Below are 72089 nucleotides of genomic sequence, written 5' to 3'. Positions count from 1 at the left end.
TGCATCTAAACAATCTGTTACATTTTGCTGAACTTCTATGAAGTGTGCGTTTTGTTCATGAACAGCGCGATGTAAACCTTGCATCTGTTCTTTGAAGCCGGCCGGTGTGGCCGAGCGGTTCTAGGCGCTACAGTCTGTAACCGCTTGACCGGTACGGTCGCAGGTTCGAATCCTTCCTCGAGCATGGATGTGTGTGATGTCCTTAGGTTGGTTAGGTTTCAGTAGTTCTAAGTTCTAGGGGACTGATGACCTCAGAAGTTAAGTCCCATAGAGTCCCATAGTGCTCAGAGCCATTTGAACCATTTTTTTTTCTTTGAAAAATGCGATCAGTTCCGAGAAATTAGTACGCACTAAATCACTCTGGGTGGTTTCTTCAGTATGTTAGGTCGTAGGTGCATTTTCACCCGCCGATAATTCATTACTTTGAATTTTGTGATTCGCCATATTATGCTCGTCACTGTCTACGTCTGACTACACCAGACGGTGTAGCCATTTTAATGTTTCTATCAACTTTTCCCACGAATTTAAAAAAATGCACCTCACTGAATTTAATAAAATTGACCGTTAATTCTCCTCATGTTATACACGGCAAATGCTATTTAGTAAGAATTACTGTTAATGTAATCGAATTACGATAAAAGAATCTAGCGACGATTCTCATCTTGCCGACGTTATGTGAGCAACTTTTTTTAAAATTTAATTGACTTTGAATTTAACGAACTTTTACACACCAGGGCAAAGAAAAAGAGCAGTGTCCTTACCTCCTTTCTTACTGTGTTTCAGCAACGTCTCGAGTCGTGGTTTTTTTCTTTTTTTTTCTACGGATTTTTCTCCACGTCTCGTATTACCCAGTTTGTTGAAATTATCTTGTATCTCGTTACAGTCGTTTTTCATGTAACAGAAATATATAAATTTTATTTTAGATAAAAAAATTACTATGATACGTATATAAGGATGGTCCATTGATCGTGACCGGGGCAAATATATCACGAAATAAGCGTCAAACGAATAAAACTACAAAGAACGAAACTTGTCTAGCTTGAAGGGGGAAACCAGATTGCGTATGGTTCGCCCGCTGGATGGCACTGCCATAGTTCAAACGGATATCAACTGCGTTTTTTAAAAATAGGAACCCCTATTTTTTCTTACATATTCCTGTATTATGCAAAGAAATATGAATGTTTTAGTTGGACCACTTTCTTCGCTTTGTGATAGACGTAATAAGAAATGGGGGTTCCTATTTAAAAAGCGCACATGATATCCGTTTGACCGATGGCAGCGCCATCTATCGGGCCAACCATAGCGCCATCTGCTTTCCCCCTTCAAGCTAGACGAGTTTCGTTCTTTGTAGTTTTTTCGTTTGATGCTTATTTCGTGAGATATTTGGCGCGGTCACTATCAATGGACCACAATTGAAACTGGCTCCCTCAGTAAAGGACTTATATATATATATATATATATATATATATATATATATATATATATATATATATACTGAGGGAGCCAGTTTCAATTGTGGTTTTTAATTATTATTTAATCTTCAATTAAACCAAGAAAAATTACGTACTGGAAAAATCATGTAAAATATTTTTTAAATATTGAAATTGGAATTTAATTACCACCATTATGGTCCATATTTGTTAGCTAGGCTCCTCTACAGAGGTTATCTGTTGGCGAGTATAATTTTGGGACGTGATTTACGCCTAGAGGCTATCGGACTTCGTTTTGTGAAAAGTGGAACTTTAGATGCAGGTTCTATTCTGAAAGCAAACCAACCATATTGCATTGATTGGTGTCATTAATACTCGATCATTCACTAAAAGACATCCCCACACAAAGTAAGCCGCGTTTACTTATCAAATTCATGAAAAAACTGAGGAGAAAAGGTAATATTGGTCGTAATAACAAACACAATGATATTAATTAGTTATTATTATTCAACATTTGCATAAACAAAAAAATCTGTAGATAACATAAGACACATAATATTTTTATGATCGTATCACACATTGTGATAAACAAGATGATGCCGGTCCTTGTTCACTTAAAATTACATAGATAATACAATTAGAGGGATATTAATTTCATTGTTGTCGCACTGTGTATTAAGCATAGAGTAAATATCTCTGGAGTGAGCATTCACATGCGCAGAACAGATTTTGTGTTGTCAACATACATTGGCGGCCTGGTCACGTGATCTCGGGACATCGTGTGTTTGCCCGTATAGCGCCCTGTATATTTAGAATGTCACTACATCCCCAGTACACGCGGATTCTTTTCGTACGTGTCGTGGATTATTTATATATGTTGCGCAGACATTTTAGCAGTATCCATTTGATACCGGGAATAAACCAGCTACGTAACTTTTAAGGGCAAGTGATATTACATTCTGCCTCTTTGCGATAGGTGTGGTAGTTCAGAGGCACTCGATTTTTGGCAGTTTTCGCTATGATACGGCACTTTATAGTATTACAGAGCCTGGCGTACATTTTCGCAGTGATAGTCGTTTTTGCGACCTAAAGCACAGTTTTTCGTACTGGTGGCGCTTTGAGGTATTTATTTAAAGCATCTTAAGTACTCGCCCCCAGTTTATTAAATAAATAGTTGACTGAGTAATCTATATACATAATCGACAAGTCACTGATAAATGCATGGAGGATAGTATTTCCTGAAACAACTAACCTTTCCCTTTCCTGTTCCACTAGCAAATTTACGAGAGGAAACGGTTGTTTGTAAGCTTTTGTACGAGCCGTAATATCTGTTTTATAGTCATAAAATCGTAGAAAAATAGGTCTACAGAGTCAAGCCTTAATTATAAGGCGTCTCGAAATTTTTAAACATATACAGTGTCGCTTACTAATATGATTACTATAATTAGAGCTACATGGTATCTACCCATGAAAAGTTACTATCCCTCCTTTCACATATTTTTCTTTGCATCCGTAGCAACAACAGTAATTCCCCTCGCTATTACACTATCAACAAACGGTGAAACCCAACAAAAACTCTTGACATTATAAACTTCAAGCGCTGCAGAAAGCACACACGCACAGCGAAGTCCCGAAAACACGTGACAATCCTGGTTTAATGTTGACAACATGCGCAGAACGCAATGCTCACTCCAGAGATATTTACTCTATGGTATTAAGCAGCGATAAAAGCGTCTCAGCGCTACTGCGCGAAAACAGTCACGAAATCTTCTTACACTTGGGGCAACATTACAGTGGGACAGTCCTGAAAATTATAAATGGACTCTTGCCGGAAGAAGCGTTAGTTGGTTTACAGAGATCAGTTACTGAATGCGCTTATACTCGAGTCTTCTTCGTTTTCCTGGCCATTTTGTAACAAAGCTGTTGTTATGGTTTTGTATCTCATCCATAGATTATTAATCCGATATTTTCGCTGTGTTATTCAGTGTTTTGTTTAATAAACATAGCATTCAATTCATACATTTCGTATTATAAGATGTGTGGGATTAAATATCTTATACCATTCCTTGTGACAATTTACCCGACTTACTGCGTCGTTTCACCCGGTATGTCGGGTAAAATGACGCGGCCCAATGATGTCATAATCATCAGCCTTTTTCCAAAACGTGTAGCTGTATACACCGTCTTTCCGTACCAGCGTGCAAATATTCAACAGGACGTAAATGATGCTCCAATGAAAAATTTGAAGCACGTAACCTGGGATCGGAGAAGCCAGCTTAAGCAGATAATACGAATACAATCACTTTACTGTATACTCTTTTATTCACATTTTAACTAATGTGAATAAAAGAGTATGCAGTAAAGTGATATACCATCATTGAAACACTGAACGTACCATTTGTACTGTACCTAGGAAAATGTACTGAAACTCACGGCCATCGACCTCAATGCAAGCATGACATCGGCAAACAAGGCTCTGGCACACCCTGAAAAATATCCCTGGTGTGTTTCGAATCACACCACAGGCAGCTAAAATACCGGCAACTTATTGCATCTTCAGATCCAAGGGGTCTCATACAGAAGTGACTTTAGCTATCCCTTTAGGAAATAATCTAGGGGATTCAGGACACGTGACCTCGGAGGCCATGGAATAGCATCTCCCCTTCCAATCCAGCGACCAGGAAATACTGCACTTTTACTGCTCCATCGTATTACACTGTACGTCTCTGAATAACACTGTGTAATGAATGGGTATGTCGGTGATTCATAGGACGTTCTGTCACGTGACACTGCAAATACGATACAACAGAGCCACCTTATAGGAAATTAACGTAAACGAAACCTACATCATGACATCCTAGTAATCAGGCTCGTCGTCCTTGTTTCCTTGCAGGAAATGAAGAATATACATGTAAAAAAAAAAAAAAAAACCAGCGCAGTCCATGTAAACTTGCACCCATATTAGTTGTAAATAAGCTGGAAAACAGTAACACCAGACAAAGCGGTAGACAAGCTTACTTCCATATCTCCTTAAGCTGGCTTCACCGACCCAAGGTCCCATACCTCGAATTGTTCAGTGGAGCACTCTCTATGTCCTGTTACGTTTTTGCACGCTCTTACGGAAACACCCTGTATTTACGGTTGTAATATATGCAGGAGTAAACTCATGCTCCTTATGCTAAGCGAAAATGGGAGAATCTAAGTATTATAGAATAAAGGTTATAGTGAAAATACGTAGGCGCGCCAGATTCCCACACTTTTCCCTACTACACGGTCACGTTGAGCAAATCTATAACCCGTGACGTCCGTCAACTCCCTAACGGTTAAGGCTAGGACAGCTTCTTGCTCACTGCAGCTACGTGCTCAGTCAATTTAGATTTTCGTGTATTATTACTCCGACAGCTGCCAGCAGGACGCTTAGTTTGAAACGTGTGACGTCCGGAACCACCACCAGGATCCAACGGTAGGACGTCGGCTTCTTCCTCTGCTACTGCCTACAATGCTATCGACAGCGCTCGGTTGCCACCACGCGAATGCAGCGTCTCGAAATCTTTCTCTCCCTCTTCTTGTGAACTTCGCTCTTGAGAATTTATGCTCGCATGTCACTGGACCCGTCCTCTCGAGTGGCGCCAGATCCTCCCTTTTTTTAGCATACAGCATCGGTATAATACACTATTCACCATTAAAATTGCTACACCACGAAGATGACGTGCTACAGACGCGACATTTGACCGACAGGAAGAAGATGCTGTGATATGGAAATGATTAGCTTTTCAGAGCATTCACACAAGGTTGGCGAGGGTGGCGACACTTAAAACGTGCTGACATGAGGAAAGTTTCCAACCGGTTTCTCATACACAAACAGAAGTTGACCGGCGTTGCCTGGTGAAACATTGTGATGCCTCGTGTAAGGAGGAGACATGCGTACCAACACGTTTCCGACTTTGATAAAGGTCGGACTGTAACCTGTCGCGATTGTGGTTTACCGTATCGTGCCATTGCTGCTCTCGGTGGTCGAGATCCAATGACTGTTAGCAGAATGTGGAATCGGTGGGTTCAGGAGGGTAATACGGAACGCCGTGCTGGATCCCAATGGCCTCGTATCACTAGCAGTCGAGATGACAGACATCTTATGCCCATGGCTGCAACGGATCGTGCAGCCACGTCTCGATCCCTGAGTCAACAGATGGGGACGTTTGCAAGACAACAACCATCTGCACGAACAGTTCGACGACGTTTACAGCAGCACGGACTATCAACTCGGAGACCATGGCAGCGGTTACCCTTGACGCAGCATCACAGACAGGAGCGCCTGCGATGGTGTACTCAACGACGAACCTCGGTGCCCGAAAGGCAAAACGTCATTTTTTCGGATGAATGCAGGTTGTCTTTGCAGTATCCTGTTGGTCGCATCCGTGTTTGGCGACATCGCAGTGAACGCACACTGGAAGCGTGTATTCGTCATCGCCATACTGGCGTATCACCCGGCGTGATGGTATGGGTTGTCATTGGTTACACGTCTCGGCCACCCCTTGTTCGCACTGACGGCACTTTGAACAGTGGACGTTACATTTAAGATGTGTTAGGACCCGTGACTCCACCCTTTATTCGCTCCCTGCGAAACCCCACATTTCAACAGGATAGTGCACGACCGCATGTTGGAGGTCCTATACGGGCCTCTCTGGACACAGAAAATGTTCCACTGCTGCCCTGGCCAGCACATTCTCCAGATCTCTCACCAATTGAAAACGTCTGGTCAATGGTGGCCGAGCAACTGGCTCGTCACAATACGCCAGGCACTACTCCTCATGAACTGAGGTATCGCGTTGAAGCTGCATGGGCAGCTGTACCTGTACACGCCATCCAAACTCTGTTTGGCTCAATGCCCAGACGTATCAAGGTGGTTATTACGGGTGCTGATGTCTCAGGATCTATGCACCCAAATTGCGTGGAAATGTAATCACATGTCAGTTCTAGTATAATATATTTGTCCAATGAATGCCCGTTTGCCATCTGCATTTCTTCTTGGTGTAGCAATTTTAATGGCCAGTAGTGTATGTACTTTACAACAAGTTGATTAATATTTTCGGTCAGTTATGTGTGGTAATTAAGCTCGACTGTATCAAACCTCCTTTCCAGAGGATCATGCACAACTAATTTAAATTACTTCTATAAACTATTCATATTGTCTTTCTGCAGGCTAGGAAATAGAGAGAGACAAAATTTCTATCATTTTCATATCAACTATTCCTGGTGTAGGATGTGTCGAGGAGGCGGACATGTCATTTACTAATAGTTTGGATAGTGCACTCAGTGAGCTGCCACTAAGACGGCCAATTCCGTGCAACAATTCCTCCTGCAAGCTGATGATGAGGATTAAACAGAGATACATTATGAATTGTAGAAACCTGTGGCATTGTCTCAGTTTGGGATTAGAACTGACTAGAATCACCTTGTAACACCGAAAATGCAGATAAAGTACTTTCAGTAGTATCCAAAATGTCTCCCTGTGTAATATCCATAGCTAACTTGTAATATACTGCTGACTCTGAATCTGTAAGCATTATCACAGGAACTAAATTTAATACATAATGGACGTAATTGTGTCTTTATTTGTGAATGTATACTAACGATTGTAATTATAATGTAAATATTGTAAATTGCTGGGTAATCACCAAGGAAACTTTGTTTAAATTTATCGATAGCAGCGACTAAATGGCAGTACCGTTGTTTATCTTGGCGTACGGATACTCTCTGTCGCGCTGCGAGCAGAGATGAGACACAGCAGCTTGATTCCTGAAGGAGTGCAGAAGTGTTTGTTTGGGCGCTCCCGCTCACGCGGTGTGAAGGTTTCATCCCGCCAATATAGGCGCACCTACTTTATTAACCAGGCAGTATTGAGAGCGGTGGCAGCTGAAATTCCAACTATTGGCTGTTCCATAATTATCCGTAGCTCTGGAGACGACTTTTGATGCTCAATCAGCAGCAGTAGCAGCAGCTCATTATTATTATCGGTTACGTTCTACATCACCTGCACAGCTACAACGTCATAAGAAAGTTAACTGACAGAGTACAATTAATATGGTGCAGGCATTACCCAGTGGCATTTCCTTAACAAACTTTAGTGACTAACTTTCTTGACTAATAACTTGCAATAATGAAAACTGTGTTGTCAGACGTCATTACCAAGTAGGGCCACTTTCGTTTCCATGAAATCACCGAGTTTCGCAAAAATATGAAATTTAATTAACTATTTACAGTCAGTTATCTTTGATTCCTAATGGCCAGTTTTGATCTAAATTTTGCTGCCTTAGTAACTGTTGATTCTTGTATTGCGTACCAGAGGCTTAACTAATGTGCGATTCTGAGTATTATCTTCATTCAAAGTAACGTAAAATTTCACTGGGAAAACTAATAGCTAAATATGGCGCTCAAATTAAGTGTGCACAATTTCATTTATTCTATATTTAGCTTAGTTATAGGGTTCTCTGACTTGGGGCGTATTTCATTGTTCTTATGTTATAAGTAAATCAGTTGTCATTTCCTAAAAGTAAATTCAATTCAATCTTTCAATAAATAAAAGTAATTTTTTTGCTTTTTTTGCTAATTTTGCATAACTTTACGGTGAGGTTACAGGGTGCCATTTCTTATGTAACAAAATTTCAGTTACTGCCAATCGTTTATTTAATCAGCAACTTCATTTAACTTTGCGTTCAAAATTTAGTATTTCAGAATAAGTAACTATAAACACAGTGCTTTCTGAGCAATTTATTTTCTCTTGAACTGCTTAATTTTCTTTGCCATTACCTTTCTTTGGCTTTTAATGCTTTTTTTGTGGGATCTAAACTCTAAAAAATCTCTCACACCGGCCTGATTTAGCTTCACTGATAAGATACTAAAAACATGCGTATGTTAAGGGAATTTTCATTCACAAAGCAGGCTTATCACATTCACACAGTTCAATACTGTTCTATCCTGATTAAATTGAGCTTAACTTAAATTCCATAAGTCAGTGAAGCAATTTCGAAGTCTCGGTGCGACGAAAATTGTCAGTCGATCTCATGGAAACATTTGTAATAATTATTAACTTTCGGTGATCACATGGGGAAGACCGGAGATCTGCTGGTAAGACCGTGTTAGCCTATTTATTTGAAGTAACTGGATATCTTGAGCATACAAAACGGCAGGTTCGTCCAGTGTAAATCAGACGTTCCCCCACTGATCCCGTGCAACACAGCGTAGTAAGCAGACACTGTCAATAATAATCAGTTAAATAATACGCGAACACACTTACTTTAGTTTAGTTCATGTATTAAATTTCTTCTCATACAGAATCTCATCAAGATGGCGACTAGCTCAACAATACATACATATACATCCTCCTTCTTTCACGACTAATCGGCAAGAATTCCTTCATTCTTGTCATAAGAGAAAACATAGATAGCAGAGCAGCTATTCCATGGAGTAACTGTACGCTCCAAGGAATAATTCGGCTTGAAACTACTTTGCATTGATAATCGGTAAGATAAGAAGAGATATTTCGATATATGTACTGAGTTACATAACTTATAAAATTTCTGAAAATATCGCGGAGAGACCGCTGCAAGAGACATTACAGGCTTTTGGATATATTTTGCCCTAGTGGGCTGACGACCATTTAATTCTCCCATTTTTATTGCTAATCAGATTTGTTTACTAAATATTATGTTGTTTGTGAGTGACTCCACTAAATTCCACCCATTTCAATATTACATAATTATCAGTATTTAGATTGGATTTAAAATAGATTATTCCCTCAAAAGGGCATGCTGTGTACTTTCCTCCTACTAACAGTTACTATTTTTCTTTGGTAGCGACAGCCTTATTCATTGTAAAATTTCATTAGGCATACACGATAATAGTCATTTATATCCCAATCCAATAAGCCGATTAGGAAGACGGAGGTTACAATCTGCATCCCTGTTTGAAGGAGTATACTGATTTAAATAGCGAACACAGGGGTCTTGGAGTGCCGAACTTCAAAAAGATTTTTCTGAAACTAATAACTGATGGAATTTCAAGCAGAACAATGGAGGATTTTAGAAACCACCGCAGAATTCACATAGTTACCAGCTGAACCGGATATTATTGCGCAAAGGACTATATAGCCAAGTCGGATTTAAATTATTCATAATCTACAATCAACAATTCGTTTCCCAAGAGAAGGATAAGGATTTGGTAGACGCCATATCCAACATCTGTGGTGTGCATGATATTGAGATTGGGAGATGTGAATACACAAATCATGGTCTGCACTCAACTAGGAGAGGGATGGAGAAATTAGCTGAGTGTCTTGCAGAAAGTGTTAGGGGGGCCATAGGCACTCAAGACGAAATTCCTGTGAACAATGGAATGAAAGAAGCATAAATTTCCAGTTGCAGTCAGGTTACAGATACATATATCGAAAGAATTTAGAGCAGAACACGACCATAATGTATGTGACAGTTCTCAGAACCATAAAATTAATTTCTTTCATTATGGGGTTGAAAAACGAGATACATGAGCTTCTTGTATGCCTCGAAAATGTGGGAAATTCTGAAGGGATAGATGTTTTGTGCCCCTCTGAACACCATGTGACCACAGCATAGGAGAAGTTTAACATCAAGGGTAACAGACAAACATCATTTTCGTGTAGAATTAACATTGAAAAGGGAGGAGTTGCAACGTATATAAAAGCTGGTCATAAAGTCAAAAGATACTAAGAAACAGTTTTTCTGCAAGCAAAATATGGGTGCATGTACTTTTGAGTTCTTACTGCAGAAAATTTCTGTGTTAATTGAAACAGGGAAGAGATCTCCCCTAGTAAACTCCCAGCTACTTATGAGAAATGTAAGTGCTTTATTGAGCTACCATTCAGACAAGAAGAAACAGTTAGTTGTTTGTGGAGATTTAAGTGTAGATTGCTTAAAAGGTACTGACAGGAAAACTAAAGTGAAACATTATATGAGGGTCTCAAGCTGATTCCAGCAGTTATTTATCGAACATTTATACAGCGAGATAGTAAGAAACTGAAGGATAATATTTTTATAGACAGTGCTCAGGATGAAGCAATTATTGTGCATTCAGTTGCTAATAGACTATCTGAACATGTTGCACAATTATTGAAATCAAGCGGTTTAGCTCTTTTCAGCCGTGAGGCATTCTTGTACAAAGCATTGAGGCTTATTAGTAAGAATAGGATACAATGTTTTAGGATAAGCTAAAGAGATATTACGGGATGAGATATATACAAAGACAGATATGTGAATTGCGGATTCAACTTATTCCATAGCAAATTTCTCTGGTTCTCTATCGAAAACAGTTGAGCAGCAGATTGACATTAAGTACCCGAATAATGGAAATTGAACCAACTGCTCGGTTATAGTTCAAAAGTCATTTATTCAAAACATGGCTACCAGTTTGGTACAAAACATGATACCAATCCTGAGCGGTCCATTCGGCATGTTGTTTGACCATCTGTACCACGCTGCAAGGAGCCCTGGTTGCAAAGAAGGACCTTGCCATGGACGTCGGGCGGGAAGTCGCACATCATGCAGACTATTGCGTAGAGTTTTAGTCGTAACACGACGTCCTGTGGCTGCATGAAAAGCGTTATTCAACATGGTAGCGTTGCTATCAGGGTTCCTCCGAGCCATAATCCGTAGATGGCGGTCATCCACTGCAATAGTAACCCTTGGACGGAATGAGCGAGGCATGTCATCGACAGTTCCTGTATCTCTGTATCTCCTCCATGTCCAAATTTAAAGAGTGCAACTTATTAAACACGTTACTGCAGCATGTGCAACCAACAAAGTCGAGTGCAGTGGCGCCAAAATCAACAGGATTTCGTAACTTCCATTAACAAGCACCACTATGGTCAGACAACAACTAGTCTGTGTGTATGTGTGCGTGTGTGTGCGTGTGTGTGTGTGTGTGTGTGTGTGTGTGTGTGTATGCGTGTAAGTGTGACGTATAGTTTTTCATCACCTGTTGCTAGTTTCCCCAGACAAGATTATTATTATTATTATTATTAGTGTAAATTGTCATTTACCATCTAAAAAGACCTCTGTTACAACAGTGGTATCAAAGAAGAATGTTGCATTCAAGAATTACACACATCAAAAAAAGTTTTCCATCACACCAGTTCCCAGAACTCCTGATGATAGACGTTGACTGTGGATATTGTATCACAGACACAGTCCCTTTGACTGTTCAGTGATGTCACTAAAATTGCCCAAAGATGTGAACAACCATGCATGAGCAGCGCCTATTAGACATAGGGCGTCCAACAGCCGATCAGTTCCAGGCATTCCACCAGGAAGGAGGTACACGTCCCGTTTTGTCTGTAGTTCAACCATGAGTAGACGGTCAATACCGCGGTTCGATCGCGTCCGGATTGTTAGTTTCAGCCAGGAAGGGCTCTCAACAAGGGAAGTGTCCAAGCGTCTCGGAGTGAACCAAAGTGATGTTCGGACATGGAGGAGATACAGAGAGACAGGAACAGTCGATGACTCGTTTAGTCCGCCGAAGGATTACTACTGCGGTGGATGACCGCTATCTACGGATTATGGCTCGGAGGAACCCTGACAGCAACGCCACCATGTTGAATAACGCTTTTTGTGCAGCCACAGGGCGTTGTGTTACGACTAAAACTGTGCGCAATAGGCAGAATGATGTGCGACTTCTCTCCCGACGTCCATGGCAAGGTCCTTCTTTGCAACCACGGCTCCATTCAGCGCGGTACAGATGGATCCAACAACACGCCGAATGGAACGCTCAGGATTGGCATCATCTTCTCTTCACTGATGAGTGTCCCATATGCCTCCAGCCAGACAATCGTCGGAGACGTATTTGGAGGCAACATGGTCAGACTGAACGCCTTAGACACACTGTCCAGCGAGAGCAGCTAGGTAGGTTGGTGGTTCGCTGCTGTTTTGGGGTGTCATTATGTGGAGCCAACGCACGCCGCTGGTGGTCATGGAAGGCGCTGTAATGGCTGTACAATACGTGAATGCCATCCTCCGACTGACAGTGCATCCATATCGGAAGCATATTGGCGAGGCATTCGTCTTCATGGACGATAATTCGCGCCCCCCATCGTGCACATCTTGTGAATGACTTCCTTCAGGATAACGACATCGCTCGACTAGAGTGGCTGGCATGTTTCCCAGATATGAACCCTATTGAACATGCCTGGGATTGATTGAAAAGGGCTGTTTATGGACGACATGACCCACCATCCACTCCGAGGGATCTACGCCGAATCGCTGTTGAGGCGTGCTAAAGGCTGGATCAACAGTGCCTTGATGAACTTGTTTATAGTATGCCACGACGAATACAGGCATTCATCAATGCAACAGGACGTGCTACTGGGTATTAGAGGTGCTGGTGTGTACAGCAGTTTGGACCATCACGTCTGAAGGTCTCACTATATGGTGGTACAACAGCCAATGTGTGGTTTTCATGAGGAATAAAAAGGTCAGAAATGATGTTCATGTTGATCTCTATTCCAGTTTTCTGCACATGTTCCAGAACTCTCAGAACCGAGGTGATGCATAACTGTTTTTTATGTGTGTACAAACGTGAGATAGTATCCTTCGAAACTGTGGTATCAAAAAAGGATGTTGTACCCTCTCTCAAGGATTGCCATGGAAAACATACTGTATAGATACTTCTTTAGCTTTCATGTTACTAATATTTGTGTCAAAAAGATCTCTGTTTCTATCAGTTGTGAGAAGTAATTATTTAATTATCTCTGAATATATTTTTAACAAAAAATGTATCTCTAAACACAGTGTAAAAAGAAAAAAATTTTACTGAAGAAAACATTATACCTACATGTAGTGAATAAACCAGAAATTACTTAGTTATCATAAATCCAATGTTATGCTTACTATTTCTACTCAGTTTATAAATTTACACATCATTCTAGTTTAAATGCAACAAAAAAGTGCAAACAAATAAACATTCTTGTATTTTCTATTTTTTTAATTTCGTGTAAGATTGTAGGGTATATAAATAATTACAAATATGCACATTTTTTTTTGCAATGGCAGATACTTTTGATGCTTATGTTATGTGCATACTGCATACAGAGACAAAACACACACTGAAATAAGTAGCAAAAACACCCACTGAACTGTGGTCATTATCTGTGTCACAAGTTGAGGTAATTAAGATAACACATATGAACATAAGTGTGCAAGTATGAGGGATGGCAGCCATTTTAAGTTATGTATTATGGTCATTAAGATACATTAAAAGAATTTGATTATAAATTAGACTTGCATTACCACAACTAAAAGTGCACATACCTAGTTTGTCTACATTAGCATCATAAATTAAGATAACAAGTGAACAGGTAGTTTACATAAGAATGCTAGGCGAAGTGGTTAGTTTGTTTACATAAGGAGAACAATGGACTCTTTGCGCTAGAAGTCTCAGTGTCACACTAAAGGTAGACACTACAGAAGACCATATAAATTTGCAGGAAGACCTGCAGAATTGGTGAATGATGCAGACACTGGCAGTTGATCATGAACCTAAATAAATGTAATACGTTATGCATACACAGCACTTGAAATCACCCTTTGTTCAGGTACACTACTGATAATGTGAAGCCGGCCGCAGTGGCCGTGCGGTTCTAGGCGCTTCAGTCTGGAACCACGCTGCTGCTACGGTCGCAGGTTCGAATCCTGCCTCAGGCATGGATGTGTGTGATGTCCTTAGGTTAATTAGGTTTAAGTAGTTCTAAGTCTAGGGGACAGATGACCTCAGATGTTAAGTCCCATAGTGCTCAGAGCCAATTGAACCATTTGATAATGTGGAAGTAAACGAAAGATATGAAACAGATTTAACGCAATTATACATCCAAATAAAATTACTGACCATGTTTAAAAAAAAAAAAAAGAAAGAAATGAAGCCTACCGTAGCCTACACTCCAGAAACAACAAAAAATAATAACATGAATGGAAAGTGTGGTCACAATGAACCGCAGGAGAGCTAATGACTGATACTGTGGATAATAAAAGAAACTGAGCCAGAAACTGCCAGAACCAGAACGGTTCATTACCTACAAGCAAACTATCACAATGTGTAAGACAGTAGTCCTGCACCTAGCAAGGAGCCCACACCGCAATGGGATTTTTGTATCGTTCTACATTTATAGTTATGTGAATTTCAGGACTCAAATGTCACTCGTACAAAGTAATTAAGTCTAGCTCTCAAAAATTATCGAGAGAATGGACGTTGAAGTTTTCATAGCTTCTCGAATTAGTTCGGTTATTCTGTAAGGTGCGAGGTGTTTGATATAACGCTTATTTTCTTGCGGGCGGCTTGGGTTCAATTTCTGGAGGATGCATATTTTCAAACAAAGGTTCATGTTCTATGACGAGTTTTGTTACGAGTAAGATACATAAAGCTGGAAAAAAAGTCGGTAGCACTCGAGACTGGTAATTTCCGGATAGAATCTTCTTTTGCTCATTAATTTGTTTGGTATTTTTCCTTTCAGATTACCTACGCCACTTAAATTTAAAATCCATCAAATATATAATAATTATCATGCATATAGTTGTCAGTTTTTTGAGATATGCTTGTCTTCATATTTCTAACCACCTATCACACACAAAATTCCATTTTCATTGAAAATGGGAACTCGTAATTATTGTTTTCCTAAAAGACTCTTGAAATTTAAAAAAAACCACATAATTTTTTTCATCTCTGCGCAGTTTTCGCATCAGGGAAATGCTCGTAGAACATACACCTTTGTTTGGAAACTTAAGTGGATCGGGAACCGAACTCAGGTTACCTAAGCGACATTGTACGGCAGAACCATGCAACCCGTCATCTCCCCCGAGATTTTTTGAGAGTTGTATCGAACTGCTTTAGCTTATTAATATCTGAGTTCCAAACTTAACGAACAGTAAATACAAAAAATTTAAAATAAACTGATATCTGTCTGGTCTCCATATAAGTGAAAATTTGTTGAAGCAAATTAAGCATAACAACGTATAGTAGAAAAACAAAACTTACGTCAGGTCATATTTTCACAGAAAAAAATCGAAAGTCATTAGTATAATATTATATTTGTACTAGAATGTAAGGTGAACTAAGGAGGACAAATAGATTCAAGCCACAATATAGTACTGATGAAGAGTAAGCTGAAATTTAAGGGACTATTCAGGAAGAATCAGAGCACAAAGAAGTGAGATATGGAGATACTAAGAAATGAACAGATACACTTGAAGTACACTGAGGATCGAGATACTGCGATAAGGAATAGCTCAGTAGGCAGTTCAGTTGTAGAAGAATGGGTAATTACAGAAGTTGGAAAGAAACTCATAGATACAAAGAAGGTAGCTGCGAAGAATCCATGTGTAAGAGAAAAAGTACTTCAGTTCACCTGTGAAACAAGGAAGTACAAAAATGTTCTGGAAAGTCAGGAATAGAGAAATACATGTTACTTAGGAATTAAACAAATAGGAAGCGCAGGAATGCTAAGGCGATACGGCTGCATGTGAAGTGTGAGGAAATCGAAAAAGAAATGATTGTCAAATGGACTGACTCAGCATATGGAAAAGTCAAAACGGCCTTAAACGAAATTAAAAGTAGGGATGGTAAGGATTAAGAGTGCAATGGGAATTCCACCGAAAATGGAGAAGAGAGAGTGGATGGGTGGAAAGAATACATTGAAGGCCTCTATAAATGGTAAGACTTGTCTGAAGACATGACAGAAAGGAAACTGGAGTCGATATAGGGAAGATAGGGAATTCAGTATTAGAATCAGAATTCAAAGGAGCTTTGGAAGACTTCAGTTCGAATAAGAATGAAGGGATAGATAACATTCCATCAGAACTTCTGAAATCATTGGGGGAACTGGCAACAAAACGCCTATTCACGTTGGTGTGTAGAATGTATGAGCCTGGTGATATACCATCTGACGTAAGGAAGAACAATCATCCATACGATTACGAAGATTGCAAGAGCCGACAAGTGCGACAACTATCCCCACTATCAGCTTAACAGCTGATGCACTTACGTTGCTAACCAAAACTACATACAGAAGAATGGAAAAGAAAATTGAGGTTGTGTTAGATGACGATCTGTCTTCCTTTAGGAAAGGTAAAGACACCAGAGAGGCAATTTTGACGTAGCTGTTGATAATGGAAGCAAGACTAACGGAAAACCGAAACACGATCATAGGATTTGTCGACCTGGAAACAGCATTTGACAATGTCAAATGGTGTAAGACGTTCGAAATTCTGAGAAAAATGTCGGTAAGCTATAGGGAAGAACGGGTAATATACAATACACATCGAAGAAGCAATAACACAAATAAAAGAAATGTTCCAGTGAGGAATTAAAATTCGAGGTGAAATGATATCAATAATGAGATTCGCTGATGACACTGCTATCCTTGCAGTAAATGAGGCAGAATTTCGGGATTTGATGAATAAAATGAACAACCTAATGAGCACAGAAAACTATCTGAGAGTAAATCGAAGAAAGACAAAAGTAATGAGAAGTAGCAAAAATGAGAACAACACGAAAGTTAACATTAGGATTGGTGATCACGAAATAAGTAAAGTTAAGGAATTCTGCTACCTAGGTAGCAAAGTAAAGAATGACTGACGGAGAGAGGAGGACATAAAAAGCAGACTAGCAGTGCCAAAAAGGGCATCCCTGGGCAAAAGATGTCTTCTAGTATCGAACGTAGGCTTTAATCTGAGGAAGAAATTTCTAAGAATGTGAGTTTGGAGTACAGCATTGTATGGCAGTGAAACGTGGACTGTGGGAAAATCGGAAAAGAAGACAATCGAAGCGTTTGAGATGTGGTGCTACAGAAGAATGTTGAACATTAGATGGACTGGAAAGGTAATGAATAAGGAGGTTCTGCGCTGAATCGGCGAGTATAGGAATGTACGGAAAACACTGACAAGAAGAGTGGACATGATGACGAGACATCTGTTACGATATCAGGGAATAACTTCCATGGTACTAGAGGAATCTGTAGAGGGTAATAACCATAGAGGGACACAGAGATTGGAACATATCCAGAAAATAATTCAGGCCGTAGACTGGAAGTGCTACTGTGAGATGAAGAGGTTGGCACGGAGAGAAATTCATGGCAGGGTGCATCAAACTAGTCAAACGACTGATGGCTGAAAAAAGATGGCACTTATTTCTTTCTCTTCTATTTACGCGGCAGAGATTTCCTTCTGAACTGTTCAAATGGCTCTAAGCACTATGGGACTTAACATCAGAGGTCATCAGTCCCCTGGACTTAGATCTAATTATACCTAACTAACCTAAGGACATCGCACACATCCATGCCAGAGGCAGGATTCGAACCTGCGACCGTAGCAGCAGCGCGCTTCCGGACTGAAGCGCGTAGAACCGCTCGGTTACAACGGCCGGCTTTTATGAACTGTATATAACGTACTTACAAACACATTGCTTTTGTTGTGGGGACTTCTTCTTTTGCCTCTGCATTTCGTGTCAACCTTCTATTAACAGCATTTTCTCGCAGACGGCTTAAAAGCCTTTATGCCGGGAGATTTCCTCTGAGAATGTTCGTCGTTTATAGAATAACACGCCTCCACTGCCTATTATTCGCGGCGTCAACGCTACTGAAGCAGTTATCACTATCTTCTTCGTAAAACCACTTTTGTCATTTTCACAGCCGAACAACTTTAACCGTTTCATCGTCTCGGTGCTGCTATTGTTCTGCTGGTGAATGCCGTCCGGCGTTACGGCCAGTAATAAAAGTCAAGCTATTTTCTAGTCGTCGTCACTTGCCGCTTGACGTTACAGACGCTTTTTACTATTTTACTGTTCCGGAGTTCATAATGGCACGTGCAGTTAACTCCTCGTAAACATCACCTTGTTCTGGAGGTGTACATTTTCTAGTTTTTAAATTCCTATCTGTGTGACTGTGTAGGTATAATTTTTCAAAGACTATTTTGCTTTAGCGTCTCCGTGAAACTTTTTGACTTTAGCCTAAATGTGTATATGATGTAATTTTATGCTTGTTGGTGGCTGCCTGCTATCATTACTTGCACTACATATTACACTAGGGTGAAAAAGTCAAGCAGTAACGATATGCATATCTGTAGATAGCTGTAGGATATTGGCGTCACTGTCGTTTGCACTCAGGGTGATTGATGGGAAAAATTTTCCGACGTGGTTACTATCACACAACGGGAATTAGCAGACTTTGAACGTGGAGTGGTAGTTGGAGCTAGACACCTGGAACATTCCATTTCGGAAGTCACTAGTGAATTCAGCATTCTGAGATCCACAATGTGAAAAATATCCCGAGAATACCAAATTTCAGGCATTATCACACACTACTTTACGAGCTGGTGTTGGCTCCATAATGGTGTGGGCTGTGTTTGCATGGATCATTGATTAGAAACAGTTATGTTCGGCTACATGGAGACCATTTGCTGCCGTTCATGGTCTTCATGTTCTCAAACAGCGATGGAATTTTTACGGATGAAATGTTCCTTGTCACCAGGTCACAGTTGTTCCCGATTTGTTTGAAGATCATTCTGAACATTTCGAGCGAATTATTTGGCCATCCAGATCGCCCCACATGAATCCCATCGAAAGGTTATGAAAGACTATCGAGAGGTCAGTGCAAAGATAGTGCGCCGGCAACAGTTTAACAATTATGAAAGGCTATAGAAGGCAGCATGGGTCAGTATTTGTGCAGGGGATTTCCAACGACTTGTTGAGTCCATTACACATCGAGCTGTTGCACTATGTCTGGCAAAAGGAGGTCCGACACTACATTATTAGGTATACCAGAACTTTTGTCACCTCATTGCAAGCTTCTGTATAAAATGAACCTTCGTGCATTATTATGTAGCTTCATTACAAGAGATATTTATGAACAAAACGCACCTGACGTATCACATGTGAATAGTCTTAATATTCAGATGTCTAATGCATAGCCGGCCGGGGTGGCCGAGCGGTTTTATGTGCTACAGTCTGGAACCGCGCGACCGTTACGGTCGCAGGTTCGAATCCTGCCTCGGGCATGGGTGTGTGTGATGTCCTTAAGTTAGTTAGGTTTAAGTAGTTCTAAGTTCTAGGGGACTGATGACCTCAGAAGTTAAGTCCCATAGTACTCAAAGCCTTTTCAACCTTTTCTTTTGTGTAAGGCATAACACTTACGGCAACTAAACACAAATAACATTAGTGAGTATATCAAAACAGTTGTTGAACACGTAATTACAATTCCCTATGTACACAAAACAGAATTCAGTTTTAGCTTTAATAAACACTTGGCTTGTGCGACAGCAGATAACTGAGGAATGCTTGTAAGTCACATTCCGGCACTGCTTTCGCATTACTCAAATAAATTTCGCCGTGTGCCGTGCAAGAGATGTCTATGTCACAGGAATCAAAAATTCGTACCACGGATGACAAAATGTATTGAGGTAAATGATAATTATGCGGAGAAAGAATGCGAGACGTATACTACAAAGCTGTGTAAATTTTATTGAAATAAGTTCATTTTTTGTACTTCAAAAATTTTTTGTAACCTTACTTTCCGGATCAGCCCCGTATAAAGAATACGATACAGTGGTCAAACATCTCGTCTAAACCACACATTCCCCTACTCAGTCCTAAACAGTGACTGAGTTGGTGTAAAGAGCGATGCAACTGCACAATGGGTAACTGTAAACGACTGATTTGGGGTGCTGAAAAACGGTGCGCACTGTGACAATCCCATGGAAAGGTTTAACTTTGATGAACGTCTTGAAAACTTCACGTGCCATCGCGCATACTGCTAACAGTGAAGTGTGGAGGAGGCGATGCTACAATATTGGGGGATTCTTTGTATTTAGCGTGTAGTCCTCCCATTGGGTTTAATAAATCAGTCAACATGAAAGCATATGAACACGATAAAATGACTCTGAACATTATGGGACTTAACATCTGAGGTCATCAGTCCCCTGGACTTAGATCTAATTATACCTAACTAACCTAAGGACATCACACACATCCATGCCCGAGGCAGGATTCGAACCTGCGACCGGAGCGGTCGCCCAGTTGCAGACTGTAGCGCCTAGAACCCGCATGGCCACTCCGGCCGGCATTTGAACACGTTTTTCAACGTTGTGTTCTGAGTACAGTAGGACTGTGTCATCATGGCTGTCATAAAGCAGCGGGCGCAGGCTCGAACACTCCCGCGGTCAGAAAAGTGATACCGAATCCACCCAAGCCCGCAAGGGCCTGAAAAACGATGGGACCGAATCCTCCCGTTGGAAGCAGGTAGGAGTTCTAAATGTTACGAACACTCCAAGCAGGCAAAGGAAAACATATGAAGTTACAGCAGAAGATGTAAAAATTTCCGAAGTGGTTAGGGAATTCAGCATTCGGAGATCCACAATGTGAAAAATGTCCCGAGAATACCAAATTTCAGGCATTATCACACGCCACTATACGAGCTGGTGGTGGCTCCATAATGGTGCGGGCTGTGTTTGCATGTATCGTTGACTAGAAATAGTTAGTTCGGCTACTTGGAGACCATTTGCTGCCATTCATGGACTTCAGGTTCCCTAACAGAGATGGAATTTTTACGGACGAAATGTTCCTTGTTACCGGATCACAGTTGTACCCGAGTTGTTTGAAGAACATTCTGGACAGTTCGAGCGAATTTTCACGTGTATTGTAGGTTTAAAAGTTTTATCTTTCATCTTATTGAGATAAAGTCCAGCCGACACAGCGCCAGCGACTATGTCCCGCTCAAGGTCACGCGCAAAGCGTGGATAAGTTAATCAGTATTTTTTGTTCAAAATATGGTAGGGGTAGGGGAAGGAGATAAGGGACATGGCAGAGATAACCATATTATTGTCTATAATACAACATACAATATGTCAGTTTGGTAGGATTCGGTCCTGTTACCTGCTTACCTACCTCGTTTCGGGAGGATTCGAGGCTGCGCCCAAAGCAGCATCTACGAGGCAATACTTGGTGTACTACAACATCCCTGGAATGGACTGCTTGCCCAGAGTCTCGAACTGAACCCAGTGGAACACCGTTGGGGTGAGTCTGAATATCGGCTTCATTCAATACCCCGATATCCGACTCATGACCTTCTCTCGTTTCGGCTCATGAGGGAGAATGGGATGCAGTTTATCCACATTCAGACATCCCACTGAAATGATCCCGAGCAGAATTCAAGTCGGCAGTGAGACAGAGGGTGGACGCACCACGTGTTAATATCCACAGGTGTACGGATTCTTCTGCTGAGATACTTTATCTCTAGATGGGCACAATCGGCATACTATAATCCTGCATGGATCTTTATCCGGCCATTTCCTGGTTCACTTCTGTCCACGATAACGTCTTGCAACTCAAATACTGTCTCACGTGAACACGACTCGCACCCAGAGATGAGCGCTACGTTTCTGACGCTCACTCGCCGTAATTCCAACAACGAACTGCGTCAGAGCACGTCTACTTTGTTCTGCTTCCAAGGGACTTCGGAAGACCATCTTCTCCTAACTGTTTTATGTTTCAGTTCCACATCTCCGCAGGCCGCAGTGCCTAAGTTGGATTATTACAAGAGATAAATAATATTGAAAGAAGGCGGGCCGTTTCGTCACGGGTTCGTTAGCTGGCGCAAGAACATTGTCCTACATAAAATTCATATATCTGATAAATTGGTTGTTATTTATCCTTCAAATTAATAAGACGACCAGTCACTCACTCTGATACCTTCTTATATTTTTCAATCCTCTTAAATTTCGATAGACATGAAGTACGTTTGCAGGAGGCCAAAAATAAATAAATAATAGTAACAAAGTTTCTCAATAATATCTTTGTCCGTGCAGTATTTTTCAGTTTGAAAAAAATACTGTAATGCCACGTAGTATCGTGTGTAGAAATTGTTTGTTGAAATAATTTAATTCAAACGACGGAGTTGTTGTATGATTTCTCTCAGCTGAAAATGGTACATTGTTACCTTCTGCTCTATCACACTTCACAGTAATAGAGTATTCTGCCTTGCTTCATGTTCGATCATACACTACTGGCCATTATATTTCTACACCAAGAAGAAATCCAGATGATAAACGGGTATTCATTGGACAAATATATTATACTAGAACTGACATGTGATTACATTTTCACACAATTTGGTTACATAGATGCTGAGAAATCAGTACCCAGAACAACCACCTCTAGCCGTAATAACGGCATTGAAACGCCTGGGCATTCAGTCCAACGGAGCTTGGATGGCGTGTACAGGCACAGCTGCCCATGCAGCTTCAACACGATATCACAGTTCATCAAGAGTAGTGACTGGCGTATTGTGACGAGCCAGTTGCTCGGCCACCATTGACCAGACGTTTTCATTTGGTGAGAGATCTGGAGAATGTGCTGGCCAGGGCAGCAGTCGAAGATTTTCTGTATCCAGAAAGACCCGTATAGGACCTCCAACATGCGGTCCTGCATTATCCTGCTCAAATGTAGGGTTTCGCAGGGATCGAATGAAGGGTAGAGCCACCGGGTCGTAACACATTTGAAATGTAACGTCCACTGTTCGAAGTGCCGTCAATGCGAAAAAGAGGTGACCGAGACGTGTAACCAATGGCACCCCATTCCATCACGCCGAGAGATACACCAGTATGGCGATGACGAATACGCGCTTCCAGTGTACGTTCAGCGCGATGTCGCCAGACACGGATGCGACCGTCATGATGCTGTAAACAGAACCTGGATTCATCCAAAAAAATGACGTTTTGCCATTCGTGCACCCAGGTTCGTCGCTGAGTACACCATGGTAGGCGCTCCTGTCTGTGATGCAGCGTCAAGGGTAACCGCAGCCATGGTCTCCAAGCTGATAGCCCATGCTGCTGCAAACGTCGTCGAACTGTTCGTGCAGGTGGTTGTTGTCTTGCAAACGTCCCCATCTGTTGACTCAGGGATCGAGACGTGGCTGCACGATCCGTTACAGCCATGCGGATAAGATGCCTGTCATCTCGACTGTTAGTGATACGAGGCCGTTGGCGTTCCGCATTACCCTCCTGTACCGACCGATTCCATATTCTGCTAACAATCATTGGATCTCGACCAACGCGAGCAGCAATGTCGCGATACGATAAACCGCAGTCGCGATAGGCTACAATCCGACCTTTATCAAAGTCAGAAACGTGAGGGTATGCATTCCTCCTCATTACACGAGTCATCACAACAACGTTTCACCAGGCAACGCCGGTCAACTGCTGTTTGTGTATGAGAAATCGTTTGGAAACTTTGCTCATGTCAGCACGTTGTAGGTGTCACCACCGCCGCCAACCTTGTGTGAATGCACTGAAAAGCTAATCACCGGCATATCACAGCATCTTCTTCCAGTCGGTTAAATTTCGCGTCTGTAGAACGTCATCATCGTAGTGTAGCAATTTTAATGGCCAGTAGTGGATATCAGACACTTCAGTGCGATATACAACAATGAATTGATTATGACAAACATAATGAAAGGTGCTCAGTAAGTAAAGGAACAGGTTTTTTTTCGTAAAACAGGTTGGTTTCATTCAGAATTACGCTGCACCATTTTATTTCCCGCTATTTTAACAATAAAACCCCATTTTTTAACATACTATCCGTTCAATGCCACGGCCTTAGTGGCAGGGCCTGTATACCCGCGTGGTATTACTCCAGTGGTCGACGTCGGATCGAACGTCTTGGTGCGTCAGTAACCCATCACCCATGTACTGCTTCCCGTGGAGTGCATCCTTCGTTGAGAGAGATAGATGGAATTCAAAAGGTACGAGATTGGTACTGTAGGGTGGATGAGGGAAACAATCCAACGAACTTTCACGAGCTCCTCTCGAGTGTGCAGATCTGTGTGAGGTCTTGCGTTTTCAATGAGAGGGAGAAGTTTGTTAGAATTTCTGTGGTGACGAACATACCGAAGATATTTCTTCAGTTTCCTGACGGTAGAACAATATACTTCAAAGTTAATAGTTGCACGATGAGGGAGGGCGTCAAACAGAATAACCAGTGCAGAGTCCCAGAAGAATGTCGCCATGATTTTACCAGCTAAGGTTGCAGTTTTGAACTTTTTCTTCTGTGTGGCGCTACTCAATGGTTTGCCGCTTTGTTTCAGATTCAAACTGATGAACCCACATTTCATCGCTTGTGACAGTGTTCGACAGAAAACTGTCACGATAAGCCTCGTAACGCGCAAGCAACTCCGCACGGATGGTGAAGGAATCCAGCATTCACACACCTTTGAGTATCCCAACTGGTGGATGAGTGAGTCAACACTACCAACAGAGACTTACAATTGAGCAGCGAGGTGTTTGACTGCGATCCGTCGATCACCTCGAATGAGAGTGTATGCACAGTCCAACACTCCAGAAGTAACAGCGGTGTGCGGCCAGCCGACACGTGGGGGATCGGAAAGGTTTGCCCGAACTTGTTGCCATGGTGGCAGTCACCTCGCCCAAAGACTCACTGTGCTTTTGTTCATTGGCAGGTCTGCTTAGAAATGACATCTCTCTGTCTCAAACTGATCTCCGTCACAGATACCATTTTGAAGGGTACGTGAAGCGCCATCACTTGTCGCAACTTCGTGAAACTATAGGGGCCGAAGCGGGAATATTTCACGATGTCCCACAACAAATTCCACATTGTTTGAACTGAAAGTATTCCACAAATGTCTTGCATTTCTTATTTAACGACCCTCTTACATTCACACTAACTTACAAGTCTTTCTTTAAAATTAAACTACAATTACAGTAATAAGAGTGGCAGGAAAGTAGAACAAAAGTGCGATTTTTCTCATGCTAGCTAGCCATTGGCTAAATGGGTAGCTCTGAGCTTCTTATTCCCATCAATATGAAACATAAAATATTAAATTTATTTAACAGATAAAAATTCGGTAAATAGATTACATAAAGAATTACTTACCTGACGCCGTTCAGGCAGTAAAGACATTGTATGCTACATCTATAACTACATCTACATAGATATTCTGCAGGCCACCGTAAGGTGCATGGTGGAGGGTACTCTGTGCCATTACTTATCATTTCCCCTACTGCTCCACTCGCAAATAGAGCGAGGGAAAAACAACTGTCTGTACACCTCCGTGTGAGTCCTAATTTCTCGTATCCTATCTTCGTTGTCTTTACGTGCTGTATGTTGGAGGCAGGAGAATCGTTCGGCAGTGCGCTTCAAATTCTGCTCCTCTAAATTTTCTCAATAGTGTTTTTCGAAAACAACGTCGCCTTCCCTTCAGGGATACCCATTTGAGTTCCCGAAGCATCTTCATAACACTTACGTTTATTTGCACCTACCGGTAAAAAAATCTATCTGCCGTCTTCTGAATTGCTTCGATGTCTTCCTTCCGTTCCACCTGATACGGATCCCAAAGACTCTAGCAGTACATAAGGCCTCCTTTACACTGAACCACTCTTTCCTAAAATTCTCTCAATAAACCGAAATCGACTGTTTGCCTTCTCTAACACAATGCTCACATGCTCGTTACACGTCATATCGCTTTGCAACGTTACGCCCAGACTTGTAAAATACATGACTGTGTCAAGTTGGACACAAGTAATACCGTATCCGAACATTACAGGTTTGTTCTTCCTACTCTAAAATGGTTCAAATGGTTCTGAGCATTATGGGACTTAACTGCTGTGGTCATCCCTAGAACTTAGAACTACTTAAACCTAACCAACCTAAGGACATCACACACATCCATGCCCGAGGCAGGATTCGAACCTGCGACCGTAGCGGTCACGCGGTTCCAGACTGTAGCGCCTAGAACCGCTCGGCCACTCCGGCCTGCTTCTTCCTACTCATCCGCAGTAACTTACATTCTTTCACAATTAGGGTTAGCTGTCATTCATCACGCCTCCTGGAAATTTTGTCTAAGTCACCTTGTATCTTCCTATAGTCACTCTAATTCAACACCATGCCGTACACCACAGCATCATCAAGAAACAACCGCAGACTGCTGCCCACCCTATACGCCAAATCATTTATGTATATGGAGAACGACAGGTGCCCTATTACACTTCCATGGGGAGCTCCTGACGATAGCCTCGTCCCTAATGAATACTCGATGTAGAGGACAACATACTTGGTTCTACCATTTAAGAAGTCTTCGAGCAACTCACATATCTGGGAATATATTCCATATCCTCGTACCTTCGTTAACAGCCTGCAATAGAACACCGTGTCAAATGCTTTCCGCAAATCTAGAAACATGGAATCTGCCTGTTTCCCTGATCCATTGTTCTCACTATATGATGTGAGAAAAGGGCAAGCTGAGTTTCGCACAAAGATGCTTTCAAAAACAATGCTGATTCGTGTACATACGCTTCTTGGCCTCAGGAAATTTTATTGTATTCTAACTGAGAATGTGTTCAAGGATTCTGCAGCAAGCAGAAGTTAGGGGTATTGGCTTGCAATTCTGCAGGTCGGTTCTTTTACCTTTCTTAAATATATGAGTCACCTGCGCTTTTTTCCAGTGCTTGGGTCTTCGTACAGGGCGAGAGATTCACGATGAATGCAAGCTAGGTGAGGGCCAATGTCGTAGAGTACTCTTTGTAAAATCTAACTGGGTTTCCATCCGGACCAGGTGATTTACTTGTTTTCAAATCTTTAAACTGCTTCTCTATTCCAGGTACGCCTATTTCTTTGTCGTTCATACTCTCTCGGTTGGTCAAATGACGGTTTGTATGTACGGTTCTCCTCCGTGAACGATTTCTTGAACGTGAGATTCTAATCTTCGGTTTTCGTTTTGCTATCTTCAGCTGCCATACCAGACTGGTCAACAAGGGAATAAATGGCAGACTTAAACCCACTTAGCGATTTAACATACGTCCAGAATTTTTTCGGGTTCTCTGCTAGATCTTTTGTTCAGGTGTGATGATCGTAATTATTGTATGCATCGCGCATGGATATTTTCACAAACGCACGAACCTGTACTAATCTTCACTTATCGTCGTTTCTGCGAGCAACAGCCTCTGCGTCCTCAGCATCTTACGAATTTCGTTATTAAACCATGGTGGGTGTTTTCCATCCTTTATCCACTTAGGAGGCACGTAGCTCTGCAGTCCACGATTTACAATGTGCTTAAACTTTGGCAATAATGCCTCTACACTCATCTTACTGGTACTTAGTGCTGCCAATTCACTATCTAAGTAAGATGTTGATAATTGCCTGTCTGGTCTATCTAGCAGAAACACTCTCCTAGCCGTCTTGGCAGATTTATTAATTTGCGTAATCATAGTTGCTATAATGATATCATGATCGCTAAACCTCGTTTCTACAGTGACATTGCGGATAATGCTGGCCTATTTGTAACTATAAGGTCTAAGATGTTTCCCTTGCGTGTAGGCTACCGAGCTAGCTACTCGAGACAGTTTTCAGAAAACGTGTTCTGAAGCATTTCGCTAGACTGTCGGTCTGTCGCCGGCGCAATTCGATACTCGGCAGGTTGAAGTCGCCTCCAGCTAGTATTGCATGATCTGAGTATTGATGCGCTACTGACCGTAGAATTTCTTTGAATGACTCTAGAACTGTCACAGCGGAATCGTGTGGCCGGTAAAAACATTTAACAATTAACTTGTTTTCGCCTACACCTGTTATACGAGACCAGATGTCTTCACTGTCACATTCAACTTCGACCTCAATACAGACAATCTTTTTGTCAACTGCAATGAACACCCCCTGTCCTCTGCCCTCTGATATGTCTTTCCTACATACTTTGCACGACACGCTAAATATCTAAGAGTTTTCGACTTCGTGCTTCAGCCAGCTCTTGGTCCCAAGAATAATTTGAGCGTGAGAACTTTCCGGGAGGAAAATAAATTCGGGACCCTGATTATGAATACTTCGACCGTTTACTGATAGAATGTCGGCCAGTGTGGCGGAGCGGTTCTAGGCGCTTCAGTCTGGAACCGCGCGACCACTACGGTTGCAGGTTCGAATCCTGCCTCGGGCATGAATGTGTGTGATGTCCTTAGGTTGGTTAGGGTTAAGTAGTTCAAAGTTCTAGGGGATTGATGATCTCAGATGTTAAGTCCCATAGTGCTCAGAGCCACTTGTAAAATAGTGACAGTCGAACGCCGTTCGATCTCACTTGCCGTGAATAGACTGACGAGTGTTCATCAGAGATCCTCAAACTAAAGGCCTATCCTAAAAAACCCAGAATGTGCACTCCACAAGTACTCTGCTACCCGAGTAGCTGCTTCCTTTGAGTAGTGCATCCTTCACCTATAAAGGGGAGTTCTATAAATCCCCACACGATAACGCAGGACCAGAGATCTGCAGCCAAGACCGTCACAGGGCCGACGAAGCCTTTGGTTGAGACCCTCCACTCGGCTCCAAACCAAAGAACTCTGATCAACTCTGGGAACGATGCTGCAAATTGCGAGCTCTGCTTACACTCCCCGTGCGAAGCCAGCAGTCTTCACCATCCCAGTCATCTGCCTGTGCGATCTGAGGATCGCCTCAGAACCCATGCGATAGGCGACAAGAGTCGTTGGTGCCAACGTCAGCCACAACTTGCAGACGACGGCACCCAGCAAACTAGATAGCCACCGGCAAGGTCGCCCCCACAGCCCGGATGGGGCCCGACGGCAGACATGCCGAGTGCACATTAGCCTTTCGTCCAGCCCTGAACGTTATCTGCTTCAGGGGCTCCATAACGTGTCTAACACTGGAGCTCCAGATAACCAGTAAAGCCCTCCACCCGTGTGCCTGCTCGGCCCCTGCTGAAGGAGGTCACCTTGGAAGCGTACTGTCATATCGCTGGCTTAGTTGCGGAGTATCTTCGCGGGCAGCGCGTTTGCAGAGTCGAGCGCGGGACACGGAATTGTTATGTTGTATTGTGTGTAGCTCTGCATGTGAGAGACATTGTTATTATGGAAGTTTGAGTGTTGCTACAAGTGCTATTACAGTAAAGTGACGAAATATGGAAGTGATTCAGAGGAAAGGGCGTAATGATGTAATTAAAAGTAAGCAGCGCCGCCGATAACGTATTTGTGTATCCTCTCGTTGCGTGTCACACCGTACATCAACCATCCGCGCCGTGTTCGGTCTCTCAGAATGAACTAATGTGAATCAGTAGAAATTAGTTACCACAAGAGAGTACAATCACGTGCCAGTCTCTTGTAGCGATTGTGAGAAAGTGCGTTCGGTCATCGAGTTTCCGCATCGTCAACAATAAGCCGCGTCGCGACGGTTACGCGCACGCTCGTACAAGTGAGAACTGAGAACTGAATAATTAACTCTATAAACAGTGTTATATCAGTACTAGTGTCAAGGAGGACTGGTACCAAAATAAATCTGTGTGTGCGTGGCGAGCGTAATAACTTTCGTTCGATTATTAGGCTTCCGCATCATCAACACACATCCGCGCCGTGTTCGTTTACGCGTACGCTCGTCAGAGTGATATTGTGGACTGGTAATCATCCATTAGTTCGGATAAACACTTATGACTTAGAATGTAAACAATTTTCTTTTATCGTCTCAGAATATAGTTGTTCACTCCAGACGTAGGTCAGTGTTGTGTTTTAACTCTGAGTGGCTCCCCTGAACCTGCTTGCGTATTTCGATAGATAACTTCAGCCAAGCCAGCAGCAGTGTGGAGCAGAACAGCACGACCGCCGCGGGATTACTAGGTACGTGGTGTGGACAGGGCGCACGGTCCGAAGTGAGAAAAAACCAGTTTAAGGGCCCCTCCCTGCCAGAGTTCCGCCGGTCTTGTTACAACCTGTCCACTCACAGGGTGAATGGGCGGCCAGTCTCGACAATGGATGACCTCGAGCTACGCGAATGCATTACTACCTTTCAATCACCCTGCTGCCTCGGAAGAGGAGCCTATGAGCAAAACAAGGGACACCTGAGTTGTCCCGTGTGACGCCCCAGTTTCTCCCCCACCGCTACACCCCGAAGCTGCAGTTTGAAGGTGACTGACCATAGCCAACAGGACGTTCAGCTGTTTGCAAACCGTGGCCAGCTCCTCCTGTGTCCGCACACAGCATGCACACATCCGACCCTTCCTAGGAAGACTAACTGAAGAAGTAAACTATAAAAGCCAACAGAATTGCCACCCAACTGACTTTTCACCAACCAACACTGATGTGTTAAAGAGCTATGTAGCAGCCTGTTCAGTGAGCAACTTCTGTGCTACAGACTAAATGACCTTATGCTAGCAAAAACGCGAAATTAAACCTCTTAAACAGAATAAACCCGCGTGAAATAAACGTTCTTTGTTCATGAACGAATCTTTCTTGTGACACAGAACACATTCCGTAGATGGCATGATATAGATATAATGCAGATGGGTGCAAATCAATCGTGTCCAGTACTCAAGCAGAATATGGCTACCGCTTCTCTTCTTGGTCCACCAGGCATTACCAAGTCGTCTGTGTGACTTTTCCAACTCTTTCCCTCACATAAAATTACATTGGGTCGCTTTAATTTTTGTAAATGTGTCGCTAATAATACATTTCATGGGAAAATCTATGTTAGTTTTTGAAGTCTTGTGAGAGGACAAGTTACTCTCTCACCTATTTTCCACATATGGAAAATTATTAAAGACTTTATTACAACCTGGCGAGCCTTGAACGAGAATCTAGAAAGTTAACGGCCTGAGGAGATGTTGATGGAGCCCCTGATAGGGCGCTAAAAGCATGAGGTATTTTTATCATTCTTAGCTCGCAGAAATGGCACGTCAGGGGTTGAAAGCAATTGGCATCCAGCCCATCCCTAAGTAAATCCTGCCGGACCGGCACACAGCTGTACAGGGCAGACAGGGCATCCCCTCCTCGAGACAGGTCTCCAGCAGAACAATGCCGAACTATCTGCAGCGGCGCCAGCGGAACGCTGTGCTGGGGGTGACTATCTGAAGGTACACGTCTACACAGTGGAGTCGTAAACCAGGCATTGTGTGCAGAGTCACACGTAGTAAAAATTCACAAGTTTTTGTGTTTGCAGATACTGCAAATAGGAATGTGAACCACTTCCATCGCCCACCTAGGTTGTATGAGAAATTCTGACGTCTGAGATACGTTTGGAGATAGGATCTTCATTACACCTCATAGCTTGGACTAACAAGCTCCAAGTCACAGGCGATTTAGTTAAAGATCTTTAATATTGTACCTGTCCTCTTGTTGGTATGGGAAGCGACACGACTTTGGAGAAAATCGTATTCCCCCTGCACAAAAACTGAAAAAAGCTAACAATTGGTGGTTTCTTTTTTCCAGTAATACAGGTTCCTTAACTCTTGCCCTGGTTCGACATGAGTTTGTGCTGTCATCTGGGAGGGGAAATTTAGTGCCTCTAGAGCCCGTTGATTGGCTCAAGATGGGATGAAGGTGGTGTTGTTCATGCTCTTTGTGGGAAAATAACAGATTTTGTTCATGACAGGTGTGAAGCTCTTGGGTGCTGGACTTCGGTCTGGTAAGGCTTCTGGCCGATGTTGTGGCATGTGTTACTGGTGCTTGGGACATGTCCTGAGACTGACTTCACTTGGAAGTAGTTCAGACTTGGGAGCCTATGGTGAAGTTCTTACTGTACAGAGAGTGTGATTTCAAATGTCTCGGACTACTCGTTTGCCAAGGCACAGTGATTCGTTTTTGGTTTATCAGTCTTGACGTTTGCTATCCTTGAGCGCTCTGATGTATAAGTGAGCCAAACCGGATCTCGGTCCGACCAGCGAACGGGTGTGTCACACACTGAAATCTACCGTGATTTCAGGGCTCTGGTAGAGAGTAAGTTGCGATCCGTCCGGCTGATCGCCACACTGTGAGATTTTTGCATTTCTTTCGTGGCCGCGATCGATTCACAGGTGTAGCTTCACGTCTCGCCTCCATCGCACACATCTCGCCAGCTGCAAGTTACATTGCTGCACGAAGCCAACGGGGTAACGTACTGCCGCTCCGGCATTGTCAGGGAATACAGATCTCAATCGCTACTTGCTCCTAGCAGCACCTATGTAGTAATACTACAGTAGATTTAATCAAATTTTGCAGCATTGGCTTTCGGAAGCTGATATTGCGGTTTTATGTCTTATACTTTTTGAATGAAGTTAATGAGTGTTTTCGACAGTATGCTGTTACTGTTACATGACTCTCTATATATTTTAGTCATTTAATCTGATTCTATAGACGAATTCGTTTCTCATACTGAAGCAGTGATATCCTTTGAACACTCACATCAGTACGTTCTAATTCGGTTAGAATTTTTATGGATACTAAAGGTGCTAATTTTACTCATTTATAATTCTTAATACTTGGTTCTGGACTTCGTATAACCGGTTTATACTTCTGGAAGCAGGCGTAACGCATTGGCGACTGAAGACTTCCGGCATAGGAAGTCAGCCTCATCTGCCAACGGTCTTGTCAAAGAGGGCGGAGGAGCGGACAGATGTTCAAGGCACTCTCTTGTCCTAGTGTTGGGAAACTGACCCTAAAGGTGGAAGCATCAGCAATGATCAACGGCATGAGGATGCAGAAGGCAATCGAAACCACTGCATTAAAATCACGAAACGTGTATCCACAGGACATGTGGCCTGTAAATGAAGAAGTGTCATGATGATCTCTCCATTGGCAAAAGATTCCTGGATAGTCCCCCATTCGGAAATCCGGGAGGGGAGTGCCAAGGTGGAGGTTACCATAAGAAGAAGATTGAATAATCAACGAAGGGATAACGTTCTACGAGTCGGGGCGAGGAATGTCAGAAGCTTGAGGGTGGTAGGGAAACTAGAAAATCTGAAAAGGGAAATGCAACGGCTCAGTCTAGATATACTAGGAGTCAGTGAAGTGAAGTGGAAAGATGACAGGAATTTCTGTTCGGGTGAGTATAGAGCAATATCAACAGCAGCATAAAGTGGTATAAAGGGAGTAGGATTCCTTACGAATAGGAAGGTAGGGCAGAGAGTTTGTTACTGTGAACAGTTCAGTGATATAGTTGTCCTTATCAGAATCGACAGCAAACCAACACCGACAACGATAATTCAGGTATACGTGCCGTCGTTGCAAGCTGAAGATGAAGAGATAGATAAAGTATATCAGGATACTGAAACAGTAATACTGTACGTAAAGAGAGACGAGAATCTAGTAGTCATGGGGAACTGGAATGCAGTTGTATTGGAAAAAGTAGAAGAAAATGTTAGAGGAGCATATGGGCTTGGTACAAGGAATGAGAGAGGAGAAAGACTAATTGAGTTCTGTAGCAAGTTTCCCCTAGTAATAGTGAATACTCTGTTCAAGAATCACGAGAGGAGGAGGTAAACTTGGAAAAGGCCGGATGATACGACAATATTTCAGTTACATTACATCACGATCAGACAGAGATTACAAAATCAGATACTGGATTGTAAGGCGTACCCAGGAGCAGACTCAGATCACGACATAGTAATGCTCAAGTGTAGGCCGAAGTTTAAGATATCAGGTAGGAAAAAACAATACAAAAAGAAGTGGGATACAGAAGTACTAAGTAATGACGAGATACGCTTGAAGTTCTCTAAGGCTATAGACACAGCAATAAGGAATAGCTCAGTAGGCAGAAATCTGAAGAGGAACATCTCTAGAAAGGGCCATCACAGAAGTTGGAAGAAAAACGTAGGTACAAAGAAGGTAGCAGTGAAGAGACCATGGGCAACAGAAGAAGTACTTCAATTGATCGATGAAACGAGGAAGTACAAAAATGTTCCGGGAAACTCAGGAATACAGAAATACAAATCGATGAGGAATGAAATAAATAGGAAGTGCAGGGAAGCTAAGACGAAATGGCTGCAGGAAGAATGTGAAGACATCGAAAAAGAAATGATTGTCGGAAGGACAGATTTAGCATACAGGAAAGTCAAGACAACCTACGATTACATTAAAAGCAAGGGTGATAACATCAAGAGTGCAATGGGAATTCCACTGTTAAATGAAAAGGAGAGAGCGGATACGCGGAAAGAATAAATTGAAAGAAGATTTGTCTGATGTGATAGAAGAAGAAACAGGAGTTGATTTAGAGGAGATAGGTGATCCAGTATTAGAATCAGAAATTAAGAGAGTTTTCGAGGAATTCAGCTCAAATAAAGCAGAAGGGATAGATAACATTCCATCAGAATTTCTGAAATCATTGGGGGAAGTGGCAACAAAACTGCTATTCACGTTGGTGTGTGGAATGTATGAGTCTAGCGACATACCATCTGACTTTCGGAAAAGTATCATCCACACAATTCTGAAAACGCCAAGAGCTGACAAGTGCGAGAATTGTCGCACTATCAGCTTAACAGCTCATGCTGATGCATCCAAGTAGCTTACAAGAGTAATATACAGGAGAATAGAAAAGAAAATTGATGATGCGCTAGATGACGATCAGTTTGGCTGTAGGAAAGATAAAAGCACGAGAGAAGCAAGTTTGACGTTGCGGTTATTAATGTAAGCAAGACTAAACAAAAATCAAGCCACGTTCATAGGATTTGTCGACACGAATAAACGTACGACATAGTAAAATGGTGCAAGTTGTTCGAAATTCTGAAAAGAAGTAGGGGTAGACTATACGGACTGACGCGTCATATACAATTCGTACAACACCTAACAGGGAATGATAAGAGTGGACGACCAAGAATGAAGTGCTCTTATTAAAGGATGTGAAGGCCGAGGATGTAGCCTACTGTTCAATCTGTACATCGAGGAAGCAATGGTGGAAATAAAAGAAAAGCTCAGGTGTGGAATTAAAATTCAAGCTGAAAAGATATCAATGATACGATTCGCTGACGATGTTGCAACCCTGAATGAAAGTGACGAAGAGTTACATGATATGCTGAATGGAATGAACAGTCTAATGAGTACAGTGTATGGACTGCGAGTAAATCGAAGAAAGACAGAAGTAACGAGAAATAGTAGAAATTAGAACAGCGACAAACTTAACATCAGGATTCAGGGTCACGAAGTAGATGAAGTTAAGGAATTCTGATACCTAGGCAGTAAAAGAACCAATGACGGACGGAGCAAGGAGGACATCAAAAGCAGACTAGCAATGGCAAAAAGTGCATTCCTGGCCAAGAGAAGTATACTAATATCAAACATGGCCTTAATCTGAGGAAGATATTTCTGAGAATGTATGTCTGGGGTATAGCATTGTATGGTAGTGAGAAAACTAGAACAGAAGAGAATCGAACCATTTGAGATATGGTGCTGGACTGATAAGGTAAGGAATGAGGAGGTTCCGCGCAGAATCGGAGAGGTAAGGAATATGTGGAAAATACTGATAAGGAGAAGGGATAGGCTGACAGGACATTTGTTAAACATGAGGGAATGACTTACAAGTACCAGAGGGAGCTGTAGCGGGCAAAAACTGTAGAGAAAGACAGAGATTGGAATAAATCCAGCAAATAATTGAGGACTTATGTTGCAAGTGCTACTCTGAGATGAAGAGGTTGGCACAGGAGAGGAATTCGTGGCGGGCTGCATCAGACCAGTCAGAGGACTGATGACCAAAATTGAGCACTGGCCTTAGACATCCTCGCTTTCTAGCAACTAATACCTTGTGTACGCTGAGTCTGCGGCTCTTTCTCAGCAGATTTATGTATGTGGCTCTAGCAGTTTAATTTTTGATCCATAGGCTGTATATCCATAGATATTTAGAGTACTCATTCTGCTGTATATCTTCTTCCCCGATTTTCAAAGTTACTTTTGGGTGGGAGTAACACAAAGAAAATATTTGATAGTAGGTTTTCTCAGTGTTTATTTGGATAAGGTTCCCATTTGACCACTTTGAAATGCGATTTATCACTTGTTTGATATTATTTCTTAATCGATTTCTTTTATTGTTTGATTTTTTTGTTGTACATATGTATGAGAACAAGTCATGATGAAAATATTAAGCAACGTTGCACTGGTCACAGCAGCCTCAGGAAAACATCTTCCTGGTATTATAGTATTTATTTAATGTCTTATTCATCTTAGTTGTACATAATGTTTCTTGTATGGAGTCACATATCCAGAGCAACATTTAATTCTGTTAGTTTTTATGGCCAATTTTCCCTTACATATATAGTCAGCGGCTCTTTTAAAATCAACAAACAATATCAGGAAAGTTATCCTGATGCTCAGATCTTCTTTTGCTTCATGTGAGATGTTTAAAATCTGATTAGTGTGTGAAAGGAATTCTGTAAATACTTATTGGTTCAGAGAAGAAGGTTCTCTGTTTCAAAGTACCATGACAATCGACAGTTTATCGTCTTCTCCATAGTTTTAGCTAATAATATGATTTTTAAAAATAAGTGTCTCTACTTTTCCAAATTTTCTGCCAGTCTTCCTGGTTTTAATATTGATATAATGATGAACTTTTTCCAGATAGCAGATATGTGTGATCTGCATATTTCTTTCTTTACTGACAGTAACAATCCCATTGCATCTAAAAGTTTCATTGTTTTGTCTTTCTTCTTAAACTCTTTGAGTATACTTTTATACTGAGAACACAATTTATTGAAGGCATTTGCTATTTTTTGATGTTTATGTAACATATTTTTCGTGCTAGAGAGGTTGATAATTTGTTGTCTATTTTTCAAGTTTACCAGTATATTTATAAGTGTTTTCGCTCTCTTTCCTGTAATATAAAATTTCAATGAATTTGTTGAAAGTGCTGCTTTATTATTCTTTTATTGTAGTTTTAAATTTTGGGTGCTTCTTTTCTCATTGCGCCTTACCACTATTGTCTCCCGTGGATTCAGCTTCCTTCCTCGTGTTCTCTCTATTTGTTTTAAGTTTTGTTAGCGCCTCATTCCAGATGAATATGTTTTCCTTTGGGGTAACTATTTTATCTGCTTCAATGATCATATTACAAGATTTTCAATGTTTTAATCTGATCCATCTTTAAAGAAATCAGTATTACTTGAAATTAATTTCTCTATCAATTTTTCTAAAAATTGTTTCCTGTTTGTGTTCTTAACGATATGCTAGTTACCCTATACAAAGCTCGTATTATTCTGGAAACAACGAGTGATGTAGCGTCGAGAATGTGGCGAATTATTGTGTAAAATAGCGACGATAGTTTATTGGTACTCCGAGTTGCTAAATTTAGCACGTTCTCCAGTTCTGAAACGCATTTCAAGCTACAACTACAAGTGGGATTAAGATTAGATGTGATTATACTCCAAAGTTATTGGTTTATGCCTTCTTTTTAACACTGATCAATACTTCTCGTATTTAGTTTCGCTTCCGAAAAGTTTTGTGTACGCTTTGTAATACCTTTTGAGAGTTCAATCTACAACGAAGAATGCCTTTCCTCACTGCGCCAGAGACCCTATATATCATTCTTTCTCTTAAGTTGTATTTGTTCTTTTAGCAATAACCATAGAGAACTGCGTTGATAAAAAATAAGGTTTTAAAAATAAATACGGCTATAAAATTAACTAACGAACTTCAACAACATTTACGTTTCTGCATGTTTAGAAATTCTGTACATCTTGCACTCACTAAAACCATTATAGAATCAGTAGTTGTTCTCCTTGTAATCAATCTATGTCTAGCATCTACCCTCACCAGCAGTAGGTTCATGGTGCCATTCTCTCTTCAGTCGCTCCAGATGGGCATCGTTGTGAGTTTGAAGGTTACGCCTGATACCAGTGACTATGTATCTACAGTGTAGTCGAAGGTTTTCGTGTTTGTGTTCGTTCCAATACATTAGCTTATGAAGAGAATCAGGGAATAATGTTTCCCGATCGTCTACAGACACTTTGTGTGGAGTGTGCTTTTGTATCGCTCACAAACGTGCACATTATGGAACGAAGATGAAAAAGTTTGGAGTCCTTTGAGATGTGAGATGGAGAGGATAGCTAGTCAGAAACACTACGAAAGAAAAAGTATTAAGAAGGGTTGGCGAAAAAATGTCAAATATTGCACATTTAAAAACAAAAAAAGTTGTTACAACTCTGTCTACGAAGACAGTGCTTACTGGGAGATACATCAGAGTGGATGTTAAAAGAGAAAAGAAAAAGTTGGAGGAAAAGATTCCATGCGGTAGACAAAATGAAAATGCAGAACTTTTATGTAATGGAATAAATGGCGGAAGACAGAGAAAAATGGAGATATAATATTATGTTGGGATCTGTTTGACGGGCAGAACACTAAAATAAATAAAAGTATACTATCGGTTTTCCAATAAATGAGACCGACGACCTCTATACCTACGCAGGTGTGTGAGTTACATGACCATGTGTCAGGATTAAACACAAAAGTATTTTCTGTATATGCTTATGTTAAGGACTTGTTGAGCAGTACAAACCAATACGTTGTTTTGGACGACACTTGTTCTAACTTGTTTCTACGAGGTTAAAAGAGGTGATCGGCCATGGATTTCCTGTAGGTACCATCCCTACATACATCTCAAAGGTTTAGGAAAATCACTGTAAACCTAAATCGGGATGGCCGGACAGAGCATCCTTTATAGTATGAGGTCAGTCTTCTAACAACTGCACCGCCTTATTCTGTTGCTACTGTAATATATACAGTGTCATGCTACGTGAACTTAAATAGGAATCCTTGGAAAGAAGAAAACGATCTTTTTGTGAAACGCTATTGAGGAGGCTTACAGAATTCCAAATGGCGACAATACACGGGAGAATACTATGCCTCTAACGTTGATCAACTGTGAAGAACGATAAGGAGAGAACAATTCAGGCTAGGGATTGTGCGGGGTCAATCATGCATTTGTATGAGAAGCAGGAAGGGGAAAAGATTAGCTATGATTCAAGCTACCCTCCACCACGCACTGTACAGCACTTCGCACAGTATGTATATGTAGATGTAGAATCAATTACTACGCTACCGTCTTCCGATAACTGACACCGCTGGATTACACTCGCACGGTCTTCCTTGGCAGTGACGTTGGTGTCGAAACACTTGCATTGACGTCGCAGGCTTCTGAGGTACGGCAAGTTTTTCTTCACTTTATCTCCGCGCAATATAGCCTGTAATAACGGAAGAACCTCTCAGGGCGTTGAATGCAAATATGACGCTCACATAAACGACTGTTTTAAAGTAAAATGTTACTGAAGCGGTAAGATTGCGGGAGATGTATATACCGGCGTTGCGAGAAACAACTTTTACCAACAGTCGCAGAATATAACTCCACACTGGACACTTGTGGCGGCTCTGGTATGAGGCCATCTGACGGAGGGAAGAGGTAAGGAGGGAGCTTGTGAGGATATACTAGCCAGCCATCCGCCATTTTCTCCTCGGCTGCAGTCGACATGAGGAACCCCGTTGCCCTGCTAGCCATCTTACTGCTGGCTGCTCCTTCGGGCATACTAAGCATTGGTAAGACTGCAAAAGTTATTAAAAATTCTGGTTAGCTTTCACTGAGAAATGGTGTAGCTTTAAGTGTTAACTATTACTTTCCATGGGTTCTCTGAACACATTTTTTTTTGTTTCACAGACAGCTGTAATAAACACTGTCCTTTACTTAGTATGCCCCATATACTGGAAATGATCGGCGGTGGGGAAGGGAGTTAGCTTCTTCTTAACAAGTTAAACAGGAATACAAACTTAATGACATGAGGGTGATGAGATGAGTTCTATCTATTCTACTTGTGAACCCAGCAATGCTTCGTATTTGCTCAATATGTATGGAAACTGCCTATCTGTCCTAATCTGCTCCTTCCCTCCTCTCTCTGTCTTTCCCTTCCTTCTCCCTTTCTATGTCAATTTCGTCCCACTCCCCTCTCTGTCCATCTTCTCCTCCCACACCTCTCTGCCCTTGTGACTTGTTTATTGATATTGTAAGGGAAACCATCATTGGGAATTGAGGTCGCGTAAAATGAGTGGGTAAATCGGTTGGGGTCAATGGTGCACTAGGAATGAGGGACCTCTCCAGCTGCTGTATCTATGAGGGTAGTAGTTCAAATGACAGTATTTTGCTTAGGTTTAATCTGCGAATGGATGGCACTACATCATTTCGGACTATTCAGAATCTGTAGTAGTGTTCTCATCATAAGCCGATAAGTCATAAATACAACATTACTAGGGCTTGTATTCACAAAAGAATTCAAGGGTCTTTAGAACCAGGAATACGAGATCAGGGAACGAGTGGATCCACGTTATGTAGCTTCTTGACGAGAAAATGGGTTATTGCTGCATCATGCATATCTCCAGCCATCGTTGGAATGGTACCATCTCCAGCAGGAAAGATAAATTGTTTGTTAGGGAAGCTACCTGGCATCAGTCAGCTTGTTTGTATTATGCAAGGTCCAGTTGGTCTATCGCTACTAACTTCTACCCATACATTAACTGAAATTCGATGCTAACTCCTGCCTTCTACAACTGCAAGTAGGTCTGCATCAGCCACACATGTTGATCATGAAACCTGTCAGTCCTATAATGCATGAAATCAACCTCATTTGTGAACAGTACCTTTGTTGTGAAAAGTAGATATTCATGCATCTTCGCAACTGCCTGTGGTAGAACATTCTGGCATTCTGATATTCTGTGTGGCTAAGGGTTTGGACACTGCATACACGATATGGATATAGCAACTGTTCATTTGAGATCACCCAGGCTGGAGGATGGCTAACCCCGATAGTAGTATATATATTGGGAATCTGGTGCACCTTGTTTCCAGTTGTGACGTCATGTGACCCAGGTCGGTGCCCTAACTACGACGTCAGAAGAACCATCCTCCTTGCAATTACGTCATTTCTTATCAGTGACTCATTGCATTATCAATGAATTATCATCATGCGACAAGTCATTCGACATTGCGATCCCCATTCACCATCCCCCACCACTTTAGCAAATCTCAGCATGGTATTAACATGAGTCAGCCACTGACATTCTAGGACTATAACGTGTATAAAATTGTTAATGCTTTCGTGGCCACTTGTTGACAAACTGCCTATTGGTTTCTGTCTCAGATTCTTAGGCCGACGTTCATCCAATGATTCTACTGACATTTCGCCAGGACGAGTGGCTGGCATTGTCAACGCTTCACCCTCCATTGCCGGTGGTGAACTGGAGCTGAGCTCGCGGCCGCAGACTATATGTACCTGGTGCACCAACGTCCAAGGGCTTCTCCGCGGCTATTTTCGGTTCTCCTCTTGCTACCTGCGACGGTCATTCGCTGCAGTACGGGAAGCCAGGATCCGTTTACCTTAAGGCTTTCCTCTTTCTTGTTAAAGGTGTTCGCGTGTTTTTATATTTCTACAGCTTATCTAAAGAAGCGCGTGTGATAGTGCTTTTCTACAGCCAGAACTTCGGCGTCGGCGAATTTTATTACGTGGTCGGTCTCACTCAGTGCGTGCTCTGCCACGGCCGATTTCTATCCCAGCCCCAGTCGGCAATGTCGCTTATGTTCTTTGATCCTGGTGCTGATTCATCGTCCAATCATACCGACATAAACTTTTCCGCATGTGCATGGTATACGGTATAGTCCCGACCTTGCAAGTGGGTCCCTTTTCTTCTTTGCCGATCTAAGACACTCTTTGATCTTCCTTGTCGGTTTGAAAATCGTCTTTACGCCCTGTTTGCGCAATATACGGCCGATTCTGTCCGTCACTCTGGGAATGAATGGCAGAAAGCCGTACCCGACATTTCTTGTTCTGATTCCTTACTTCTCCGAGTGTTTGGCTCTGTTACACTTCTAATACAATTTGTGGAGTACCCACTGCTCCTCAGAACACTTTCCAGGTGTCGCATTTCGCGTCTGAGGTGTTCCGGCTCACATATTTGTCCTGCTCGCGTTACGAGCGTATTAATCATGCCTTGTTTCTGGCTCGGGTGGTGGTTTGATAGTTGTGCAGGTATCGGTCCGTGTGTGTTGGTTTTCTGTACACGCTGTGTCCCAGGATTTTTGCTATCCCTTGTGACCAGCACGTGTAGAAATGGCAGTTTTTTGTCCTTTTCTACTTCCATGGTAAATTTTATATTTGTATGGAGGCTGCTCAAGTGTCTTAGGAAGTCAGCGAGCTGTTCTTCACCACGGTTCCACACAGCGAAAGTATCATCGACGTATTAATATCACACTACAACGTGTATTAAGATCTGTCATCGAATCAAAATGTAACTCCGAAATTACGCAAACTTCATTTAATTTGGTTCCAAGTTAAAAGATATGCAGCATTTCTGAAATGATTTTGCGTCGATTTCAAAAACATTTGTTCTGAATTGCCCCCACCCTCAAGTAACCCTGAGAATTTTACAATAGTTTTGAAGATCTCGTGCTGGTAACTCGTTTTAGGAAATATAATTTTAGACAACTGATTATGTAAACGTACTTTGTCAGGAATCTTAATGAGTGAGCTCTTAAACCATCTTCATCAACATCTACTATTGAGCCATCAGTTAACTGCACTTTCGATACTGACCCAAATCTGACGCTATATGCAGTATCACACAACATTTTCTGTTGGGTCAACAAAAAATGTTGCTGCCAACTTACCCCCTGCCTCAGGTATCACTTTCTTTAGTGACCCAACTTCATCGCTATCAACACCACCTAACCTGTCCTCCTACGAAACAGCTGTCACTGTCTCTACAGTGGCTGAGATACAGATTCAAACACATTTTTCAGTATAGGCTCAGCTTCAACTTGCCTTTGTTGCAGATACACCAATTTCCTGCGGATGTTTCATTGTGACATCAGCACCCTACTTTTAAGACTAATTCTTCATACAACGGATCTGAGAAGAATTTGGTAACTGCAATGTTCAATAAATATTTGGAAGGATAATAGGTGAACATCTCTATTTATACCACTGCTCACGTGTAGCGGATGGTGTCAAGTACAAATAAAGTCAACAAAATTATCCTGGTGATATTCACCAGACCATTTAGAAATCGTAATCGGATACTTTATAAAAAGCAGAAACGAAATGGGTCGCCGCTTAAACGAAGGGGTCACTGTTCTAAGAAACTGAAAGGGTAAATGTTTTAGAGTGCCTTGTCTTCACAATTCCGTTTGTTAAATGTGTTATCATTCTTTTAAAGTTCATTTTGTAGTTAATCACAACTATGTCTGGTTGAAATTGATGTAACAAGTGATATTAGGCACCTAATAACATCGATTATGTTTTCTAGTGTCGAAGTGATGCTTTGTCTCCTTCTTCCCTAAGATGGTGCTTGCTAAGGTGAATCATAACTGAAACACTTGTAAGAAGAACATCTGATAACAGTTCACTCTATGAAACATACACAGAATTTTCTCAGAACTGAATGACCACTCCTTTACCTATGGAGGGCGTGGATAACCATTTTAACACGTGACAAGCATCGTAGAACAATTTTGACGTGAAAATAATTAATTTCATGATGCATTATGTCTTACACCAACTGTAGGCCTAAGTAATGGAATCAATTACACTCTTCCAGTAGCAGGCGGTTAGTGTACTGTACTAGCCAACGTGGGTAGCTGCTGTGTACCTGGTCGGGTTTTTTGTTATTCTTAACTACACGTGTTCACGCATGGAAATAGTTGTGAACTACATAGATAGAGAGGCATGAAAGCAAATTGTGACACTAGACAATCATTGAACAATAATTTACGCTTGGGAAATAAACAGTTCGAGTCTCCATTGTGCCTTATAGCATCTATAGTACTGAAATAGACCTGTGAATGCTGCCGTCGCTTGGCTATGACAGCCACAGGAGAATTAAGCAACAGGTGATTTTTCTTTGCGTTTTGAAGTGTTGTGAATCACTGCTTAAAGCAAAACTTATCTTCAGTAATTACGTATTTCAAATTAATTAAATACATTCCATGAGGAAATTATGATTTTTCACAGTTTATGGTGAGTAACTTTTATTTATTTTCACATTCCCATTTCATAATTCCCAAAGTCTCTAGATGCGCAGATTACCTGTATTCTCTCTCTGAGAACTCACCATGCCGTAATGTCAAAGTATTGTGCCCTTAACCATTATAAAGTGTGGATTCCTAGTGGTACTATTATTAATTAACGTTAGTACTGGTACTGATATAACTATTTGCTGTTACCATGAACTGTTGTTGGAAATGGCCTAAGACAGATAGAGATCTGGTTTCAAATAAATCTTTCACATATATTATTACTGTTGTTGTTGACATTATTATTTATCTGTGGTTTGACAATGAGCACACCTAGTACCAGCACCTATGATTTAAGACTTACTCTAGCTCTTTTTGTCCCCTTTCTCTATTCCTCCATAACAATTACTGTTATGCATTTCAGCACTTAATTATTCATTTGTTTGGGTCATGTCACAGTCCGTTATAAGAAAGGATGTGAAGATCAGGTATAAGGTTAAATGAATAAACTTAAAAGGTAAGTGCACACGTAATCAGTAACACATGCTTAATGCTCAACATGCCACTGTTGTTAGCTGTGTCGAAATCGACGTCGATCAAATGAAATTTATGATGTCGTCTTCAGAAAACTGATTTCAGTGCTTTTTGTAGCATGTAACGCGTTTTTCCTTCTAATAATATGTTGGAGCTGCCCCCTGTTCTCCAGAAGAAATGAAGGATCTACTAATGAAGTGTGCATGTGCCCTGAAAGGGTACGGATTGGCAGAGGACCGAAAGGGCAGTGTTTGGGCCGCAAAACTGGCGAGGGAAAGTGCGATAGCGATGAGCTACAAGCTGGTGTATTTCAACCACAGGTGTGTTTCCTCCAAAGGATCCTGTTGACAATTAGTACCACCCGAAATCAGTGTGCCACAGTGAATTCTAATACATCAGATGCAAATATCTTGACTTAAGAGAAGTTCACTATATGACCCTGCTCATAGACTACCATCTTAACACGGTGAGAAGGTTTGTATCTCTCGGTGATCCATAAAGCCATGCTGGTGGGAATATGTTGCTGGTGGGGTCACCCACGCCAGGTTGGTCAGTAGGTAACAAACTAGCCAACGAGTAGTCCCCCTAAGGGTCCTCTTTCTTGATAGTATGTGGGCGGCAGCCACATGGACCCATAGGTATGTCCGACATTGCTTCCACTTACTTGTGTCAGACTTCAACTGTTTTCCTTATTGTCGGCCTCTCTAGGCCTACCCTTACTTTTCGACCCCGAAAGTATTAGGTTGGAAGGGTGTCTTCCATTTTCAGTCCCTACTCTTGTCTTTCACAGGAGAGCAAGGCCACTTCTGGTGTACTTAAGCCAGTCTTCCTAGAGGAGCAAACCCTTAAGTCAAATCCTGGTTCTCCAGATGGAGGATATGCAATAAATCCGGTAACCTGACCACGTGAAAATCTTCATACCCACAAGCCTCAGAGCGAGCGAAGTGTTTGCGACGTGAAGCTGGCAAAAGTAGGCGCAGTAGCAGTGAATTAGATGCTGTTACTTAAGTCATAGATCAGGTCCCAATAGAGGATCTTGTCAACAGTGGTTTGTGTACTCCAGGCGCGAACATTTTGATTTCGGAGAGTTTCACGGTTTGGGAATGTCTTCAGAAATAGAAATCCTTATGGGACATTTTAGTCTTCCCTACTGAGATTTTAAATCCTGTCTACTCTTACTAAGAACACAACCTAAAACGAAATTTATAATAAATTCGTTTCGTATTTGTCCACTATTTATCTTTCATTTTACTTGAGAAAGGCCTACCGTAAACTTGGTTCCACAACTTTTGCACTAATCAGCAGTCTTGTGTTTTATCGACAGATGTCGGTTGTCATTGTATCACTCAACAGCATTATACCCTTGTTAAAATGCTCCAAGGATAACGTGAGCCACACGTTTGAAACACGAATGGGATTTCTGCAATTGGTTTTTTTCGTCTCTCAGCAGCTTGTGACATTGTCTGATGTAAATAACAGAATTAGTTATGAATGTAAAGAAAAGTTTTATTTATATGAGAAGAAAAAGTGGTCGTGAGGCACATTTGTGAACTTTATAATGTTTGTTGGTTGGCAAGAGCATGACAAAAAATGGAATAACTCTAATCCCAATTCGCTATCCAGATCTCAGAGGGAGGAAAGAGAGAGCTAACTTCACCAGGGACACAGTGGGACCAATTTTAATGTCCCGTCTGTTTTAATAGTCAAATACTTGAGCAGAGAGAAAACAAGATTCACTCTAAATTACACAGTGCGATTTTGTCCGACTTTTCGTAGCCAAACGAAAAGTCTAAATGGACAAATTGGTATCAAACTGACCAGTGTGAGGTCTAGCTTTGGAAAAGAAAAAAGAATTGTATGAATGTAATCGGTATAGTTAAGAAAACTTAATCAGTGACTCCTACCCCCATGAACCATGGACCTTGCCGTTGGTGGGGAGGCTTGCGTGCCTCAGCGATACAGATGGCCGTACCATAGGTGCAACCACAGCGGAGGGGTATCTGTTGAGAGGCCAGACAAACGTGTGGTTCCTGAAGAGGGGCAGCAGCCTTTTCAGTAGTTGCAGGGGCAACGGTCTGGATGATTGACTGATCTGGCCCTGTCATACTAACCAAAATGGCCTTGCTGTTCTGGTACTGCGAACGGCTGAAAGCAAGGGGAAACTACAGCCATAATTTTTCCCGAGGGCATGCAGCTTTACTGTATGATTAAATGATGATGGCGTCCTCTTGGGTAAAATATTCCGGAGGTAAAATAGTCCCCCATTCGGATCTCTGGGCGGGGACTACTCAAGGGGACGTCGTTATAAGGAGAAAGATATCTGGCATTCTACGGATCCCTTATCCGGGCAGATAGGTTAGAAAATTTAAAAAGGGAAATGGATAGGTTAAAGTTAGATATAGTGGGAATTAGTGAAGTTCGGTGGCAGGAGGAACAAGACTTTTGGTCAGGTGAATACAGGGTTATAAATACAAAATCAAATAGGGGTAATGCAGGAGTAGGTTTAATAATGAATAAAAAAACAGGAGTGCGGGTAAGCTACTACAAACAGCATAGTGAACACATTATTGTGGCCAAGAGAGACACGAAGCCCATGCCTACTACAGTAGTACAAGTTTATATGCCAACTTGCTCTGCAGGTGATGAAGAAATTGATGAAATGTATGATGAGATAAAAGAAATTATTCAGGTAGTGAAGGGAGACGAAAATTTAATAGTCATGGGTGACTGGAATTCGAGAGTAAGAAAAAGGAGAGAAGGAAACATAGTGGGTGAATATGGATTGGGGGAGGGAAATGAAAGAGGAAGCCGTCTGGTAGAATTTTGCACAGAGCACAACTTAATCATAGCTAACACTTGGTTCAAGAATCGTAAAAGAAGGTTGTATACATGGAAGAATCCTGGAGATACTAGAAGGTATCAGACAGTTTGTATAATGGTAAGACAGAGATTTAGGAACCAGGTTTTAAATTGTAAGACATATCCAGGGGCTGATGTGGACTCTGACCACAATCTATTGGTTATGAACTGCAGATTAAAACTGAAGAAACGGCAAAAAGGTGGGAATTTAAGGAGATGGGACCTGGATAAACTGAAAGAACCAGAGGTTGTACAGAGTTTCAGGCAGAGCATAAGGGCGCTACTAACAGGGATGGGGCAAAGAAATACAGTAGAAGAAGAATGGGTAGCTCTGAGGGATGAAGTAGTGAAGACGGCAGAGTATCAAGTAGGTGAAAAGACAAGGGCTAGTAGAATTCCTTGGGTAACAGAAGAAATATTGAATTTAATTGATGAAAGGAGAATATATAAAAATGCAGTAAGTGAAGGAGGCAAAAAAGAATACAAACGTCTCAAAAATGAGATTGACAGGAAGTGCAAAATGGCTAAGCAGGGATGGATAGAGGACAAATGAAAGGATGTACAGGCTTATCTCACTAGGGGTAAGATAGATAATGCCTACAGGAAAATTAAAGAGACCTTTGCAGAAAAAAGAACCACTTGTACGAATATCAGCCGCTCAGATGGAAACCCAGTTCTAAGCAAAGAAGGGAAAGCAGAAAGGTGGATGGAATATATACAGGGTCTATACAAGGGCGATGGACTTGAGGACAATATTATGGAAATGGAAGAGGATGTAGATGAAGATGAAATGGGAGATAAGATACTGCGTGAAGAGTTTGACAGAGCACTGAAAGACCTGAGTCGAAAAAAGGCCCCGGGAGTGGACCACATTCCATTACAACTACTGACGGCCTTGGGAGAGCCAGTTCTGACAAAACTCTACCATCTGGTGAGCAAGATGTATGAGACAGGCGAAATGCCCTCAGACTTCAAGAAGAATATAATAATTCCAATCCCAAAGACAGCAGGTGTTGACAGATGTGAAAATTACCGAACTATCAGTTTCATAAGTCACTGCTGCAAAATACTAACGCGAATTCTTTACAGACGAATGGAAAAACTGGTAGAAGCCGACCTCAGGGAAGATCAGTTTGGATTCCGCAGAAATGTTGGAATACGTGAGGCAATACTGACCTTACGACTTATCTTAGAGAATAGATTAAGGAAAGGCAAACCTACGTTTCTAGCATTTGTAGACTTAGGGAAAGCTTTTGACAATGTTGACTGGAATACACTCTTTCAAATTCTAAAGATGGCAGGGGTAAAATACAGGGAGCGAAAGGCTATTTACAATTTGTAGAGAAACCAGATGGCAGTTGTAAGAGTCGAGGGGCATGAAAGGGAAGCAGCGGTTCGGAAGGGAGTGAGATAGGGTTGTAGTATGTCCCCGAGGTTATTCAATCTGTATATTGAGCAAGCAGTAAAGGAAACAATAGAAAAATTCGGAGTAGTTATTAAAATCCATGGAGAAGAAATAAATATGTTGAGGTTCGCCGATGACATTGTAATTCTGTCAGGGACAGCAAAGGACTTGGAAGCGCAGTTGAACGGAATGGACAGTGTCTTGAAAGTAAGATATAAGATGAACATCAACAAAAGCAAAACGAAAATAATGGAATATAGTCGAATTAAATCGGGTGACGCTGAGGGTATTAGATATGGAAATGAGACACTTAAAGTAGTGACGGAGTTTTGCTATTTGGGGAGCAAAATAACCGATGGTTGTCGAAGTAGAGAGGATATAAAATGTAGACTGGCAATGGCAGGGAAAGCGTTTCTGAAGAAGGGAAATTTGTTAACATTGAGTATTGATTTAAGTGTCAGGAAGTCGTGTCTGAAAGTATTTGTATGGAGTGTAGCCATGTATGGAAGTGAAACATGGAAGATAAATAGTTTGGACAAGAAGAGAATAGAAGCTTTTGAAATGTGGTGCTACAAAAGAATGCTGAAGATTAGATGGGTAGATCACGTAACTAATGAGGAGGTATTGAATAGAATTGGGGAGAAGAGGAGTTTGTGGCACAATTTGACTAGAAGAAGGGTCCGGTTGGTATGACAAGTTCTGAGGCATCAAGGGATCACAAATTTAGAATTGGAGGCAGTGTGGTGAGTAAAAATCGTAGAGGGAGACCAAGAGATGAATACACTAAGCAGATTCAGAAGGATGTAGGTTGCAGTAAGTACTGGGAGATGAAGAAGCTTGCAAAGGATAGAGTAGCATGGAGAGCTGCATCAAACCAGTCTCAGGACTGAAGACAACAACAACAATCAGTGACTGGGGAAACTAACACGTTTCACGAGCACCTCGCCTCTTCAAAGTCCCTATTTTGCTCATAAAAAGTGGCATTTGTGTGATACTTAACTGTGGAAAAGGCTTCATTCGAATAAAATATTAAAATTAGGACATTTCGAGAAAAGTAAACGAGGTTTCAAGAACGTCATCTCTTCTTAAAAAAAACTTGAAAATAAAAAAAAAGTTAGAAGAAACTGTTAAGTGATTTGTCGAAAAATAAGAAATAAAGAGCTTTGACCGATGTTTGAAATCATATACTGTAGTCGTGGTGCTGAATGAGAATTCAAAGTACCATGTTTACCTTAGATCCTTAGAAAGTTAATGAGTAGTAGAAGATTTTTGTATGCTGGGTTCTGTAGAGTGTGCAGTCTGCTGTTGTGAAGCTTTGATATTTTTCCATCATCTACTTGCGAAAATGTAAAAAAGTACCAAAAATTTTTCTTTCTCACAATTGTTTCAATGGAGAACCCTTAAATATCAGGAAAGGGAATGGACATTCTCAGTCGGCACCTCATTTTCCGTAAATAATTTTGATCATAATTTAAATGCGTACAAGGCATTTCTGTAATCTATTTCATTTAATACCTTCAGTAAAACCTTTTCACTAAAGATTGACTGTATTTGTTTTCAAATATTTGTATTTACTTCAAGTGTTCAACGAGACTCAATTGTCCTTCGTTTTAAAACGATTCGATACCTTTATTTGCCTCTAGGGTGACAGCTGAATTTAGCCATGAGAGAGTACATTAAGCTAGTGCTGCCATGGCTCACATAGTCGAAAAGGCGTTTTGGAATAATTTCGACATTAACTCTTCAGGCATTCATTAGCAAGACACAAAGTAAGGTCAAATTACGGTGGTTTAGCAAACTACTCTCAAATTTTACTGAAACGGTAGACTTCTCAGGAAATTCGCCCTTCAGCTTTCGGCTTTACCTTCATGCGAATGATTTAGAGTTGGATACCCGCTTCTCTAGACAGTATATGCAAGATTGCGTGGTGTACCGGGCGTAGGTTCTAGAGCAGTATAGTAACATTCGTGGGTACTGGTAACACTGCATCGAATAACACCACATAAAACACGGCTTCCGGAATGTCATCATTTCAGGTAACCGCTCACCTAAGGGCTTACTTTGTAGAAGGACTTGCGCCTTAAACCTGCTAGAAGTCTAATCCTTCTGTTAATTTTAGAACACCTGTATAAAATGCCGGGAGTACGTTGTGAGGTGAGACGTATTAACACATGCGATGGGAGATGCAGCCCGTTCTCCAGATCAGTAAAAACGTTAGGGTGTACGTCGAGAGCATCTTATTCCGAGCTAAATTCAGGATGTAGGAGTTGCTTTACAAGATGCCAGATCATGTACCTGTTTGGTTGTATTGATGCAATTATCAGTATTAATTTTATTATTTTTTATTTTGAGGTTTCAGAAGAAAACGAAGCACCCAGACAGGCCCGGTGAACTATCATCGGACGTACTGCGTCTCTTTCACACAAGAAGGTGAGCATGTATGATACACAGAGTGCACCATTGTGTACTCTTTTAAATAAAATTTACTTCATAAGAGATATCTCCAAAACAGTTGATAACCAGAGCACAACTAATAATTGTATTGAGAAACATTCGTAATGACATACCTCAGGTGTTGGTAGTAGCACCTGCACTCGGGTGCGAAAACACACCGTGTTCCAAAGTCTTCAGGAACAACGGCCAGGGGTGATTAGATCACGTCATTGGTAGCAATGTTGACTGACGCTTCCCGGCGACAGTGGATTATACCTCGGAGAGGCAGCAACATATAGACACTTTGGCGCGATGATATGCAATGTGTGTTGCCAATGACTCAGTAGACTGAGCAAAATTACAGTTCCTCGTTCACTCGTAAAATAACTTTCTCAAATTGGAGGTACTGTTTCTTACAGTTTCCTTATTGAAAAGCACTCTGTCAATTCACTGGGGTAGGTAGTACATTTGGTTACTAGACCCTGCTCGTCCTCTAAACTCTTATCGTCCCAGCGCAACGAATACTAAAAGAAGTCTCGTGTCGGTGGGAAGCGTTAGCGAACATTTTGTTTCTAACAAAAATCGGTACACATTACGTGATCGATAGCCCCCAGACGTTTGTCGAAGCACGGACTTAGCAACACCCTGTATATTATTGGTAAGACTGCGCCTTTGGCGTTGACTGTAACGCTATGCGTCATCCGTGATGTTACAAGAGATGAATCCTGGTTACTGATATATTTTGTTTCTCTGCTAAATTTTATTGTCTGTTATTTTTTTTCTGCTCAAGTACCACGACTTTATTTTCAGGGATCATATTAAAAATTTTGGCTATTACTTTTGCTTCAGTTGTTGTCCCTTCCATCACGAAAAAAGCGCCTTAGACGACATTAAAGACTGAATGTTTGTCTTCATCTGATCACAACGTATTCACCTTATAAAGTAATAAAAGCTCCAAAACTGGCACTCACACTAGAAGTAACACTAATTTTTACGATGCCCAGTTAACATAATTTAATTATGGTAGAAATATGTACTAAAGTAACAAAGTAGTATTACTTTCCTTCATGTTTATTTCTTTTAAATATTTTTATATGAACGAAAGTTGAAAATATCCGTGTCACTCCTGCGTGTTTTATAATTACATCTACCTACGTCCGAATATGTCATGGTGTCGGACTTCCGTTATCTTTCAGAATCCAGAAAAAAACCTCCCTGCCGGCCGCTGTGGTCGAGCGGTTCTAGGCGCTTCAGTCTGGAACCGCGCTGCTGCTACGGTCGTAGGTTCGAATCCTGCCTCGGGCATGGATGTGTGTGATGTCCTTAGGTTAGTTAGGTTTAAGTAGTTTTAAGTATAGGGGATTGATGACCTCAGATGTTAAGTCCCATAGTGCTTACAAGGGAACCTCCCCATCGCACCCCCCTCAGGTTTAATTATAAGTTGGCACAGTGGATAGGCCTTGAAAAACTGAACACAGATTAATCGAGAAAACAAGAAGTTGTTTGGAACTATGAAAAAAATTAATAAAATATACAAACTGAGTAGTCCATGCTAAGATATGCAACATCAAGGCACTGGGAATCAAGCAGGGCCGTGGTCCCGTGGTTAGCGGGAGCACCTACGGAACGAGAGGTCCTAGGTTCAAGTCTTCCCTCGAGTGAAAAGTTTAATTTTTATTTTCAGTTTATGTGACAAACTCTTATGTTTTCATCACTTTTTTTGGAGTGGTTATCACATCCACAAGAAAACCTAAATCGGGCAAGGCAGAAGGATTTTTTTACCCATTCGCGAAGTGTACAAGTTGGGTGGGTCGACAACATATTCCTGTCATGTGACGCACATGCCGTCACCAGTGTCGTATAGAATATATCAGACGTGTTTTCCCGTGGAGGAATCGGTTGACCTATGACCTTGCGATCAAATGTTTCCGGTTCCCATTGGAGAGACACGTCCTTTCGTCTACTACTCTGCACTGTTTTGCGGTGCGGTCGCTAAACAGACACAAACTTATTGCAGTGAACAGAGACGTCAGTGAACGAACGGACAGATCATAACTTTGCGAAAATAAAGAAAGTAAAATTTTCAGTCGAGGGAAGACTTGAGCCCAGGGTCTCTCATTCCTCAGTTACTCACGCTAACCACGGGACCACGGCGCTCCTGAATTCACGTTCTCCTTGATGTTGCATATCTTGCGCATGGACTACTCAGTTTGTATATTTTACTAATTTTTTTCACGGTTCCACACAACTTCTTCCTGTTTTCTCGATTTATCTGTGTTCAGTTTTTCAAGGCCTATCCACTGTGCCAACTTATAACTAAATCTGAGGGGGGTGCGATGGGGAGGTTCCCTTGTTAGAGCCATTTGAACCATAAATTTCCCTTTGTTTTTCTGTCACATGTTCAACTGGCAACAAGGCGCTCTCACCTCCATTTAATTTTCACTGTCTTTGTAAATACGTAGGCCTATTTCACTGCGGTATGTTATGCGAACCATTAATACATGTTCCTCTATCCCTCGCGGTATGTCCCAAACGATTTTCGCGCTAAAGGTTCACGTCTCACTGCCCTATGTTGTGTTAATACACGCTGATAGTAAATCGTCCATTTCGGAAGCTTAGAAGCAAGAAACTATGACCAGCTTGTAACAGAAACTCGAAGTTATCTTTATTTTGTTGATATATTTCACACACGAGTCATGGTTCTTAACGCGGTAAGGTTCAAATACTTCAGCTGATAGAGGAAAGGAGGAAGTAGAAAAATTTTCAGGGAAATTCAGGAATACAGAAATACAAGTCGTTCAGGAATGAAATAAATGGGAAGTGAAAGGTAGCTAAGATGAAATGGCTGCGTGACGAATGTGAAGAAATCGAATAAGAAACGATTGTCGGAAGGAGTGACTCAGCATAGAGGAAACTCAAAATAACGTTTGGTGAAGTTAAAAGTAAGGGTAGTAACATTAAGAGTGCAACGGGAATTCCACTTGTAAGTTGAGAGGAGAGAGCGGAGAGGTGGAAAGACTACATTGAAGGACTGTGTGAGGAGGAAGATTTGTCTGATGTGATAAAAGAAGAAACACAAATCAATTTAAAGGAAATAGGGGACCCAGTATTACAACCAAAATTTAAGAGAGCTTTGGAGGACTTGAAACAATAAAGCAGAAGGGATAGATAACATTCTATCAGAATTTCTAAAGCTATTGGGGGAAGTGGCAACAAAACGACTATTCACGTTGGTGTGAAGCGTGTATGAGTCTGGTGACATACCATCTAACCTTCGGAAAAGCATCAAACACAGTTCCGAATACTGCAAGAGCTGACAAACAGCTCATGCATCCAAATTACTGACAAGAATGACATACATACACATGGAAAAGAAAGTTGGGGATGTGTTGGATTACGATTAGTATGGCTTTAGGGAAGGTGAAGACACCAGAGATGCAATTCTGACGATGCTTTTGATAATGGAGTTAAGACTAAAGGAAAATTAAGAAACGTTCATAGGATTTGTCGAAGTGGGAAAAAAGTACGAAAATGTGAAATGGTGCAAGATGTTCGAAATTCTGAGGAAAATAGGGGTAAGCTATAGGGAGAGACCGGTCATACGCAATATGGACAAGAGCAAAAAGGGAATAAAAGAGTGGACAACCAAGAACGAAGTGCTTGGATTAAAAAGGGTGCAAGACAGGAATGAACTCTCTGAACCCCACAGTTCGACCTGCACATCGAAGAAACAATGATCGAAATAAAATAAAGTTTCAGGAGTGGAATTAAAATTGAAGGTGAAAGGATATCAATGATACGATCCGCTGATGACATTGCTATCTTAAGTAAAAGTGAAAAAGAATTACATGATCTGCTCAATGGAATGAAAGTCTAATGAATATAGAACATATACTGAGAGTAAATTGAAGAAAGACGATAGTAGCAGAAATGAGAACTGCGACAAACTTAACGCCAGGATAGGTGAAGTTACGGAATTCTACTATCTAGGCGGCAAAATAGCCCATAACAGACGGAGCAAGGAGGAAATCGAAAGCAGCCTAGCAATGGCAAAAAGGGCATTCCTGGCCATGAGAAGCCTACTAGTATCAACCATAGGCCTTAATTTGAGGAAAAAAATTTCCGAGAATGTGCGTTTGGAGCACAGCACTGTACGGTAGTGAAGCATGGACTGTAGCAAAACCGGAACAGAAGGTAATCGAAGCATTTGAGATGTAGTGCTACTTCTAATCTTAAAAATTTGGTTGACTGAGGTAAGGAATGAAGAGGTTCTGCGCAGAATCGGAGAGGAGAGGAATATGTGGAAAACACTGACAAGGAGAAGGGACAGGATGATAGGACACCTTCTAAGACGTCAGTGAGCTGTAGAGGGCAAAACCGGTAGACGGCAAAACCTGTAGAGAAAGACAGAGATTGGAATAAATCCAGCAAATAATTGAGGACGTAGGTTGCAAGGCTACTATGAGGTGAAGAGGTTGCCACAGGATATGAATTCGTCGTAGGTCACTTCAAATCAGTTACAAGACTGACGGCCAAAAAATGGGTTGTTTCCATGCTTTAACGATACAGATAGCGTTACCATAGGCTGGTATTTGAGGAAAGACTAACGTATGGTTCCTGAAGAGCAGCAGCACTTTCGGTGGCCGTACGGACAATAGCCACAACAGCTGACTGATATGGCCGATTACATCAGTCAGAATTGAGTAACTATACTTGTACTGCAGATGGCTCTAAGCAAGGACAAACTATTACCATTACGCTTCCGAAGGACATAGAGATACCTAGTATGGTTTACTGATGATAGCATCCTTTTGCACAAAATATTCTAGATGTAAGGCAGCCCCTCATTCGGATCTCCGGGCGAGGACTACTTGGAACATATTGGCACCAGGAAAAACAGGACAAGTCAGAGTGTGGAATGGAAGTTCCTATAATTGGGTAGATAGCTTCGAAAATTTAAAAAAGGGAAAGAATAAGATAAAGCTAGATATAGCGGGAAAATTAAAGTGTAGTGATGGGAACAACAGGACTCTTGTCAAGTGACTACAACTTGATGAACGCCAACTCAAATACGGGTAATGCATAAACAAGTCTAATAATGAAAAATAAACATGTAATGTGGGTAAGCTACTGGGATGACACAGTGAAAACATTATCATAACAAAGATAGATACACTAGCAACACCAGCAACAGATGTACAAATATTAAGATGGTGAAAAGATTGGAGGAGCGAATGATGGCACAGAAGATTCATACTGACGAAACTGCAGGTAAGTACAAGATGTGGTTAAGTTAAAATTGTCATAAGGTCGCTGAAATTTTAAAGAGAGCATTAGACAATGTAGCAGGGAAAACGAATATAATAGAAAACAAATGGGTTGCTTTGAGAGATGGAATAGTGGAGGGCCAGAGTATTAAATGGGGCAAAGACGATACCCAGTAAAATTCCTTGGATAACACAAAAGAAACTGAATGATAATTAATGATGGGAGAAAATATCAAATGGCAGGAAGTGGAAGAGGAAAAAGGGAAAGCAGAAATTTAATAAATGAAACCATAGGAATTGCCAAATGAAAAAAAAAAAACTTTACTTGTTTTAGAAGATATACAAAGCTTTAAAAGTGTGCGTGGCTATAGGAGGATAGATCCCACATATGTGAAAACTAAAGTGACATTTGGTGAAAAGAGAAACATATGCGAGGAAATTAGCACCTCATATGAGAAGTCAGTACTAAAAAAATAACAGCAGGTTGAAAGGTGGAATGAATATTGGAACATAGTCATTGTATCAGCATACAAAATATTTATCTTAATTCGGACACCCTGACAATATTGCAACGCTGTCATTATATGTAAATAAGATATATTTGTCTTGAACATAGTACCGTTATTATCCAACACAGTCTGATCCAAGTGACAACGATAATTCATATATTTCTGTAGCACCATAACCAGCACATAAAACACGCACCTTCAAACGTTAATCGCCTAACATGCTGTTAGAAAAAGTTTATACGAACTTACCACAGAACTTTAATCGGCATATTACCTGTCCTTCATCATACATTAATCGTGAACCAAATATGCTGCTACAGACCATTCACTGAAAACACTAATACAACACAGGAACGGTAATGTTGTATGTAGAGTCGATTGGCATAAAAATATTATTGTATATCTCCTCCGAAATAATGATAACAATAAAATTTATTGTTCAACTGTAATGTGATGGAACAAAGTGTCGTAGATTGAACACATTCATTGTTATATGTACAATTGTCAAGCGCACTGAATATTTCAGAACGCTCATAAGGACATACAATAAAATACTTTACATCAGTATCAGTCAAATTTCTGATAACAGCGACGAAAAACAAAATGGCGTGGCACACAGTGAACTTCAAAGTGGACAGATTCTCCATTATGTATGAAATATCATCGTCATATGGACCATATCATGCTGGATGATGAAGGTACTGCAAATGCGACAAATATATCGTATGATCATACGGTGATGTACTGCAGTAAAGTATAACTACAATTTGTTACGTTTTAGAGCAGGTATCAGCTGCATCTTAAATGTGATACCATAAAAAGAACTGTCCACACCAAGAATATTCCAAATACAAAACTTATAAGTAGTTATCATTTGGACACTATTGTGTCTGATACCATTGGTACCAGCATTCAACACATCCACTCATAAAATATTTTTCTCTCTAATAGGTGACTTGTGAAACTGGAGGAAATATGAAACTAGTCAGGCAGCAAGTAAATAGTAGCAAAAAATTACATTGTTCTTCAGCTTTGGGAAGTAGGGACATAGTTCGAAGATATCCCTTTGGCACCCTACCCAACCTGCCTCCTTTAAAAGTAATTGGACATTGCATACATCCATGTAGTCCAATATACGTAAATCCCTCCAAAAATTATTAACAATAATATTCCAAGATTGCGAAGATTGAATTCTCCTAAAAACGTCCCTCAAACATCGGACAAGTTCCTCCATGTCCTTTGAAAAGATGATGATACTGTCAAGATACACCACACTCTGGAATCGCTTTAAACCTCCTCACTCCCTCTAGCAACATCTTAAACATTTCTGATGCCTTTTGGTAGACCAAAAGGCATTTAATGAAAGTCATAATGAACCCAGGGGACAGGAAACACAATTTTTGGTCAGTCCTGTGACACCACTGCCATTTGATGGCACAAAGTCCTTAGATCCCTTATAGAAATGTGCTGACATAGCCCTAAGTTATCTACAGTTTCTGTAATGTTCGGTGCTGAGTATGCATCTGTTAGAGTTGTGCTATTTAAACATCGATAGTGGCAACAGAACCTACATTTTTTTCTATCATCTGATCTTAGTCACAACGACGACAGATACTGCTGTGGGATTAGTGTTCATTTCCATTACACCATTGTTCACCTCTTTGTTGATGAATTCTTTTCTAATCAGTCCTAACTGATCGGGAATTCCTTATGGACTTCAGCACACTCGTGCATTTTCCACTGTTGGGATCCCATGCTGCATTATGGGTGTTGCTGGCAACATACCATTAGCCTTAAACAGCTCCATGAATTCTACCAATAACTCCTCCCTTACTGTCCTTCCTGTTCCCTTCAAATGATCTACTTTTGTTCATGACGTAGCTCTGCGAGTGGCTTGCTTATGGTATGGTCTTAGTGGTTCCGCCTGTAGTTTAATTGGTTTGTCCTTCGTGACAGAAGAACCTTGCAGCTGTTTATCACTAGCGGGTTTCCCTTAGCTGGAACGATGATCCACTAAGTTCAACTGAGCATTGTCAAAGACCAGTTTCAGCATGATAAATAAAAAGAAAATAAAACACCAGGACTTTGCAGTACACTTTATCAATGCTAGTTTTACCATCCAGATCTGAAGGAATAAATTAGTGAATAAGTATTAAAATGTATATATATATATATATATATATATATATATATATATATATTTATATTTATATCCTATGTTTTCTGTTTGTCTCTTATGTTTCTATACAAATGCTGTAAATTGGTTGGTGCTGTGATGATAATCATTTTTAGTTCTTGTTAGTGGCTCTTTTCCCTTAGAGGTATTCTTTACAGTCTGTATGCTACTTTCTTCATACAATGCTGATTGTTTGATTCCTTGTGTGTTATCACGTCTGTAGTTCGTTCTTTTCTGAAATTGCTGCACCTGTATCAGATGTTAGATATTGTGATTCTGAAATCAAGATAGCGTAGTATCGCTTCTGCTTCCATTTCCACAGTGATCTGATTGTTGCGGTGTATGTCACTTATCTGTCTGTGAAACTGTTCATATGTTCCTGTGTTCCACCTGTGAGACATTTGATATTATCTAGATATCTGCGCCGCTATAAAGACTTATAGTTTTTTGGTTACATTCTTTCTTCAATTTTTTTAACTTGTAATTCATACCGAGGGAGAAACTCTGAGTTGTCGATAGGAACACACAAAAGAAAGAAAACTTTCTAACTTTCAGATTTATCCTTTGACAAGCTACAGTAAAACACACATTCACGTACGCCCCTACATGGTTCCTGCTAGACCGACAGTGCCAGTGCTATATTGCAGCAGTTGAAGTGGTCTTGGTGGTGGCAGTGTGAAGTCTGTACATGTGGGATCCCGGTGGTGGTAGACAGGTATTGGGAGTGGGTGGTTAGTGGCTCAGAGGGAGGCAGCTGGTTTTTATGTCTAGGAATGCAGGTGGTTGGGATAGCTGATATATTTGGGCTGGCACACCTAGTCGTCTGTAGATGATCTGCCATGACGAGAACTCCCTTCCCCAATGTACTGAAGGCCGCACAAAGGCCTCCACATACAGGCAATAGCCCTCCCCAACCTAGATGACAAACAGATTTCCCATGCCACATTTCTCACGCACCCTCAGTTCTTCACCGACCCCAAGCATCAGCTACATTGGTACAGCTGAACGTACACTTCATCAAAGATTTTTTATATCTCTCATAATACTCTGAAATGAGGGACTCCTTCCCATAATCCTTCCTATCCCTCATAAACTGGTGTTCTGTCGCCCTCCCAATTTTCACAGCATCCTAGGTCATCCTTGTGCCACTCTCACTACCGACCTCTTGAAACAGGGTCCGTGTTCTTGTGGTAGACTTAGGTGCAAGGCCTCTCTTCCCACTCAGCTGCTCCTACTCCAGTAGTGTCAAAGGCTAGGTTACCTTTGAAATCAGCTACATTATACACCAACTTTGATGCAAACAGTGGACAGACTCTTAGGTTAGTATGATTACCAACCATCTGACCACCACGATCAATGGCCATCGCCAAACTGTTGTCAAGAACAAAGTAGAGCATTCAGTGTCACAACATGCTGCTGAGCACAACGTACTCAGTCTCGGTGGTAGCTTCACAACCCGAGTTAGCTGGTTACATCCCTCGACCATCACGTTTTCTAAATTAGAATTTGAAGCCAGTTTCACTATTTTTCGACCACGACTCTTTCAAGATATATGTAAAGGCCATTTTTATATTACCGCAACCACTCACAAACTTTATCAACAATTGTGTTACTTATTTATTTAGCGACATGTTTCAGAGGGCTAAACCTCATCTTCAGGCTAAATGGTATTACAAAATCAACTTTACAATAAGGTCATACTGATATTACATAGTCTCTTCTTAAGTGCTCTCGTCTTCCTGTCGAACAAGAGAAAACTTGGTAAGAGGCGATGTCACTTTGGAAGCTGGACTGATGTTGCACGAAAATGTTGTGTAACAGTCACTCACTATGTTCTTCTGGCGTGGCAATCGCGTTGTGATGTGTTGCGGTATATCCATTTCTGTGGCTTTCTTGGTCACTGTTCACAAATTGTCACTAACATAGCAGTAACTTGGAAACATGATCACAAACAGTTCTGTAGTGGAATGGACAAGATGGCGGTCGAAATACAGCTGGTTTCGATTTGACCATCGATTTGTCGATCTATGTGGTGTCAGATGTTTACATGTCTTCTGCACGTCTTGTTATCGTATTACAGATGTAGGTTGACGAAATACATTACGAATTGAGCACTTGTTACAATACTATTGAACACATCATGATATAAACTATTAATTTTACATATTTCAAAGCTATTGCTGTAATACAATTGTTGACAAAGTTTGTGACTGGTTGCGGTAATATAAGAAAACCTTTACATATTTTCTGAACTATACAGATGGGAGTATCCTTACAACAAAACCTTGGGTCCCATAATCGTCCTGGCCTCAATCTCAATTACCCTCTGACCCTGTACCTTCATCCCAACAGTCTCCCCTTCCTCTGTCTGGTCACTCCTTCCCAACAGACATTCCCACATGGCTTTCACTATGTGCTGCTTCCCAAGGGCCGCGGAAATCGTGGCAGAGCATGTACCTGCCACCCCTCCCTCCCACATTCGTAGTCAACAAACCAGCTGCTAGCCATCCACCACTCAATCACTGTCCCCAACTCCCACCTGCAGGTTGCTCCACCCACCCTACCCAACATCATCTCATCAGTCAACCTGCAACAAAAGAGCAATGGAACTTTCAGTCCACATGGCACAATGTAATGGCATAGGTGTGTATGAGTATCTGTTTCTCTATGTTGCTATAGCTAATAAAAAGATGATTTCGAAAGCTAGGAAGGTTCCGTTACTGTGTGTGTGCCTACCGATAGCTCTACGTTTCTGCTTTTTCAGTGTGTGGTCTTCTCTAATTCTAAAGTATTTACAGTCTACAAGAACTTCCGTAGAACATTTGTAGCTTGCATTAGGTGTGCAGAGATGGTGTGGCTTGTGGTGGACGGAATATTGTGGACAACTGCGTCAGTTCAGTCTTTGGTCTGAAAGTCAGAACAAAACAATAACAACAGCAGCACATTTCCATGTCCATCCAATCCTTTTTTCTTATTTCGAGAAAACAGTGCAAGTTCCTTGTAAAATTGTGTTTATCTCAAATACTTTAGTCATTCTTTAATTTGATACTGTTGTTACGTTTTTCTCGCTTCTTTCAAAATAGATCAATTCAGTCCTTCCTTTTCTTGCTGAATTTCATATGCATTTGAGACCACCAGTGCAATGCGCCCTGGAAAGACGAATGTGGTTCATATGTTTACCACTGGCATAAATTCGGTCATAATTTTGCCAATTTAAACATACTGTAATTAAAACCTTAACGTTTCAGTAACAGTCCTACTAAATTTGTCGTTGTATGGTGTGTTTAAAGGCTGGTTTTTATGCACCTAACCACGTTAATCTATCCCACACAATCCTGCTTTTCTCTCCATAACTGCCGCTGCAACCTACATCAGTTTGGAAGTGGTTAGTAAATTCTGACCTTTTATCCCTGCTAGTTTCAGAGCTTCGAGGAGAGTAGTCTAATCAAGATTGTCAAAAGATTTGTCTCAATTTACAAATGCTTGCCTCTCTTCAGCCTGTCTTCCAGGGTAAGTCGTAGGATATACAGGGTGATTCAAAAAGAATACCACAACTTTAAAAATGTGTATTTAATGAAAGAAACATAAAATAACCTTCTGTTATACATCATTACAAAGAGTATTTAGAAAGGTTTTTTTTTACTCACAAACAAGTTCAGAGATGTTCAATATGGCCCCCTCCAGACACTTGTGCAATATCAACCCGATACTCCAACTCGTTCCACACTCTCTGTAGCATATCAGGCGTAACAGTTTGGATAGCTGCTATTATTTCTCGTTTCAAATCATCAATGTTGGCTGGGAGAGGTGGCCGAAACACCATACCCTTAACATACCCCCATAAGAAAAAATCGTAGGGGGTAAGATCAGGGCTTCTTGGAGGCCAGTGATGAAGTGCTCTGTCACGGACTGCGAACAAATACTTGCTGGATGCGTGCATTTCGAACGAAGTATGGTGTTAAACCTCCTGATAGGTGGTGTATTAATGGTTGGTACAAACACACTGAACAACTGTCGTCGATTCACTCCTGCAACTCTCAATAACACAAAAAGCTTTCTGTTGAGCGGTCGCCATCTTAGCATCAACTGACGCTGACGCCTAGTCAACAGCGCCTCAAGCGAACAGATGTACAACTAAATGAAACTTTATAGCTCCCTTAATTCGCCGACAGATAGTGCGTAGCTCTGCCTTTTGTCGTTGCAGAGTTTTAAATTCCTAAAGTTGTGGTATTCTTTTTGAATCACCCTGTATATTGCCTTCCATGTTCCCACATATCTACTGGACGCACACTGAACCTCCTCGAAGTCGGCTTCGACCAGTTCTGTGAATAATATGTGTCGATATTTTGTCACTATTACTTACTAAGTAGATGATTTGGTAGTACTCTCACCTTCCAGCACCTGCTTTCTTTGTATTTGCTATTATCATATTCTTCCCGATTTCTCAGGATGTTTCGAATGTCTCATAGACAAGGTGTTCCTCCAAAGAATCGCCAGGCTCATTTTCTCTGGTGTTTCCGCAGATACTTACAGTCTATTTTTTGAAACGTGTAACTGGAATCAACCCAAACAAATACAGTTCATAACGTCTATCATGCAACGCCAAGACTCGATGGAAAGCGTCAGTTTATTTCCCATTGCAAACAAAATTATCTTTAAAGTGGAATTTTCGGACCCATTTGACAGAGCGCTTCCAAATTAGCCTAGTGTGGTATTCGTCCTGTTGTTGTTGTTGTGGTCTTCAGTCCTGAGACTGGTTTGATGCAGCTCTCCATGCTACTCTATCCTGTGCAAGCTTCTTCATCTCCCAGTACCTACTGCAGCCTACATCCTCCTGAATCTGCTTAGTGTATTCATCTCTTGGTGTCCCTCTACGATTTTTAACCTCCACGCTGCCCTCCAGTACTAAATTGGTGATCCCTTGACGCCTCATAACATGTAGGGTCTGAATAGCTCAGGCGTGGACTACACGCCGGAAGCGGCTACAAGGGTAGCGGAGTACGTGTGGAGTGCACATGTGGGTCTTTTAGGTTAGAGAATTCCCCCCCTAGGCCCGACAAGACGTCTCCTGAGACGCGGCAAGGTAGGAGTAAGCAAAATGCAACAGGGAATAACAATATTAATGTGCTAATAGTAAACTGCAGGAGCGTCTATAGAAAGGTGCCAGAACTGCTCTCATTAATAAACGGTCGCAACGCCCATATAGTACTAGGGACAGAAAGTTGGCTGAAACCAGACGTAAACAGAAATGAAATCCTAAACTCAGATTGGAATGTATACCGCAGAGACAGGCTGGACAGTGAAGGGGGAGGCGTGTTTATAGTGATAAGAAGTGCAATAGTATGGAAGGAAATTAACGGAGATCCGAAATGGGAAATAATTTGGGTGAAGGTCACGGTTAAAGCAGGCTCAGACGTAGTAACTGGATGTCTCTACAGGCTCCCTGGCTCAGCAGCTGTTGTGGCAGAACAACTGAAGGAAAATTTGGAAAATATTTCGACCATATCTCCCAACCATGTTATAGTTCTGGGTGGAGATTTTAATTTGCCGGATATAGACTGGGAGACTCAAACGTTCATAACGGGTGGCAGGGACAAAGAATCCAGTGAAATTTTTTTAAGTGCTTTATCTGAAAACTACCTTGAGCAGTTAAACAGAGAACCGACTCGTGGCAATAACATATTAGACCTTCTGGTGACAGACCCAAACTATTTGAAACAGTTAACGCAGAACAGGGAATCGGCGATCATATAGCGGTTACTGCATCGATGATTTCAGCCGTAAATAAAAGTATTAAAAAAGATAGGAAGATTTTTCTGTTCAGCAAAAGTGACAGAAAGCAGACTACAGAGTACCTGACTGCTCAACATAGATGTTTTGTCTCAAGTACAGATAGTGTTAAGGATCGGTGGAGAAAATTCAAAACCATCGTACAATATGCGTTAGAGGAGTATGTGCCAAGCAAGATTATAAGAGATGGAAAAGAGCCACCGTGGTACAACTACCGAGTTAGGAAACTGCTGCGGAAGCAAAGGGAACTTCACAGTAAACATAAACATAGCCAAAGCCTTGCAGACAAACAAAAATTACGCGAAGCGAAATGTAGTGTGAGGAGGGCTATGTGAGAGGCGTTCAATGAATTCGAAAGTAAAGTTCTATGTACTGACTTGGCAGAAAATCCTAAGAAATTTTGGTCTTATGTCAAAGCGGTAGGTGGATCAAAACAAAATGGTACTGAAACAGAGGATGACAGACTAAAGGCCGAAATACTAATTGTCTTTTTCCAAAGCTGTTTCACAGAGGAAGACCGCACTGTTGTTTCTTCTCTACATTGTTGCACAGATGACAAAATGGTAGATATCGAAATAGACGACAGAGGGATGGAGAAACAATTAAAATCGCTCAAAAGAGAAAAGGCCTCTGGACCTGATGGGATACCAGTTCAATTTTACACAGAGTACGCGAAGGAACTTGCCCCCCTTCTTGCAGCGGTGTACCGTAGGTCGCTAGAAGAGCGTAGCGTTCCAAAGGATTGGAAAAGGGCACAGGTCATCGCCGTTTTCAAGAAGGGACGTCGAACAGATGTGCAGAACTATAGACCTATATCTCTAACGTCGATTAGTTGTAGAATTTTGGAACACGTATTATGTTCGATTATAATGACTTTTCTGGAGACTAGAAATCTACTCTGTAGGAATCAGCATGGGTTTCGAAAACGACGGTCATGTGAAACCCAGCTCGCGGTATTCGTCCACGAGACTCAGAGAGCCATAGACACGGGTTCACAGGTAGATGTTGGGTTTCTTGACTTCCGCAAGGCGTTCGATACAGTTCCCCACAGTCGTTTAATGAACAAAGTAAGAGCATATGGACTATCAGACCAATTGTGTGATTGGATTGAAGAGTTCCCAGATAACAGAACGCAGCATGTCATTCTCAGTGGAGAGAAGTCTTCCGAAGTAAGAGTGATTTCAGATGTGCCGCAGGGGAGCGTCATAGGACCGTTGCTATTCAAAAAAAATGGTTCAAATGGCTCTGAACACTATGGGACTCAACTGCTGTGGTCATCAGTCCCCTAGAACTTAGAACTACTTAAACCTAACTAACCTAAGGACATCACACACATCCATGCCCGAGGCAGGATTCGAACCTGTGACCGTAGCAGTCCCACGGTTCCGGACTGCGCGCCTAGAACCACGAGACCACCGCGGCCGGCCGTTGCTATTCACTATATACATAAATGACCTAGTGGATGACATTGGAAGTTCTCTGAGGCTTTTTGCAGATGATGCTGTGATGTATCGAAAGGTTGTAACAATTCGAAAATTGTACTGAAAAGCAGGAGGATCTGCAACGAATTAACGTATGGTGCAGGGAATAGCAATTGAATCTCAATGTAGACAGGTGTAATGTGCTGCGAATACATAGAAAGATAGTTTCCTTATCATTTAGCTACAAAATAGCAGGTCAGCAACTGGAAGCAGTTAATTCCATAAATTATCTGGGAGTACGCATTAGGAGTGATTTAAAATGGAACGATCATATAAAGTTGATCGTTGGTAAAGTAGATGCCCGACTGAGATTCATTGGAAGAATCCTAAGGAAATGCAATCCGAAAACAAAGGAAGTAGGTTACAGTATGCTTGTTCGCCCACTGCTTGAATGCTGCTCAACAGTGTGGGATCCGTACCAGATAGGGTTGATAAAAGAGATAGAAAAGATCCAACGGAGAGAAGCGCGCTTGGTTGCAGGATCATTTAGTAATCACGAAAGCGTTACAGAGATGATGGATAAACTCCAGTGGAAGACTCTGCAGGAGAGAAGCTCAGTAGCTCGGCACGGGCTTTTGTTAAAGTTTCGAGAACATACCTTCACCGAAGAGTCAAGCAGTATATTGCTCTCTCCTACGTATATCTCGCGAAGGGACCATGATAATAAAATCCGAGAGATTAGAGCCCACACAGAAGCATACCGACAATCCCTCTTTCCATGAACAATACGAGACTGGAATAGAAGGGAGAACAGATAGAGGTACTCAGGGTACCCTCCGCCACAGACCGTCAGGTAGCTTGCGGAGTATGGATGTAGATGTAGATGTCCTACCAATCGATCCCTTCTTCTAGTCAAGTTGTGCCACAAGCTCCTCTTCTACCCAATTCTATTCAATATCTCCTCATTAGTTATGTGATCTACCTGTCTAATCTCCAGCATTCTTCTGTAGCACCACATTTCGAAAGCTTCTATTCTCTTCTTGTCTAAACTATTTATCGTCCATGTTTCACTTCCATGGCTACACTCCATACAAATACTTTCAGAAACGACTTCCTGACACTTAAATCTATACTCGATGTTAACAAATTTCTCTTCTTCAGAAACGCTTTCCTTGCCATTGCCAGTCTACACTTTATATCCTCTCTACTTCGGTCATCATTATTGTTTTTGCTCCCCAAATAGCAAAACTCCTTTACTACTTTAAGTGTCTCACTTCCTAATTTAATTCCCTCAGTATTACCCGACATAATTTGACTACATTCCATTATCCTCGTTCTGTTTTTGTTGACGTTCATCCTATACCCTCCTTTCAAGACACTGTCCATTCCGTTCAACTGCTCTTCCAAGTCCTTTGCTGTCTTTACAGAATTACAATGTCATCGGCGAACCTCAAAGTTTTTATTTCTTCGCCATGGGTTTTAATACCTACTCCAAACTTTTCTTTTGTTTCCTTTACTGCTTGCTCAATATACAGATTGAATAGCATCGGGGAGAGGCTACAACCCTGTCTCACTCCCTTCCCACCCACTGCTTCCCTTTCATGTCCCTCGACTCTTATAACTGCCATCTGCTTTCTGCACAAATTGTAAATAGCCTTTCGCTCCCTATATTTTACCCTTTCCACCTTCAGACTTTGAAAGAGAGTATTCCAGTCAACATTGTCAAAAGCTTTCTCTAAGTCTACAAATGCTAGAAATGTCGGTTTGCCTTTCCTTAATCTTTCTTCTAAGATAAGTTGTAGGGTTAGTATTGCCTCACGTGTTCCAACATTTCTACGGAATCCAAACTGATCTTCGCAGAGGTCGGCTTCTACCAGTTTTTCCATTCATCTGTAAAGAATTCGCGTTAGTATTTTGCAGCTGTGACTTACTGCACCGATAGTTCGGTAATGTTCACATATGTCAACACCTGCTTTCTTTGGGATTGGAATTATTATATTCTTCTTGAAGTCTGAGGGAATTTTGCCTGTCTCATACATCTTGCTCACCAGATAGTAGGGTTTTGTCAGGGCTGGTTCTCCCAAGGCTGTCAGTAGTTCTAATGGAATTTTGTCTGCTCTGGGGGCCTTGTATCGACTCAGGTCTTTCAGTGCTCTGTCAATCTCTTCACGCAGTATCATATGTCCCATTTCATCTTCATCTACATCCTCTTCCATTTGTGTAATATTGCCCTGAAGTACATCGCCCTTGTATAGAGACTTTATATACTCCTTCCACCTTTCTGCTTTCCCTTCTTTGCTTCGAACTGGATTTCCATCTGAGCTCTTGATATTCGTGCAAGTGGTTCTCTTTTCTCCATAGGTATTCGTCCTACCGATATTAATTAAGAGGCAAAGTGAAACACGACGAATAACCGGTACTACCGTCCTGGCCCACGCCTATTGGTGCCACCCTGCGGAAGCGCGCTGTCCAGTGGCTGCTGGATTACTGGTTGTTCTTCGTCTTTTACTGATCCTGTTAATGCATATCTGTAAACTGAATATCACGTTACGGTAATCTGGTAACGCTCTTTCTAATGGGCACACATGATTCCGATTTAAAAATCACTTTGCTTGAAAGGAGAAATATGTCGATGCATTCCGTCGACGGTGGGCGTCAAATAAGAGACATGATGAGCAGGATTTGTTTGAGCTGACACCAAGTAAACGATCCAAAAAGAAACTGCAAACATCTGCCGAAAGACTAGATAAATTGAACTTGACGTCCTGTAGGGCAGACACCTGGTATATTTATTGCACACCAGATGGAATAATTTTGTCATGTCTGGTTTCCCCAAGCCTCAGTAATTCTCAGGAAATGTCGTCTACTCCAGGAACCTTGTTTCCACTTAGTGCTTTCAATGCTGACAAATTCTTTTCCCAGTATCATATCTCCCATCTCATATTTGTCTAATTCTTTTTCTCCTTCTGTAATATTTTCTTCACGTTTGTTTGCGTCATACTATACAGAGTGGTTCATTAACCGTGACTGGGTCAAATATCTCAGGAAATAAGCGTCAAACGAAAAACTACAAAGAATCAAACATGTCTAGCTTGATGGGGAAACCAGGTGGCGCTATGGTTAGCCCGCTAGATAGCGCTGCCATAGGTCAAACGAAAATGAACTGCGTTTTCTTTTTTTAATAGGAATCCCCATTTTTATTACATATAGTAGTACGTAAGGAAATATGACTGTTTAAGGTAGACTGTAACGTCTCCTTAGAAAATTTAGTGAATTACTGTGCTGGTAAATCCCTTACGTTATTTGATTTTCAAACAGCTGAGCAAAACTGAACTTACTCAGACATTTCGCTCTTTACCTATTCTGATCAACACTAAACTAACACACAATATTTTTTTAGCGCAACGCGATCTGACTTTCAAAAATCCCTACAAAATAATGGCCCTGACTAACATTAACCTATACCTTTCACAAATCACTTACCTCACAAAAATCTTCGTTACTCAAGCTACTGCAAAACAGCGAGCGCTACTACTGCCAGCTAAATAAAAGATTCAAACTACTGAAGGCACTAACTACTGATAGGCATAGTTAGCAAATGAAAGATTTTGGTAGAGAACAAACAATGTATTTACCTTAATAGTATTCAAAAGTCATAATATATATAGCAGTTCATGACATCCAGTCTTTCAAATTTCAAAACTCCGCCATTTCTCTCCCCACATCCACCACTGCTGGCGTTCACCTCCAACTGCCCAACGCTACGCGCTGTTAACATCCAGCGGCCCAACACTACAATGGCCAACAACAATGCAAACCAGCCACAGACTGCACACAGCACAGCCAGTGAATTTCAGAGCGCTACGTGGCGTTACCAATACAAAAACTTAAACAGCCTACTTACATATCCCCAATGCTCCCCACAAAAACGTTTACAAATTGTTTTGGGCACTGGCCAATACAGATTTGAAAAATAAATTTCATAATCGTAACTACAATAACAAAGAAATCAAATGCACACAATTATTGATACAGTGTTGGTCAAAAGCTAAAATTTTCTCACAGTCCATAAAGACAGTCCTGATCATTCATCATAATAGTTATTACAGTTTTTTCCCAAAGTCTCATTAGTAAAAGAAATTGCACACAGAAGTAGTGGATTTCCATGCAGTCTTGAAGAAGTAGTGTTGTCCTTCCAACGGAAAGACAGTGCTGACTCTTGACATGCAGATAGGTAATGGGCCACAATAGAGCAAACCCGCACCAGAGTCAGTCGAAGTTTTGAAGAATATTGGTAGGTAGGTCATCACAGAGCAGACCCACTGTAGTCCTAGTAGAGATTATGGTACTGGTGGGCCACCAAAGGTGCAGACCCACTGCAGTCCTTGTAGAAATAATGGTATTGGTGGCCCATCGAAGGTGCAGACCCACTTCAGTCTTTGTAGAGACGGCCAGCAGCCATCTGTTGCGACTGTGCAGGTGCACAATCACCATCGAAGAGTCTTGCGCACAATAGAGCAAGTCCATAAACCACCACTTGTGCACTCACAAGGTTTTTGGAATTGTCTTTAGAACCAGCAATGCTATTATCCAGTCCCTTGCTGAATTATTAACACACATGCAAACACTAACAGTCCCAACTTCTCACATATTGTGCATTACTATGACCAACAGAAACATGTGCACTGAAATGAATGCTTACAAGTTACTTACTTTCCTGAACTGGTGTCAAATAGTTCAAATGGCTCTGAGCACTATGGGACTCAACTTCTGAGGTCATTAGTCCCCTAGAACTTAGAACTAGTTAAACCTAACTAACCTAAGCACATCACACACATCCATGCCCGAGGCAGGATTTGAACCTGCGACCGTAGCGGTCTCGCGGTTCCAGACTGTAGCGCCTAGAACCGCATGAATTGGTGTCCATTACAATTTTATAACATGAGAATACAATTACAAAGACACAGAAAACATCATTAAAACATAATAATACAGATAACATTTGTAGTAATACAGGCTGTACAAAAGAATAGAAATAAACATATACATCAGTGTTACAGCAATTATGACATAAGTAAATACATAAAAGATCAGAATAACTTTTGAAACATCAACTTCACACATGAGCATTAAAACAAAACAGAATAAATAATGTCTAAACATCTCTACAAAGTAAATAACATATTATTGGAAAAACTCTACAACATAACTCTTATTAGCTAAACACATAAAGACAGGAAAAACACAAATACACAAGGGTACACAAGCAGATAGGGGAATAATACGAAGGGAAAGGACAGGGTTTGTTTTCAGTGTCCAACCCAAAACTCCATTCCATAGATCTTTCATCTTATTTCAACATTTGTTTCCACCAAAAAATGATATCCAGCATGCTTTCTGTGTTTATATGTTCACATATTTCTTACCTCATTATTTATTTTCCATTGTCTTACCTCATCATTTATTTCCAAGAAAATGATACCTAAAC

The sequence above is a fragment of the Schistocerca piceifrons genome, chromosome 8, assembly GCF_021461385.2.
Source record: "Schistocerca piceifrons isolate TAMUIC-IGC-003096 chromosome 8, iqSchPice1.1, whole genome shotgun sequence".
In the NCBI taxonomy this organism is placed as follows: Eukaryota; Metazoa; Arthropoda; class Insecta; order Orthoptera; family Acrididae; genus Schistocerca; species Schistocerca piceifrons.
The sequence above is the reverse complement of the archived record's forward strand: the minus strand, read 5'-3'. Positions refer to the sequence as shown.